Below are 60,948 nucleotides of genomic sequence, written 5' to 3'. Positions count from 1 at the left end.
CATGCATGACTTAAGGGTTGCGTGCGAACTTGCAAAAACAGATCCTTTTCGAAAGGACTGTGTTACTTTTTCCACTTTGTGACAAGAATCATGACACAACCTGTTAAGAGTAAAAAAGTTTAATTAATTTAATTTCTCTAATTTTATTTTATTTTTTCTTCTTAGTTAATTTATTTATTTTATTATTGATTATTTAAGATTTTATTATCACAAACTGTAGGTACAATTTGTTAGAGTAAAACCAATTCACCAATAAGAACTTACAGTAACTTACCAGACAAGTTGTTTCATACTCTTTTTACAAAGTTTCATTGGATGTTTGCATTTTGAGCAGGTAATTTTTCTTTCAAGAAGTCCTTTCTTCATCATCCATTTTACAAGTTGTTTTTTTTTTTTTTTTTTTTTTTGGTGACCACTTGCCATACAGCAAATTGAGAAGTTTGTTTTCTAGACTCATTATGTTGTTCTTCAAACCATTTTGTCCCGCAAAATCATTTCGTCCCGCCTTCCTGCCAATGAAAATCAACTTCCTGTTTTAGTGCGCGCATTCTGATATATCCACAACGCAAAAGCATGGTCACGCCTTGAGTCCTGGAGAATCAGAAGTGTTCACGCCCACAATGGTAAGATTACAATTTGTTCTTCTTTTGCGTAATGTACTTTTGAAAAATATATCCATTTATATCATAAGCTGGTACGATTGTCATTACTGCAATACAAGTGGTTCACAAACTGATGCATTTCCTAATTGGCCCAAGCTGACGGTTACCATGCTTAGATTAGTTTAACGTGTCGCTCGTGAAAATGGGCGATATGAGAACATTTTACCATTAGTATTAGTATATATATATATATATATATATATATATATATATATATATATATATATATATATATATATATATATATAAGATATTGTCGTTGTTCCAAAATACACCGCTTGAGTTGGTACAAGATAATGACGACTTACTGAAGATTATCTTGCCAAATAAATCAAAATGATATATGGAGTTAAAATAATTGTATTACTTTGCAAAGGGATTCCTGTCTCAAATGACACAGTTAATGTGCACTTGTTAGTGATGTTTGTTAACAAATATTTCAAGTGAAGGAATCGCTCTCATTCACTTCCATAAAAAAAAAATCATAAAAGATACTCTTTATTTGTCACCACCTTAATAGCATAAATATGTAATATGAAGAAAATGAAATGTTCACACAACAAATCGGTGAACGAATCTAAACAAATCCTTGTAGTGAATCGATTCACGCTAGAGATGAGCTGTCAGTCAAGTAGGGAGGTAATGCATTATCTATCATGCCACTTTTTATAAAATTTTCTGAATTCTACAGTGCAACTGCCATTCTAAGAGTTTACATTCTTTATTCTCAGAATTTTGAATATGAGTAGCTACTATGTGTTCAGCTTCTATTCATTCACTGTAACTATGCTTTTTCCCCCTCATTATTCTTACAGTCTAAAAGAACAGGCAAACGTAAAAACGTGAAGGTTGCTGCAGAACTAACTCAACAGCTGGTTAGTGAGGATGGTAAGTTTAGTTTTGCAGTACTTCAGCAACACCAGCCAACAGTTCAATCCAACATCCACACTGAAAAATGAATTTATATATTTTAGTGATGCCCTTTTTTCCATTATATTTTATTTAAAAAATGAAAAATAAATGGTTAAATTAAAATTCAAGTGACATTAGAAGTAATAACTGCAGATTACAATGTAACTGGAGGAACATTACAAATACATATTGAAACAAAATGCCTAATATGTTGTGTGGAACAGAATAACACACTGTCAGGAGGTAGAAAAAGATACAGAAATTTACATCATCTAATCCAGTGGTTCCCAACCCTGGTCCTGGAGCACCCCCAGCACTGCACATTTTGTATGTCTCCCTGATTTAACACACCTGATTCAACTCATTAGTAGAGACTGCAAGACCTGAATCAGGTGTGTTAGATGAGGGAGACATACAAAATGTGCAGTGCTGGGGGTACTCCAGGACAGGTTTGAGAAGCACTGGTCTAAAGGGTAACCATACTGTTGCTTGATACAATTATATGTTAACACTTGATGTAATACTTCAGTATTAGGATTTTTTTTTGTTGTTTTTTTTGTGTATGATATATATATATGTATATATATATATATATATATATATATATATATATATATATATATATATATATATATATATATATATATATATTTTTTTTTTTTTTATTTATTATTTTACAACATAAAGATCCAGCACCAGGAAAAGCATCCATGGCAGTAGGAATGAGCTCACCAGTTGTAAAAGTTGAGGAAAATGCTACAACTGGTGGTAAGTTTTGAAAATGCTATTTTTATTAGTAATGACTCAATTCTTAAGTACTGAGTTGATTCACATATATCTTGTGCAGCAGCATGCAAATTATCTGTAAGCAGTTGCTGAAGGTTTATACTGCATTGTCTTTACAGGAGAATCCCCAATCATGCAGCTGCTTAGCGAAAAGAATAAATGGCAACAAATCTGATAGCGGACTTGGAAAAAGAGAGATTTCCTTTGGAGAAAGTTGAGTGGGACAACCTCTGGAAGCACATCCAGAAAACTATGTAAGGGCTCATTTTAGTGTTCTTAAGGGCTTTTTAGTATTCCAAAGATCTATATAAAGCTTGTCATAGAAAAATAAATATTGTAAATGAGTTTTTTTATTGTCTGTGTTTAAAAGCTACAGAGATAAAGGAACTGTTGCCTAAAGTGTTGAGCAGTAGTTCCTGCAGCTCATCTGAAGATGACACCAGTTCATCCAGTGAGGAAAAAGTAAAAAAAGAAGAGCCATAGACAGAAACATAGAACTGGTCGAGGTAAGAATAATGTTTATTATTAGAAATGATACATCTAAATTTTAATGCCATTACATTTGTAATTCACACCTCTAACACACGTTACATTTGTACAGTGGTGCTGATAATTGAGTTTGGATCTTCAAGTCCAATAACTAAATCAAAAGAATCCAATTAAACAAATAACACAAATGTTACATTTTCACTTATGAGCAAAATATGTGACGCTATATCTGGCAGAGACCCAACTCTCTTTTTACCTTCTACCCTTTACCTTACAACATCTTTCCTCACCTGTTTTCTGAGTCTTTCAAATATGAGCTGTCAAACATTTCTGAAATAACGTTTCAAAATCCTATAAATTAACTACAAATAACACACAGCATGTGTTCACAGAAACTGCACATGCAGTGATGAACCCTATTGTATCGTATTTGATTTCTAAGGCCTCTACATGATCAACATGATTAAAACATTCCTGAAAATCCTGTTGTACACAATCTGCTACATGCCTTCTATCGTCTGATTGATAGTTTATACTTTTTTTTTTAACAAGGGCCTTTTAGTATAATTGTAAAAACATTCATTTTTAGAAAAATGATGTTAAAATGTGAGCATCAAACGTGATCCATCAGGCTTTTAAGGAACGTTTATTTATTCATTTCCCAATCATTATTGTTGCATTACATTGTTTTACCCCACCACAATTAAAACTACAGAACTTTGATCATTAAACTAAGCATTTAAATATCATCTTGCTAAGACATTATGGTGAGATAGTCACAACTGGTATTTATATATTTACATTACAAGCATCAGAATATCATCTTTTTGTCCATATAAATATCAACATCTGCACCAAATTGCAGATTTGCAAACAAATTTTTTTTTAACTCGAGTATGTTTTTTTTATTTTTTATTAAATCATAGCAAGTAGAGCTACATGATTGAATCGAGACTGCAATCTTAACGATTAAACACCCACGTGATCTCATTCCTAGACGACAATTCGCCTTTGCACTTGTCAAAGGTTTAGTAGACAATCGCAGCGATTCGAATCCGCATTGGCGCTGCTGCTGACCCAGAGAGAGCAGTTGTCATGTGTAGGTATGAAACCGCTTTGTAAACAGTCTTTTCAACCACACAGTATCATTATTTCTGTCTTACAATAATTCAAATTATCACAGAAGCACTGGGATAACAGTTTATAGTTCGGATATGTCTATGGTAGCGATCAAAATGGAGTAAATCACCTTTTGAAAGTAACCTGACACTTCAAATAAAGATTTTATCAATTACATCGTTACAGGTGGTGACAAGTGACTAAAGTGTATTTGTCATTGAATCATTCATTCAAAAATGCTGATTTATCCAGTAATGAAACAAGTGAAGTCTTTGAGTCATTGAATCATTCAAAATTCCTCAATCTATTTTTAAAATAATTAATTCAAAATAATTAAATATTTTTAAATGGACTGCAGCAATTAACATTTTATTCCATTTAACAAATATTCCAGTAAACGCATTCAGTTTTTTTCAAAGAGAGTGTAAGCAGTTTTAATGTCAGTAGGAGTAGTTCTGTGTATGTAACCATTTGGCACATAGACTGCTGTGAGTTTAACAGTTCTCAAATTTAGTCAACAGTCATTTTTGTGGTGATTTGTTGAGAAATACAGAATTTTAATTTCAATTGGTAACAATTACTATATCATGATGTGTATCATTACTGAGCAGTGTTGAGGAAAGTTACTTATAAAAGTAGTGCATTACAATATTGCATTACTTCCTTAAAGTAAACACTTATGTTATTTCCATAAGTAACTCATTACAATATGTTTGCGTTACTTTTTCTCAGCTGGGCTTCCTTGTTTTTTTTTTTAATAGCAAAAAAAAATACAAAATTGGCAAATGTAAAGACCCTTTAACACCAAAAGTGAAATAAGATGAAGAAAATGCAAGTTCACGCCTGTACAGTAGAGGGCGCAGCTCAAACCTTTCAGCTGTGCTGCCATTCTGGATTGCAGAAGAATAGGACGCAGGAGAAGTTTAAAACTCTTCAGCAATAAAAACCAAAAAAGTCTAAAGTGTTTGAACATTTTTGCTTATTAGTATGGTTGAACTGGATCGTCAAAATCAGCAGCAAAGACATTGGATAATAAAGTGAGAAAATAAAGTATATTTGTGCTATTTAACATTTAATTATTGCAAGTTTGCGTAATATTATGAGGTTGCATTTCACAGTTTTTATTAATTGAGGACTACCAAATCTGTTTTTGTGCAAGCGAGATGAGTAATTGCATACTCCCATTAGTCTAGAACTACAATAAGCATCATGTTTACACGGCGCACACAACGACTCTGCACTTTCTCCCGATTTCTCTCAACATGGGGACAGGAGAGCGGTCAGTCAATACATGGGAAACCGCTTGTTTTTAACTTGCATTACTTATTTGAAAAAGTAACTCGGATATTTTGTTGTAAATTTACAAGTAATGTGTTACTTTACTAGTTACATGAAAAAGTAATATGATTACTTAACACGTTACTTGTAATGTCTTAACCCCAGCACTGTTACTGAGATTGAAAATAACTTGTAGTGTGTAAGATTTCGGTCATATGATTTAATCCCACAGTGAGCCGCCAGAGATAACTGTGGCAAGTAACTAAAAACTCCATTTTGGTGTTTTGAATGTTTTATATCCTTTTCTCATTAAATGTTTATTTGGTCCATTGACAGTTTTATTTTGTTCAGCCAGAAAGCCAGAAGTTATTAAATGCTACAAAGAAGTACTGAAGACTTTCAGGAAAGTGAGGACAATGTCTGCAGCCTTCCATCGACATGGGGTAGACAGAGGAACTATTGCATCCATGGCTTCAATTGCAGAGCTTGCAATTGCAGATCCTGGTTTTTACCAAGAGATAAAATCTGACAAGGAAACTCTTCTTGATTTTGCAAAAAGGTGCAATGCAATGATGTCTACTACTACAAAGCAAAAAAATAGAAGATATGAAATAAATAAATGAGCCCCTGCCCTTGCAGCATAGTTATAATTAAGGCTTGACTGATGCTTGATGTCTGACCTTTACTTGTTTAAATTGCAAGGTCTCATTTCACTGTCATGTTCTGTTTGGAATACTCATTGTTCTGAGCAAACAAATCTGTAATGTGCAGAATTGTTAGATTGTGTTTAACTATTACAGACCTCAATCCATTATTCTTATTACTCAGTGTTCACTGAGTAGTGTTTTATATTGAAAGGTAATTGTCATACTCTTGGTTAATTCTTACAGTTCTCGTCCGCTTATATGATAAAGAAAACAAACATATGCTCCAGATATTTTCATTTCACATTTGTCTGAGTAATCTCCCTATAGCTTTTTTTTTTTTTTTTTTTGTCTATAGTATAAAACAATATATGGCATTATCCTTTTACAGGATTTTATTTGCACTGTAATTTGTGTTCAACCAGCAGTTGAAATAAGTTATTTCTGTACTTGTGTCCTTATTTTGTGACCTACACATGGGTCATTTAACTTGCTGTATTTGTTATCCAGTGACCTTCATCTGTATTACACTGTATGTTAATTTTAAGTCAGCATAAGCAGTAATTGAAAAGCAGCATTATTCTTTAGTGGTTACTGGAAATTATTTTAGAACAGGGAGTCAAATTGTCTTCATTAGTACAGTATTAGTGGTAGTTTAGCCATAATTATTGGCTTATTCTGGTCAATAAACTTGATAATCACTCAATAAGTGAGGCTTCATATTGTTCAGTTAACTTAATAGATGGTGAATCACAAATATAAAGTATATCACTACACAAAAATAATATATGGTTTAAGTTGTAAATGGCTAAAAGGTGTTTACTGTACATTCAGTTAATTGTTAATTACTAGCTTAATTTTGCTTATCGTATAAATGTGGATCTTTCAAATATGCTCTTACTATGTTAAGTTAATCATTAATTACTAGTGTGTTCATGCTTAACTAATGCATAATTCTGGACCCTTAAAATAAAGTGTTACCACACTTTTTATTGATTCACACATTTGAAACAAATGCAAAACATAGATTCATAGAATCAACTATAACCACCATTATTCCCTTTTCCCCCTCCCAATTCCACCCTAACCCTCAACAAATATCCCTGTGGTCACAACTTGAGTTACAGGCAAAGAACAAAGAAATATATATAAAAAATAAAATAATCACACACATTTAAAATTGCACTTCTCTCTCCACTGCCCCTCCCTGAGAGTCCTCCAAAAAGGCCAAATAGCAGCCCCATTTTTTATTGAACAAATCTAAGTTGCCTAGCCTTCTATATGACAAATCATCTAATGCCGCTACCCTGCCCCTTCTCTGTGCACCACTCTTGAAATGAGGGCACTCCAGTCCACTTCTAAGAATGATCTGTCTGCCGATCATAACACTGGCTAGGACCCAATTTTTTATGCATTTATCCCCTGTATTAATGACCCACGCCAGCACGTGGGTGTTTCTTTAAGACCAAGCCTATACAATCTAGAGGGGGTCCAATAGAATCGATGTAAACTCTTAAACTGCATAAGGTGCACCCTTGCATCTCTAGATGTAGACTTTATGTTTTTTAGAATCCTAGCCCACACTCCCTCCTCCAATACCAAGTTTAAATATTTCTCCCATAATCTCTTGAGAGAAGTTGAAGCTCCATCCCCCAGACTCTGAATTAGTGGGAGTAATACACTGATGCCTCATGACCTTTTCCAAAAGCAGTAATCACCACTCCCAGAGTATCTGCCGCTCTAGGGGGGTGTATACTATCACAAATAGTACAAAGCAGGTGGCACAGCTGTAAGTACCTGAAGAATTGAGACCTGGGAATCCCAAAATGTTGAACCATATTTTCAAAGGATCTCAGCACTCCAGTCTCATATAGGTCACCGAGCGTATTAACCTCCCTCACACTCCACTCTGTCCAGCAGAAAGGGGACTTATTAATACATAATTTGGGGTTCAGCCATATGCTTGAAGCAACATTTAAATAAATGTCTGAATTAAACTTTCTAGACACTTTTGTTCATATTGCATGCAAATGCAAGATAACATGGTGCAACTTAACTTCTCTGGTTAGTTTGATAGAAAGGCTTTACAATGGCGAAATAGGGGCAAGAACTTCCTGTTCAATACAAAACCAGGGAGGGTCTCTCTCAGGTGGAAGCGACCAATGAGCCAAATGTCTCAGACCGAATGCATAATAATAAAACAAAATCTTGGGTAGGCCTAGCCCACCTTTGTCAATCGATCTATGAAACTTATTGAAGTGTAATATGGGATGTTTACCATTCCAAATGAAAGACTTCGCTATGCTATCATATTGCTTAAAATAAGAGAGGGGGACATCTATAGGGAGAGATTGTAGCTGTAGTTGAATTTTGGAATACAATTCATTTTAATAACATTAACCTTCCCGGTCATAGATAAATGTAATGAAGCCCACCTGCTCACATCGCTCAAAAACCTTTTTATTAAGGGGTCAAAATTAACTCTAACTAAATCACACAAATTTGCTGGGAATAAAATACCCAAATACATAATGCCCTGTTGGGGCCACTGGAAGCCATTACCGGGCAGTACGATGTCAGAGCCAAAGTTTCAGATTTAGACCAATTCACTCTGAATGCTGGCAAGGCATAGATCTAGTAGGTTCAGAGACAAGTAATAAAATATCATCTGTGTAAAGCAAAAGCTTATGCGCCACACCTCCCGCCACCACCCCTGGAAAATCATCCTCCTTTCATATCGCGGCTGCAAATGGTTCCAGGGCAAGACAGAACAATAAGGGTGAAAGAGGGCAACCCTGCTGGGTGCCCCTATCCAGAGTAAAATAATCTGAAATTAATCCATTCGTTTAAACCGCCGCTACTGGGTGTCTATAAAGTAACTTAATCCACCCAATAAAAGTATTCCTGAACCCGTACATTTCCAGAATCCTAAAAAGAAAATCCCATTCTACCATATCAAAGGCCTTTTTGGCGACAAGCAAGATGGCAGTGACCGGAGTCTGATCATTCGCTACTGACCACATGACATTAATGAAACGCCTAATGTTATCAGAAGAGTTACAGCCCCGAATAAACCCCACCTGATCTATATGTATAAGAGATGTCATAACTTTACTTAATTGGTTAGCCAAAATTTTTGGCAATATTTTAACATCTAGTTGGATCAGGGAAATTGGATGGTAACTATTACACTTGGATCTTTGTCCTTTTTAAGAATCAGACTAATCCAAACTTGTGTCATGGTTGGCGGAAGCTTTCCATTCTTTAATGATTCTGTATAAACTTCTAGCAAAAGTGGAGCCAGTTCTGTAGCATAAGATCTAAAAAATTCAGCAGCAAAGCCGTCTGGCCCTGGAGACTTGCCTGTAGGCAAGGCCTTAATTACCTCGCCAAGCTCCTCCAAGTTTATCTCAGAATCCAGAGAATTGTTTTACTCAGTCGTCAGTTTAGGAAGTTCAAATGGTTCCACAAAGTTTCTAATATCCTCTTCAGTAGACGAAGATGTGGATCTATAAAGATCAAGATAGTATTCTTTAAAAGCATTGTTAATATCAATGGCTGAGGTGAATATTTCACCACCAGCAGATTTCACTGAGGGAATGGTAGAAAAAGACTCTCTCTGTTTTATATATCTAGCCAGAAGTTTTCCTGCCTTGTCCCTCGACTCAAAGTATGAATGTCTTGCCCTGAATAGCCAAAACTCCACCTTCTGTGACAAAATAGTTTTATATCTGTATTTCAGTCGGGTCAATTCTCTGAGGCCATTAGACGACATTCAGTGCTTCAGCTCTGCCTCGGCACTTTTAATATTCCCTTCCAATTCCACAAGTTCTTGTGCTTTGGATTTTTTGGTGAATGTGGCATATTGTATGATCCGGCCCCTAAGAACCGCCTTAAGTGCCTCCCAAGCCACGCCCACAGAGGATACTGATTTCAGCCTTTAGAATTTGGTGGAATTCAGGATTTTGCAAATGTGATACATAAAAGGGCCAACTATATGATTTCTTTTTCTCCGTATGTGGCAACACCTCTAAACACACCAGGGCGTGATCTGAGACTAAAATGTTTCCAATTGAGCAATCAACAACAGATGAAATGAGGGACTTAAATATATATATATATATATATATATATATATTTATAGAGTAAATCTTATGGACTGATGAAAAAAATGTATAGTCCCTACCAGATGGGTTAAAAAGTCTTCAAATATCTGTAAGACCAAGATTTTTATACATCCTGTGAAGCATCAGTGTTGCTCTAGGAGGCTTGCACACTTTTGCTTCACTATGATCAAGGACTGAGTCCATCAAAAGATTAAAGTCTCCTCCCCATATTATATCATGAGGGATGCCAGCGGCTTGCAACCTCCCTTCAAGATCTATAAAAAAGCCCTAATCATCAACGTTAGGTGCATAAATATTAGCCAAAATAAGACTTTGTCCCTGAATTTCAGCTAAAACTATAATGACTCTACCTAATTTATTTTTACACCGTTTGAGACATTTGATTGTAGATGTTTACTTATCAGTGTAATATACCAGCACTATAAAAAAAATGGCCACTCCATAACTTCCCACATTTTTCAGCTTCCTGCGGGGAAAGCTGCGTTTCTTGAAGAAACACTATAGCATATTTCTTACGCTTAAGAAGAGAAATAACCTTCCTTCTTTTTATGGGGTGCCCCAACCCATTCACATTCCACGTGTAGAGAGACAATCCACTCATATTAACATTTTACATTTTGACATAAAAAAATAGATTGTGTGTCAAAAACAAAATTATAAAGACCACATTCCAACATTAGTGCAACCATTAGAACCTGAACATCCCCAAAAAACAGAAAAAAGACAAACGTGCACATTAACCCCTTGCACAACAGCGCCAACTGGTGCCCATCCCTCAAAACTCAAACAGTCCATGTATGCCTATGAGAGCCCCCATGACAACTTTGCCATCAGATTACTCAAGTCTGGTGTTTCTATAAACATTTTATAAAACAGAATTACATAGCAAAAGATAATCTATAAAACAAACTCCAGCCAACAGGCAGAATAAACAAAGAGTGTGTAGATTCATCCATTGAACTGTCCTGAAGGTGTGTTACTCTACAAAATAAACTCCAGCTGCTAGGCGGAACCAGCACAAAAAAAGGTGCGCAGATTCTTTAAACAGTCAAGCAAATGTTCAGTGAGCCAGTCCACTCAGCTGCAACATGAGTGCAAACAAATGACTTAATCACTCAAATGTCTTTGCAAGAAATACTCCACAAAACAAACTCCAGCCAAAAGGAGGAATAAGTACAAAGAGCATGTAGATTCATCCATTGAACTGTCCTGAAGGTGTGTTACTCTACAAAATAAACTCCAGCCGCTAGGCAGAACCAGCACAAAACAAAGCGCTCAGTTTTCTCAAACAGTCAAGCAAATGTTCAGTGAGCCGGTCCACTCGGCTGCAACGTGAGTACCACAAGATGACTTACTCACTCCATTGACTTTATGAAGGACTTCGCTTGCTGTGGGCATGTGAATGTTTTACGGCCATCCTTAGCATCTATTCTCAATTTGTCCAGAAATATCTGTGCGAAAGAGACCTTCCATTGATGTAAATGTTTCATGCATTCCTTGAATTGATCACGTTTCTCTCTTGTCGAATTCGCAAAGTTTGGGAACAAGAAAATGCTGTGGTTCTTCCAAGAAAGCCTTCCTTTACTCCTCGCCTTGCGTAACACAAGCTCTTTATCGGATGATCTCAGAAATTTGGCCAGAATTGATCGGGGCCTGCCTCCCTCTGTGGATCGCATAACGGGAACCCTGTGAGATCGCTCAATTTCCAGCTTATGGCCTGCTATGTCGAGCAGATTTGGAAAAGCCCATCCAGGAATTTCACCATATCCTGTCCCTCTTCGCCCTCTGGAATTCCGACGATACAGATGTTATTCCGCCAGCTACGGTTCTCCATGTCATCCAACTTCTCCCAAATACGCTCCAAATCCATCTTGGTCGCTAGTGGATTAACAGATAATTCCCTCTTTCTCGACATCCCCCACTCTTGTAACCACATCAGTAAACTTCGCCTCCATGGTGGTGATCTATTGACGTATCACAGCAAGATTCTCCAAGTCAGCAATGACCTTCATCAGCATTGCCGACATGTTCAACATCTCTCACCGCATTTCTCACACTTCCCCGACTAAATCGACTCCCTGGCTCGCGGCCTGCTCAGGGGCATCATCTTAAGCACGTAAGTGTCTTTTAATGTCTCCAGAGCCTGAGGATTTTGAATTCCTTGACATATTGTCCTCCTAGAACAGTTATGGAACAGTTTTCTTGATATATCTGATCTTCGACAATAAAGGCATTCCACTGCCAGATGCTTGGAAGATACATTCATTTTTATCACTAACTTTGTAGATCTCCCTGGATGCCCGACATGTTTGTTTGATGTCACGCACCTGCATCTCAGCAAAATTGAAGTTCATTTTTATCACTATCTTTGTAGATCTCCCTGGATGCCGGACATGTTTGTTTGATGTCACGCACCTGCATCTCAGCAAAATTGAAGTTCATTTTTATCACTAACTGTACATCTCCCTGGATGCCCAACATGTTTGTTTGACATCATGCACCTGCATCTCGGCAAAATCGAAGTTGAAGATTTCCGCACTAGTTTCCAAGTTGGAAGTCAGACTTCAAGTGGCATTGCACTTTTCCTAGTAGGAAGTTTGAAATTTCAACTTTCCAAGTTTAATGGAACACAGCATTATACCCTGTCTACACCGGATGCGAGCGGTGCATCGCGTCAAAAGCAATAGAGCTCATAATAATCAATAATGTTGTCTACACTGGATGCGTCCATTGCAGCGCACCGTGTCGTGCCGACCGTAAATGGGTGTCCCGTTCCATTTTGCGTTGCACACGCTACTACTGCCAACAACACAAATAAATGGTTTAGAATATTCGTGTTGCAACGTCCAGTGTAGACAGCCTCAAGCCGTTGTGTCGCATTGTGTCAACGGATGCGTCCGGTGTAGATAGGGTGAAGAGCATTGGAATTTTATCATTGTGAAATTATACTGTATGTTGGGGTACAATTTTGTCATCGTGACATGATATGTTGGAGTGCGATTTTCAATTCATTTGAAATGAGCAACATTTATTCACAGTAGTCAACGTTTAATCTGTTGTTTTCTGTATCCATTCTGCTCTGCTGAATTGACTTGTTTCGTTCCGGGTGTATTCAATGTCTTCTGTTCACTTTGTGTGGATAACAGAGCCAAATTTAAGCTTTTTTTCAAGGATCATGGTCCCTTGGCGTCCACAGTAACACATCCGGCTCTCAACTTGTTCTAACACATTAAAAAATTGCCACCTCGAAAAGCGTTATGACAGAGGTTTGACATCAGTGATGTGAAACGCCATAGATGAAGTTAATCCCTGCGTCCAAAAACGCATACTGTCACAGTATGTACTGTATTAGATGAAGGACGCACTTCTCGGTGGGTAAAAAAGTACATTCTTTAGGTATGCAAGCATGTAGTATGAATAGATTTTGGAAATATTTAATCCAGGGACATGGGCATTGTCCTTTGATCCAATTATATGATGTAAGAACAACAACCATGGAAATAAAAAGCATCATTTAAGCACAAGAAACAACCTTCTTGGTATACAGTATACATCACTAACAGTTGAGAAGAGCCATCCGACTTGCGCTTTATCGCCATTCTTTTAAATCCAGCGTTTTGAATTTGATGTCTCAAATCCGGGGGATTATGGGTTCGGAAAGTGTCCAGTCGATCCGTATTTCAGAATTTCACTGGAAATAGTAGGTCATCAGGGTATTTCTCGCTTACTGCTTCATGAATACTGAGGATTCGGACATACTACTCCATTGGCATACTATTTAGTTGCGCAGCAATTGCTTACAAACTCTGCTCCATCTATTCCAGGTTCTTTTGGCAGCGGAGAGAAGAACTGCTGTCTATGAGCGCTTAGCATAAATTGAGCTGAAAAATTACCAAAGTTATTTTTGGTAAACCGGAGTTGAAACAGTGCATTTCCTAAAGATTATTGGAGATTTTGACTACTTTGAATTTCCATCAGGATCGGTTGATCGGGATAAACTCAGGGTTTGACAAATTTTATGATATTTCATGGATCACATTGTTATCGTGTCTGCTCTAATGAGACCCACTTACCCAACAGCTGCTGTTGGTAGATTTCAATTTTTCACAAAGGAATCGCACAAACTACAATCACAAACTACAGTTTTAATTTCCAAAGTGCAATCACTGTGACAGATATAAGGCCAAATATTACAATGATCTTATATGAACAAAACCCATGGAAGGTCTAACGGGCAGGGACGGGGCTACATGGTGGTCAGAGGTGGCACCGGCCCCCACTGAAATCCAATTGGCCACCCCAGGTTTCTCCCCACCAGAGAAGGACGGATTTAAAAGGACGCTTGGCAGATTTGATTGGATTTTTCAAATTGATGGAAGAAAAGTTTGGAGCGATGTCTTACACGGCCAATTATTTTTTAATTATGAACTAATCCAAAATCATGCATTATTAATAAGGATGTGCATGGTATTCAAATACCAAAATCACTATTCGGTTATTCTGCACGTTTAGAAGGCTTCAACCCAATCTGAGTCCGATGGTATCCAACAAACCTACAGGTTTTGGGCCAGGTTCGGGTCAGTTTTTCAAGTAGGCTATAGGGCGAGTTACTGGCTGTTCACACGTGCGTCAAGGCCATGTAAACATGCACTAGATGGATGTCTTTGATCGTTGTGCCACATCTCACTTTTTCAGCGTGCCGCGCAGGACTGTTGCATATTTTTAGACACTGTGTCAAGTTTAAAAGAACTTTACTATTTATAAATGCATCTCAAGACACCTGTTTTACAATTTGTTGTGCAGGACCGTCACATTTTTTAAGACACTGTTAACTTAAAAAGAACTTCAATATTTATAAACACATCTCGGGACACCTGTGTTCTGTTTCACCATTTGTTGTGCTGTATCAAGCTTTTTCAGCGCTGGTGTCACAAATCGACATTCTGATGACGTTCAGGTTGCAAAGAGGACTTAACGTGACTGTTACACATGATTCCAGATTGTTTTTCACCTAGCAGTTTCAGCACTTGATAAAGGGTGAGTCAATGTTTTTTCCCCCTTTTGCTCTGGTGTGCAGACAATAATTACACAAGTTAAATGCTGAATCATTTAAAAATCAAAGCATCCCGAAGAAGTCCTATAAACCGTATCATTCGCTGCCTCATGGAAAGCATTTTCCATTTATTAAGAATAGGCCTACTATGTTGCAAGCAGTGACTTTAATGTGATTTTATACATTTATCTATGTATTATGCTATTTAGGCTCATAGCTCACTGCACTTTATTCCCTGATATCTGAGATTGTGTTTGACGCATCCGTGGCAATAAACGTTCTTTATTCCCGAGTCCCGACTCCCAACAAATAACAGAATAACCGTTTGTGAACTCTCGTGGTTAACCAAATATTACAAAAGGCTATCGTGCACAGGGTATTAAGGCATCTTTCGCTTTATCCTTAAACATTAAATGCATGCAGGACCTAAACATTTTGAAGTCCACTATTCTGTTGCACGAATTCTGTCGCTTATATGAATTTAAACCATCAGCTTTGTACACAGCCAGGGTAAACTGCACCTTATCTCTGTGTTTGAAAGCATTTTGTAAATTAAAGGCTGTTCTCTGTAGTCCTTCAAATAAACATGCTGCACCTGTGAGACGCAGATTCCCAGAGTGTGCACTCGAGTGTCTGTGCTCGCGCTGCTGTCGTCTAGCATGCATTCGGCCGAACAAATGGTATTTCACATAAGGCTGACATTTACGTGGATTTATAATAGATATCTCAAAATAAATAAATAATTTAATTAGAGCTCGGGGCCTTTGGGTTTAGAGGCCCCTGGGCAACGGCCCAGTCGGCCTGGTGGTCAATCCATCCCTGCCACCAGATGGCTCGTGATTGGCTTGTTTTTATGCCAGTCAGTTTTTAATGGTTTCTGGTGAAACTAACGATTCAGAAAGAATTTCAGCTCTCGGATCTAGCAACTTTAATGGACATTGGATGGAGGCCAAAACATCAGGGGCTAAGAGTATTCAACCATAAATAGCTTGCTGTGACAGTACCATGGTATTTTTATTTAAACTATGTTAATTAAATAATACTCCAAGGTATCTGAAGTATTTTATTACTCTGAGCTATTTTCCATCTAAGCATCTGTAACATTTTGAATTTGACACAGATTTTTTTTTTTTTTTTTTCACTTTAAGGTGCTCTATGAAATCAAACTAAATTTAAGTAACACCTTATTTCTATGAGATTAGTTATGATACTTGAATAATTTTTTGATTGTAAAGTAAAGTGGACATATGAGTACACCACTTCACTGAGTTGAGACTGTGCTAGTGAAAGTGTTTTTTTTCCTACTCCATAACAGATATTTTAACCGTTTTTTTATTAGGCTCAATGGTTTAATTAATTAAGTAATCTTTAGGAATATTTTAAGTCAGACAAGGCCATTATTTATTAAACATCATTCGTACAGATCATATATTACACAGGAGAAAAACTTTGTCTATAAATGTCCCATACATCTTGGAGGTCCAGATTTTAAAGCCCTTTATTTACTTGCCCTTATATTTGCAGTGCAATACCATAAGCAGGTAAGACCATGGATGGCTTCTTATTACATTTGTTAGCTTAATGTAGCTAGTCTTTACCTCATCAGTGCTGTTTAGCCACTTGAGATGTTTGATTTCCTCCACAGAGGAAATTCAATTATTAAGGATCGGTTGTATCAAGTGACGCAGGATACTCAGACAAAGGAGGATACAACCCAATTTTTAGTACCGAAGAGCCGTAGGGAAATGTTATTCCAGATGGCTCATTATAATCTGGTGGCGGGTCACTTAGGGCAGGAGAAAACACTAGACCACCTGATGGGCCATTTCTATTGGCCGGGCATTCACATGTTCGCAGGTGGTGTGCGGCATGCCATGAATGTCAGTTGGTGAATCCCGCAGCCACCTCAAAAGCACCCCTTTCCATTGATCGAGGTCCCCTTCGAAAGAAATGGCATGGACCTTGTCAGGTTATTAGAGCGGACAGCACGCGGGCATCGCTTTGTGCTGGTTCAACATCTGAACACGTAGTGTTGCAGAGGCACTCTTCAGAATAATCTCCCGAGTGGAGATTCCGAAAGAAATCCTCACTGATCAGGGCACGACGTTTATTTCACGTACACTACGTGAACTGTACAAATTATTGGGGATTAAATAGATTCGGACCAGCGTGTACCAACCCCAAACGGACGGCTTGGTCGAACAATTTAATAAGTTTATGCACTAAGACGCTTGAAATTGGGACAAGTGGCTCGAGCCCCAATCATTTGCAGTACGAGAGGTCCCACAAGCCTCCATGGGGTTCTCCCCATTTGAATTACACGTGGCGTGCTCGACGTCCTACTGGAAAACTGGGAGGAGGGATCTTCAAACAGCAAAAACTAAATTCAATATGTTCTTTACCTGAGAGGAAAACTCCACACACTGGGGTACACAATTTGCTCCAGGCTCAAGAATGTCAAAGCCGGCTGTATAATAGGGATACTTGGCTACAGGAATTTACACCGGGAGATAAAGTCCTTGTATTACTACCCACATCGAGCTCTAAATTACTCGCCAAGTGGCAAGGACCCTATGAGGTCACACGGCGAGTTGGGGAAATCGATTATGAGGTGAAACGAACGGATAGAGGCAGAGCACGTCAGATTTACCACCTCAATCTCCTAAAACCATGGAGAGAGGTGGAGGGAGGAGCTCAGACTGGAGGTGAACTTAAAAGCCACCGATCGAGTCACCCCGGTAACTTGCGGAGACCACCTCTCACCGTCACAAGTTATGGAGGTTGCCGGGTTGCAAAGAGAATTCTCTGACATGTTCTCGCCTCTTCCCTGTCATACGAATCTCATAGAGCACCATATCAAAACGACCCCAGGGGTAGTGGTACATAGTCGTCCCTACCGACTACACGAACACAAAAAAAATGGTTCGGGAAGAATTAAAGGCCATGCTAGATATGATGAATCCCACAGTGACTGGGCCAGCCCGGTGGTGTTAGTTCCGAAGAGCGATGGCTTGGTCCGGTTCTGTGTGGATTATAGAAAAGTTAATGCGGTGTCTAAATTTGATGTGTATCCAATGCCTCAGATTGATGAACTGCTCGATCGGTTAGGCACAGCTTGCTTTTATTCGATGCTGAATTTAACGAAGGGATATTGGCAGATCCCCTTAACTTCCATGTCCTGTGAAAAGACGCATTTTCCACACTGTTTGGATTACACCAATCTGTGATGCTTCCGTTCGGTTTGTTCGGGGCCCCGGCTACATTTCAGCAGCTCATAGACAAAATACTCATACTGCATGCTGCTTATGCCACTGTCCTGAGTTCGTTGAGACGAGCGGGACTCACAGCAAACCCAAAGAAGTGCGCAACTGGGCGGGTGGAATTACGGTATCTGGGCTTCCACTTGGGTCACGGGCAGGTGCGGCCCCAAATTGATAAAACTGTTTTATTCGGTTCCTTACCGAGATAAAGATGAAATCAGATCAACTTTGTGATTCTTCTCCTGCAAGGCAAAGATTAGGAAGGTGAGATTTCTTCTTCTATTCTTTTAATTTCTCTGTTGATTGATTGTTGGTTAAGTCTCGTGAGGTATATTCCTTGGTGTTAGTTTTCTCAATTTCAGCTGCAGATGGAGAGAGAACAGGCGAGAAGCAATAATCTCCTAATCTGAGGACTGATTGGGCGTGATCAGTCCCATAAATTTGACGTATTGTGGGGTGAGAAAGTATCAAATCTTAGAGATCCCAAGAGGAAGATAAGGGATATGGGAGTAGCAGCCTGAGTTTTGGTGTGCACCAATTTGAGATTATCGATAGTTCGCAATAGTTTTATATTGCATGATCGATAAGGGATGAACCTGACTGATAGGTTCATTTTGGATGTACCTCCATTTATGAGAAGCCATAATCAAACAACAGAGAACCTTGCAGTGTGTGTTTTTGCAGTGTTATTTTTAAACAAAATAATTAAATGCAGAATTTTTAATTCTGATCCAGAAAAGCAGATGAGAGGAATTTGGTATAATTCTCTGATTATGCAACTGAAATTGTAATACCCGTGATACAAGATACAAATAAACAATATATTAGTATATATTGAAATAAACAAATTTAAATTTATTTGAGATTTACATTGTGTTGTTTAGTGAACAAGGTAAACAATTTTGTTGGAGTTGTCATAATACCTACTAAAAATGGCTTTTTCAATGGAAAAGGGAAAAACTACAGATTGCTGTTATTTTTAGATTGGAAAAATTTAAAGGAAGCCATTGGTGATGCTTTGTGAGAAAAGCACTGTAATGTTGCACTACAACTTTAAGAAAGGACTCCCACAATCCTTGTTGGTCTGATGCTGAGCATGCAGCAATGTGCCTATAATACTAAGAGGAGTAAAGAGCATTTGTTCTTCGAACTATGTTCTCTGTCTGAAGTCATTACAAGCACTATATAAATATAACTTTTTATAATCATCTCTATTCTCACTGTTCAAGAACAACTGTAACTGGTTTTAAACAAATCATTAAACTGTTAATTGGGGGGAAAGAATCAGAGTGGAGAGAATTGAAAATCCTCCCTCTCCTCTCAGTCTCAGTTTGCTCAGTTTCTGCTTGAAACACAACAGCAGGGAAAATAAAGATAAAGATAAACTAAACACAGGGAAATCTCTAAAGCCCTGAGAGGGAGAGTGTTGTTATGGTCTGATGCTTATATTGCGAGGGCCTATATTTTGTTAGGATTTTCTTTATTAATACTGGTGCACAACTGAATGTAATGTGATTCCATCAAGTTATCTTACAAAAATATGCAATGACATCAAAGTAAAACTTCAACGGTTGAAGATATTTTACAATTGCAAAGATATGCTTAAAAAAAAAAAAAAAAAAAAAAAAAATTGCTGTTACAAAATTAATCAAATCTCCGCTAGTGGAGTGATGTAAATTGCTGCCAATTCAGGCACAAAATTAAGCTAAATTCCTGAGATTAACCTTCTGTACCCTTTTTACTGAGGAATTTTATGAGTCTGCAGGCTGTGTATGTACGAACTGTGGTTTATCTTCGATGGCCTTCAGCATTAAGAAAAACAGCTCTTCAAGGGTTATCTGGCTCTTGTTCTTTCACACTTTCTCAACTGGTATTTTTACAAATTTACCCTCACAATCAAATGTTTTTGATCCTAATTTGAGAGAAGCAGGTTGGTTCTGTTTTGGGCATGGATATTTTGAATCAATTTGAAGCTGACATTTTACTAACCAAGGTAAAATTACTAGATGCCCATTTGCCACACCAATTGCTATTTGCAACAAATATGGCATTCCAAATCTGACCATCGCTGCCATTTCATCAAAAGAAACAGAACAAACTGATTCGGCTATAATTCAATACCTTTCCACACTTTTTCCCATATTGTGGTCAAAATCAAAACTTGATGTAGGCCTTTGGAAAACTGAACCGTTAAACATTTCAGGCCCACACCATCCGCCCATGTTCCAATACCCCCTCAGACGAACCACAGAGAAGGCTGCACAGGAAATTGTTAACGATTAGTTATAATAATAATAGTTAGTAATAATAGATAATAGTTATCGATTGACAATCGATTATACTTTGCTAAATTCTGTGACACCAAAAATGACTCTTATCTTTCCAAATCCGACAACAATTTTGAAAAACGTCAGTACAATCAACATCACTATTGGATTTTGGTCATGTCCAAACAGATCAGAAGATCAACATCGATTTGCGTTCACCTGCAACGGACAACAATATACCTAGACGAGATTGCCACAAGGGTATCATGATAGCCCATCTCTGTTTCATGGTGTCGCTCCATGCATTATCAAGGCAATTGTAAATGTTTGCTCGCCATTGGTAATACTGCAATGACATTCTTCTCGCTTCGCCTGACAAGGGACGTCGTTTAGCTACTTTGACCTCATTGTTAAGGTCGCTTTATGAGGCAGGGTTTTTGCTAAAGAAAAAGAAAGCACAACTCTTTCTCGCTGATATGATGCTTTTGGGACAGTGCGTTGGCTATGATGGCAGAAAACTGCTACCAGACAGGGTCATGGCAATTGCTAAATTAACAAAACCAGCAACAATCACAGGCCTCAGATCAGTTATGGTTCTTTTAAATTTCAGCCACATTTTAATTCCTGATTTTTTTTAAATTTGGCCAGAACCCTTACTTATGCCCTAAAATGAGTTCTTCCAGGAACTGCTCTTCTAGAGTGGACTTCGGAGATGGATGAGTCCTCCCTCCTCAAAACTGCCCTCGCTTCCTCTACCACCTTACATCACCCTGACATGTCTAAACCCTTCCATCTATGGACTCATGTTGGACAACACACTTATAACTGTGTGTTGGGTCAATCCAAAGGTGACAAAAACTTTGGTATCTTTGGATATTACTCCACCCTAATTCCCTCCTCAATGAAAGGCCAACTGCCTTGCTTGCTGGCTCTGGACTGTGCAAAATGGGCTTTGAAAGCCACTGAGCCTGTTGTGGGGTACAACCAAATCATCCTCCACACACCTCACCACTTTCTCTGCCTACTGGGGGAGACAAAGATGAAGTCTATCTTCATCCAATCAAAGATGTGCCAAGTGGGAAACTATCCTCACAAGCCCACAACTGACCATCTGTTCTGATAACAAAACAAATCTACAATCTACAAATCATCTGGGTTATTGATGTTATTTTCCATCTGCTGGATCACCTTGCATCAGTAATCAAACGATGTCTGCCTTCTGACGAACAACCCAGGGGATCATGTCTGGTCACTATAGCAGTGAAATACATTTTAAACTTTGCACGTATCGACAGGAGATATCTCTCGCACAAGAGTAGGAGCTGGTTCAACAAGTTGAACTTCAAGTTCAACATTGGACGTGACCGAACTCCCCCCTGGTGGTTTATGTATGCCACAACCACCGTGTTGTTGGATTGGATAAGGATGTGAAAGCCCTGGATGGATGGTCGGAAGGCTCTCAAAGCTAGAAAGACTGCGAGTAGCTCTAGACGATTTATGTGCCAGGTCATTTGCACACCAGTCCTGGTGCCATAAGCAGGACATCTGTCGCACAGGCCATGCCCGTCTGACAGAATGTGGACATTTTCCAAGTGGTTAATACAGCCAGACAGCAGTGTGATACCACAGGACATAAGTGACCATGTCGCCTTGAGTGAAATGTCACCCTCTTGAGCGAGCATTGGAGAGGTCTTATGTGTAGTAGCCCCAGTAGGTTGATGGCTGCTATGATGCCCAGAGACCGTTGAAAAAGCTTCAGTGGAAATGCCTTTCCCAGCTTGAAGGTTCTCAAGCACCGGAGAATAGATTGAGTGCGATCCTCAGTCAGGGGTGTTTACATAGCAATTGAGCCGAGTTTCATTCCTATTAATGACACCTGGCGATTGGGCTTCAGTATGCTTTTTGACTCTGACTTTGAGTCTGAAATGCTCCAAATGTACAGGTACCTGTGTTTGCAAGCTTGTTCCCCTGACTATGCTAAAAGCAACCAGTAATCGAGGTAGTTCAAGATGTGAATGCCATTCAGCATTGTGAGCACTGCATCGACACATTTCTGTGAAGGCACTCATGACATCACTGAACAGGCCCTGTTGAGACACCGGGGCATCCAGCAACAGAGCTTTGTAGCATATCTCTGTCAAATTAAGCTATAGATGCACTCCGCATACACCAGGCTACCCATCGACCTACCAATGGCATGGGTGGGGATTTTAGAAGCCCAGAGCGCAATGTCAGTGATGCGGCGCAACTGCATAAACGACTCGGGATCCGGGCTGTTTGCATCAGTGTCCCTGAGCAGGTCAGCCTGGTAAGCCTGGTAAGCCTGCAGTGCCACCATGGTGTGCAAGGCTGAGCCAATCTGACCTGCCATCAGGAAAGAATGGCACTGGTTGGCAGGACGCACCGGCTCATATAAAACTAATTGTCAAGTCAAGAATGCTTTGAGAACTCTAATTGGAGCTTCTTGACCGCAAGAGAGAACCTGGAACAGCTCAGCTTCTGAAACTAACAAATGGTTTGCATCTCCTCGGAGAGAAACAATGGTGAGCTCAAAGACCGACTGAGTACAGGCCTCACCTTCAGACACTACTATGGACATGTCGTCCCTGTCTTCGGTGTAAATGAAACATAAACAAATGTGCCCTGCATGGCAATATTTGGGTGCAGATCATCACGGGAGTACTCCACATGCGAAGACGGAGAGGAGATGAAGAGTCATGCAAAGCTTCTCAAAATCTCTGAGCTCATCATCCGACCCTTGCATGCCTCCCTCGTGTGGTCCCTCAGGAGCCACAGAAGGAGTATGGTGGGAGGGGAGGGAACTGGCTTGGGTCATTTACTCAGGCTAGCAAGGAGCCTTTTGAGTATCACTCTGGTAACTTCCTAGCAACCAAATGAGCTCACCCTAGCAACCAAGTAGAAAAACACATCTATCTATCTATCTATCTATCTATCTATCTATCTATCTATCTATCTATCTGTCTGTCTGTCTGTCTGTAAACTTTCAGACTAGATTTTTTCAACCAACCAAAAGTTTGTCTTGATGTTAAAAATAATATTATCAGCAAGTGGAAAGTTGAATTGAAAAAATAAATAAAGGAACTGCAGAATTTCTTAGTATTTGGTATTTGGCTGACATAGATTGCACACGTTTGTGCAAAACCTGATTATCATGTTATCCAGCATGATTTGAGAATGCTACAAAGAGCATTCTGTGTGCTTCAATGGAAGCAATAAAACCTGACCTTTTGTACAAAGGAGTTAACATGGTGACTTTGCTTATTTGATTAGTGACCTATAGAAATAGTCAAATCTTCTATATTTTAAGTTTCTTTTTTCATTTTTTTTTTCTTCTTCTTCAAAATCCAGGTTTACCTCCAGGTTCAAAATAGATTTTGAATCCCAGATTTTCAATTTGGTCTAAGACTTTTGCACCATACATTGACTCCACCACTCCATCACTTGACTTCATTGGCTAGAACATTTTGGAACTGTTGAAGCCATTGATTAACTTCAGGTTTATCCTGCAAGAAGCAAAAAGTCTAATGGCATGTGCTCGCTGGATCAGCTTTTTAAATTCGTAAAACCAAACACGACCTAAACAAACCCGTCAATGATCAGTTTTTGTGCACACTTACTGTACACCAATTAATCTGGCATTGACAGTTTCAAAAGAAACATAAACAATATGGCACAACCAAGGTTTTTCATGGGTCAAAAATGGTCTTTAGTGGTAGTTAACCTATGGACATCCACACACTTGAAGTTAGTTGATTATTTTTATATAATTGCAATTATTTAATAATTAACTAAATATCTTCATTGCATGTTTACATTGGATATATTTGAGTTATTTTAATCACCCTGTTTTTATTGAACCTTTTGAATTTGACAAGGATTTGTATTTACATTGCTTTCCTTTCATCAGGCTTAATAATTTAAAGAGCACCTATTATGGTTTTTCAAATATTACCTTTCATGTAGTGTGTTCTATAGCTGTTTGTGAATGTAAAAAAGTTTCAAAAATCAAAGTGCACAACAAATGGAGTTATTGACTCCCAAAAGAAAGAACCGATTCTGAACACCTGAAACAAGTCGTTAGTAATTCCAGACTTACTTCCTGTACTAACCTATGTAATTTGGTAACAAAAAACCCGCCTCTGGTCTTCATTGACTGCTCACGAACAGCTTTGACCTGCCCTCAAACACTACACTAAGTGGTAGACCAATCACAACAGACCAGGACATCTGACCAATCACAGCAGAGTAGGATATATGAAAGGAGGAGTTTAGAATGAATCCTTTAGAACGGATCATTGAACGAGTCGTTTTTGACACTGGGAAAAAAAGGTAATGCTGCAATTTAAATTATGAGCAAATTAAAGTGTTTTTTGACCTTGGGTGCATGTAAGTCTATTGTATGAGACCTTTAAAACAAAATTAGGCATGTTTAAAAAACCATAATAGGTGCTCTTTAATTAATCTCTTGAAATATCTGGGAAAATATGTCCAGTTTACTGGATATCGAACATCATTATAACAGGAGGAACTTGGTCCATAATTCACTAATCTCTTAAATCTCTTCATTTTATTGTACTTGGTCTTGACTCTGGTCAAAATTTACCATAGTTCTTCCATGGTTTAACAGTGACACTTATTAAAGCAAGCATCCTTATTACCATATTAAGTGCACCAAATGCTAATTTAGGGATGATGTTGCATTAGCAGGGTTGGGGAGTAACGGAATACATGTAACGGGAATACGTATTTAAAATACAAAATATAAGTAACGGTATTCCACTACAGTTACAATTTAAATAATTGGTAATTAGAATACAGTTACATTCAAAAAGTATTTTGATTACTGAAGAGATTACTTTGCATTTTATTGTCATTTGTTTCATTTAATATTTAGTCCTTTCAGATGGAAAACATTTATACATATAAATGATGCGATCCAAAGTGCATTTGAACAGCGGTGAAACACTTTCTTATGATGTGTTACATTCATACGAGCAGACAGAGAAGTAAGATTGAAGTAAGTTTGGAGCAGAAGAAACAGAAATGAACCTTGTGTAAATTGCAGCTTTACTTTAAGCTAACATGCTATTTCTAGCCATTTTACATGCACGTTACCAGGCACGATCATATTTTTATCAAGAAAATTCACGTTGGATCATAATTTCTTTTTTTTCTAGTAAAACCTTTGATATTAGGGCAAAAATCATATTCTTGATAATAATTTTTGTATTGTTTTCCTGTAAAAATATCTAAAAATCCTTAAAACAAGATCAATTTGATTTATCTTGTTTTAGAAACAACTGCATAAGATATTTAGGTTTTTCAGAGAATGTATTTTTAACGTGTATTTTGTCTTACTGTACGACGTGTGGAGGCTTCACAATATTCTCTGCAGCATCCATGCACAACTCACCATGCACCCCAATGGTAGTCAGTGTCTTTACTCGCTGAGCTACCCAGGCCACCCCCCCCAACAGAACACTTTAATACAAGTGTCTTTCAGTACAAGACTGAGGTAAATTCTGAATTTACTGACCACATGTGTCACACGTGTTGTCGCGTGCATTTGATTACATTTGGTAACACACTGGGCTATATATAGGTATTGCTGTTAACCCTTTAGACCTGCTCTCAATGTAATATATATAAAAGGTCTTATTTTGTTTGTTTAAGGCTATGACTTGTAGTATACCGTAGTTTTAAATTATATAACCGAATGTCTGCTTAAGCTAAATAATTAAATAATTACATTTTGTTTTTGTGTTATTTATTTATTTTTTCCTAAAAGCTGTAATTAATATAAAAACACACTAGACTACAAATATATGCTTAATCTGTGCAATATCTACTTTTTTTGGTCGATTCATCTTCATGATGTCCATCAATAATGCACTTTCACTTTAATTGTCCACTAATATTCAACATGTTTTACACTAAACAATCCTTTTGAGATGAATTGTGTGGAGTTTACTACAATAAAATGGCTTTTTTTTTAATAAGAGATGTCAGAGTAGTGAATGAAGCAACAGGTAGGACTCATTTACAGCATTAAAGGAATAGTGACCCAAAAATGAACATTCTCTCATTATTCACTTACCCTGATGCCATCCCAGATGTGTATGACTGTCTTTCTTCAGCAGAACACAAATGAAGATTTTTAGAAGAAGTGAGGTCTGTCAGGTCCTTATAATATAAGTACATGGGTGCCAGCACTTTGATGTCCAAATGTCACTTTTAGGCAGCATAAAATTAATCCATGTGACTTCAGTTGGTCAATGAATGAAGCGAATCAATAGGTTTATGTATGAAACAAGTCGATAATTAAAACATTTTTAACTTTAAATTGGCACTTCCGTCCAGGGCTCCGATGCTGTTTGAAATGCCGTTCGTTATTCTGTTGTAAATAAGTGCCTCTTCCGAATTCTCGTGTGAATTTGGCAACGCGCTTATGTAACACTTCGCGTCAGCTGCTGGCAGGAAGCGCTTTTTAAAAGTTAACATATTAATTATTGATTTATTTTTTACACAAATGTATCAGTTTGCTTCAGAAGACATTCATTGATCGACTGGAGTCATGTCGATTACTTTTATGCTGCCTAAATATGCCTTCTGGTCCGTCAAAGTGCTGGCACCTGTGTACTTATATTATAAGGACCTGACAGAGCTCTCTTCTTCTAAAAATCTTCATTTGTGTTCTGCTGAAGACAGTCATACACATCTGGGATGGTATTGGGGTAAGTGAATAATGAGAGAATTGTAATTTTTGGGTGAATTATTCCTTTAACACAAGCGTACAGAGATTCTTTTATTTACTGTCTCCAGCTCGCAGAAATTGCATCGATGAATTAAAATGTTTAGTATTAAAATATGATACATTTTGTACAATATTGTATATTATCTAATAAAAACATATAAATTGATATATGTCTGTTTTTTCCTTTGGCTTTTAGGATTCAACAATTAAATTAGACTTAAATAATTTGTAATGATTCATATATTTAATTATATTATTGTAATGACTATTATGACTGCTGTGTGAGCCCAGTGATGCTGATATAATATAATATAGACACTATATTGCCAAAAGTATTCGCTCATCTACCTTTAGACGCATATGAACTTAAGTGACATCCCATTCTTAATCCATAGGGTTTAATATGACGTCGGCCCACCCTTTGCAGCTATAACAGCTTCAACTCTTCTGGGAAGGCTTTCCACAAGGTTTAGGAGTGTGTTTATGGGAATTTTTGACCATTCTTCCAGAAGCGCATTTGTGAGGTCAGACACTGATGTTGGACGAGAAGGCCTGGCTCGCAGTCTTCGCTCTAATTCATCCCAAAGGTGCTCTGTCGGGTTGAGGTCAGGACTCTGTGCAGGCCAGTCAAGTTCTTCCACACCAAACACGCTCATCCATGTCTTTATGGACCTTGCTTTGTGCACTGGTGCGCAGTCATGTTGGAACAGGAAGGGGCCATCCCCAAACTGTTCCCACAAAGTTGGGAGCATGGAATTGTCCAAAATCTCTTGGTATGCTGAAGCATTCAGAGTTCCTTTCACTGGAACTAAGGGGCCAAGCCCAGCTCCTGAAAAACAACCCCACACCATAATCCCCCCTCCACCAAACTTCACAGTTGGCACAATGCAGTCAGACAAGTACCGTTCTCCTGGCAACCGCCAAACCCAGACTTATCCATCAGATTGCCAGATGGAGAAGCGTGATTCGTCACTCCAGAGAACGCGTCTCCACTGCTCTAGAGTCCAGTGGCGGCGTGCTTTACACCACTTCATCCGACGCTTTGCATTGCACTTGGTGATGTATGGCTTGGATGCAGCTGCTCGGCCATGGAAACCCATTCCATGAAGCTCTCTACGCACTGTTCTTGAGCTAATCTGAAGGCCACATGAACTTTGGAGGTCTGTAGCGATTGACTCTGCAGAAAGTTGGCGACCTCTGCACACTATGCGCCTCAGCATCTGCTGACCCCGCTCTGTCATTTTACGTGGCCTACCACTTCGTGGCTGAGTTGCTGTCATTCCCAATCGCTTCCACTTTGTTATAATACCACTGACAGTTGACTGTGGAATATTTAGTAGTGAGGAAATTTCACGACTGGACTTGTTGCACAGGTGGCATCCTATCACAGTACCACGCTGGAATTCACTGAGCTCCTGAGAGCGGCCCATTCTTTCACAAATGTTTTTAGAAGCAGTCTGCATGCCTAGGTGCTTCATTTTATACACCTGTGGCCATGGAAATGATTGGAACACCTGAATTCAATTATTTGGATGGGTGAGCGAATACTTTTGGCAATATAGTGTATCTCTGTATAGAATATTTCTGGTGCAGGTTACGCACTGCTTCTGTTTCCGATGTAAATACACTCATTTGTTAACATGGATGGTGAAAAAAATATGCACTGCTTCTTTCCTGTTTCGGCGTGTGGTGTAAAACAGGTGTAAGAAGTTGCTGTTACCATAGGAACAGAGATGCGACAAGCAGAGGGTTATGAGTTTTTGCAGGATAACTGAAGGAAGCTGGTTAGCTAACTACATAATGTTGGTGTATATGGGATGCTGTTGCATTAAAGCATAAAAGACAGTAGTGGTGTTTTCCATTATATAACACACTCTGGCAGCAGGGGTGTGGTCAAGCGTTCGTCTGGAGAGAAAAAAAGCGGTAAATGCGCTTGCACCTGAGCTAGATTATGTTTAACACCTGTCTCTAATTCCAGTAAGCATGGGGAGAGCGGCATATAAACAGCCACGCCACCAGCAACCCAGAGAGAGAGAGACTGACACAAGGAAGGCCACGGTGCTACAGAAGCTGTTGTGTTTAATCTATTGTGTTTGTGAAGCTGAAGTGTTTAAGTAACTATATGCCTGTGAAGCTGATGTGTTTAAATAACTCTGTGCCTGTGAGACTGATGAGTTTGTGAAATTGTAAAGCACCGAGGTGGCCAATTAAAATGCATACCGAGTCTGGAAATCTCGTTTCCCTGTGTTCTCCTTCCCTTCTGCCTGTGAGGCTGTGTTACACACACATAAAATCATGAAACCAAAATGATTTGATTACCTTGTGTGCAATGCATTACCGGATGAGTTGTTTATTCATTACATCATAAAAGCTTGTACCTTTGTCTTTTATGTTGGTTTTATGTTTATTGAAGAATTTTCTGAAATGCCAATGAAGGAAATGAACAGGACAAAATACTTCCAGAACCTAGGCCTTTTAAAAACTGGGTGGTCACTCTTGAGCACCATTTTATTTCCCTTTCTGCTGAATGTTGACACGAGAGTGACGGATCCATAGCCAGAAAGGGTAACACAGGGTTAAAAGAACACAACAAGGATTTTTTTTTTTTATTTGGTCTGCTGGCTAAGGGAAAAAAACACACACACACACACACATGTTGGTGCAGCTATCATTATGAGGACTCTCCATAGACATAATTATTTTTATACTGCATGAACTATAGATTCTATCCCCTAACCCTAACCCTACCCATAAACCTAACCCTCACAAAAAACTTCCTGCATTTTTACATTTTCAATAAAACATCGTTTAGTATGTTTTTTTAAGTGATTTGAATTATAGGGACACTAGAAATGTCCTCATAAACCACATTTATAGCATAATATCCTTGTAATTACCAGTTTGTAACCTAAAAAAAAGACCTTTTATTTTTTACTCTGTACTTTTGCATTGTGGGATTTAAATGTATCCAAGTGGCTCGAGTGTTTTGACAACATTCACCAAAATTCGTTCAGATCCATTTAAAGATTCAGTGACCATTTCTGGTGATACCAGAAGGTGGTGACAAATAAGTGTTTTGTGCGAAAAGAGTAAGTCACTGAATCAACAATCAAAAGTACATTTTAATCCTTTAAAATTTTTATATCTACAGACCTACAAAGAGACTTTAGTTGAGGTTTTAATCATTATAAGAACAAAGAAAATCTATCATTTCCCTACTGTTGGTGAGCTGCTGAGCATGACTTTTATCAAAAGACAACAATAATAGTCTTATATTATTATGAGTATCAATAACGTCCATACGTTTTCATGTATAAAAAAGCATGGCTACATTATTATTGTTTTAAGAACAGATCTAGTAATCTGCAAAATGGGAAAAAAAACTGATAAAACTATTACCTCACAAACATAATGTAAAAAACATAACTTAATGAAGACTCATGCGCTGATATAAACTCAACTTGAGACGTATCTAGTATGGAAGCAGGCCGCGCCATACTATGTACTTTTCTCTCTATGTTTTCTCTCCACAGAGTATTCAGTTATTTGGCTGGGGCCATTTTAATGCTCAATATATGCACCGGGGAAGGTGTTCTTTTCCTATCCTATTCTTTCAGGGGGAAAAGACCCCGCGGAGACCACATCCTGCCCGGAGGGGAGGTAACATGTGGCAAGCATGTCATGTGGGCTCAGAGCCGCACATGGAACAGGCGCAGTGGTAGGTCCTGCCTGAAAGGGGAGGAGCTCTACAAACACGGCAACCGGGACAGAGAGGGCATATTAGCACACGTACTGGTTCCGGCTGTGAATTCCTCCACTGAATTCGCGAGCCACAGGGCTAGGGAGGAAGGACATCCAGGGTTCATGGGTTTGTGAACTCGCATGGGAAAAGAAGCGCACATCTTCACCTCTTTGGAGGGGAAAGGCACTATACGCAAGCGATACACCCGGCCAGCTGTCCATATTCCCGAACTTATCTGTTCGTACCTGACAGAACACGGGACGAAACCGGCTCAACCCGGAGATTGTAAAATCTCGCAAAGGTATTGGTGTCGCCCAGCCCGCTGCCCTGCAGGTGTCTGCTAGAGAGGTGCCATGGGCCAGTGCCCACAAGGATGCCAGACTCCTTGTGGAGTGTGCTCGTATTCCCGAAGGGGCGGGCATGGCCTGGGCCTGGTATGCCATAGCGATGGCATCCACGATCCAGTGGGCAAGCCTCTGTTTGGAGACAGTGTTCCCTTTCCGCTGTCCGCCAAAGCAGACAAAGAGCTGCTCAGAGCATCTAAAGCTCTACGTACGATCCAAGTAGATGCGCAAAGAACACACCGGACACAGCAACGACAGGGCTGGATCTGCTTCCTCCTGGGGCAGCGCTTGCAGGTTCACAACCTGATCCCTGAAGTGGGTTGTGGGAACCTTGGGCACATAGCCCGGCCGGGGTCTCAGGATTATATGAGAGTCATCCGGACTGAACTCCAGGCAGGTATCGCTGACAGAGAATGCTTGCAGGTCCCCGACCCTCTTGATGGAGGTGAGCGCAATCAGGAGGGCCATCTTTAAGGAGAGGGCTTTCAACTCGACTGACCCTAGCGGCTCAAAGGGGGCTCCGCGAAGGCCCAGAAGGACCACGGAGAGATCCCATGAGGGGAACAGGCATGGCCTAAGAGGATTCAGCCTCCGGGCGCCTCTCAGGAACCTGATGATCAGGTAGTGCTTCCCTAAGGACTTACCGTCAACTGTATCGTGGTGTGCCGTTATGGTGGCCACATACACCTTCAAGGTGGAGGGGGACAGCCGTTCCTCCAGCCTCTCTTGCAGGAAGGAAATCACTGACCTGACTGCGCATCTCTGAGGGTCTTCAGCTTCAATTCGCGAACCGATGCCACTTCAGGGTATAAAGCTGCCTCGTGGAGGGAGCTCTGGCCTGAGTGATCGTGTCTACCACTGCTGGTGGTAGACCACTTAGGTCTTCCACATCCCATCCAAGGGCCAGATATGGAGGTTCCAGAGGTCTGGGCCCTGTCCCTGAGAAAGAAGGTCCTTCCTCAGGGGAATTCACCAGGGAGGGACTGTCGCGAGGAGTGTAAGATCTGAGAACCAAGTCTGGGTGGGCCAATATGGGGCCACGAGGGTGACCTGCCCCTCGTCCTCCCTGACCTTGCACAGGTTCTGTGCAAGTAGGCTCACTGGGGGGAACGTATACTTGTGCAGCCCCCGGGGCCAGCTGTGTGCCAGCGCATCTGGGCCAAGGGGGGCCCCCATCGGAGAATACCAGAGCGGGCAGTGGGAGGTTTCTCAGGAGGCAAATAGGTCTACTTGTGCTTTGCCGAACCGACTCTAAATCAGCTGGACCACCTGGGGGTGGAGTCTCCACTCTCCCCTGAGCGTTACCTGCCACGACAGCTCGTCCGCTGTGGCGATGAGGTTGCCCGGGATGTGAGTGGCCCGCAACGACCTCAGTCACCGCTGACTCCATAGGAGGAGACGGCGGGCGAGTTGCAACATGCGCATAAGCCGCCTTGGCAATTTATATATGCTACTGTCGCTGTGTTGTCCGTCCGGACCAACACATGCTTGCCCCGGATCAACGGCAAAAGCCTCCGCAGGGCTGCAATACTGCCAGCAACTCGAGGCAGTTGATGTGCCAAAACAGTTGCGGTCCTGTCCAGGAGCCAGTGGCTGCATGCCCATTGCACACGGTGCCCCAGCCTCGCTTGGAGGCGTCTGTCGTAATGACGACGTGCCTGGACACTTGCTGTAGGGGAACTCCTTCCCATAGAAATGTAAGGTCTGTCCAAGGGCTGAACAAGTGGTGGCAGATCGGTGTGATGGCCATGCGATGTGTGCCGCAGCGCCATGCCCATCTCGGGACTCGAGTCTGAAGCCAGTGCTGAAGCAGTCTCATATGCATCAACCCTAGTGGCGTGACCGGCGCCGAGGATGCCATATGCCCCAGGAGCCTCTGAAAGTGTTTCAGTGGAACCGCTGTTCTCTGCTTGAATGACTTCAGGCAGTCCAGCACTGACCGCGCGTGCTCATGAGGCACGCTATCATCGAGACTGAGTCTTACTCCATGCCAAGAAAAGAGATGCTCTGAACTGGGGAGAGTTTGCTCTTTTCCCAGTTGACCCGAAGCCCTAGCCAGCTGAGGTGCCTGAGCATGAGGTCCCTGTGTGCGCACAGCAACTCTCAACAGTGAGCTAGAATCAGCCAGTCGTCAAGGTAGTTGAGTATACGGACACCCACTTCCCTTAACGGGGCAAGAGTTGCCTCTACATCTTCTGTGAAGATGCGAGGTGACAGGGACAAGCCGAAAGGGAGGACCTTGTACTGATATGCCTGGCCGTCGAAAGCAAACCGTAGGAATGGTCTGTGTCAAGGTAGAACCGAGATATGAAAGTATGTGTCCTTCAGGTCTACCACCGCGAACCAATCTTGATGCCGGACACACGCCAAAATGTGCTTTGGCATGAGCATCTTGAATGGGAGTCTGTGCAAGGCCTGGTTCAGAACTCACAGGTCCAAGATTGGCCGCAACCCACCGCCTTTCTTTGGTACGATGCAGGGCTGTAAAATCCTTTCTTCATCTCAGCTGGAGGGACAGGCTCTATCGCGCCCTTGCGCAGAAGGGTCGCGATCTCTGCACGCAAGGTGGTGGCATTCTCGCCCCTCACCGAAGTAAAGTGGATGCCGCTGAACTGGGGCGGGCACCTGGCAAACTGAATCGTGTAGCCAAGTCGGATGGTCCTGGCCAACCACCGCGATGGGTTGGAAAGCGCTAGCCACGCGTCCAAGCTCTGGGCGAGGGGCACTAAGGGGACGATTGCATTTAACATACCTGTGGGTGGGGCCTCGCGGCGGGAGGGAGCAGGGGATGCCACGTAGAGGAGCCTCGCTTCGTCTCGAACTTGTGGCTGCACTGAGGGGACCCTCGAAGCACTTACCTTGCTCCATGTACCTGGCATCGGCGACGGGGGAGGAGGGACTTTTTGACCGTCCTCATAGTCCATCACAACCACCTGCCCTTGGGTGTGAGTGTGGTGCGACCAGACGCCCCCCGCCTTCACGCCGTCTAAGTTGCAGGTGCTCAGTGCCCGGTTGCCGTGATAACGGCAGTCGTAAACACTGGCTATGTGACCCAGGGAGTGAGGAAACTGCTCTTTTGAGAATGTGGGTACCGCAGCCCATTCGGGGCAAACATAAAAGAAAAGGAAACCAAGGATTTACCTCCCGGCCCTCCACCAGGGGATGGAGTAGTCTGGATACCAGCTCTGGGTTTGCAGCAGACATCTCGATCCCTGGATCATCCATCTCAGGGGCACTTAGGAGCCTTCTGGGTCCTCGTGCCGGCCCGTGAGGCAGGGGGCGTCAGCTTCCTGCGGGGGGCTCTACACTGGGCTCGAGCTGAGGCGGAGCCACTCGGGCTTTCGCCGCTACAGGAGGATGCCCTCGGCAAGCAGACGGGATACGGGATCTTGAGCCGTGCCAAGGCAAGATGTGTTGTATAGCCTCCGTCTGCTTCCTCACCAGCTGGGCGAAGTCCTCGATGGTGTCGCTGAATAGGCCGATTCCTCATCCCTCATCTCGACCAGATTCAGCTACAGGTGGCATTCCTGGACCACGAGGGTGGACATCACCGCCTGAGTGCTTGCGCCGTGACCTTCGTCGCCCGGAGTGCGAGGTCGGTCGCCGTGCGCAGCTCCTGCATCACATCAGGATCAGGACTACCAATGTGCAGTTCCTTTAGTGCCTTGGCCTGGTGTACTTGCAGGAGGGCCATGGCATGCAGGGCAGAGGCGGCCTGACCAGCGGCGCTGTAGGCTTTGGCCATCAGAGATGACGTCATCCTACAGGCCTTGGAAGGGAGCGCCGGGCGATCCCACCAGGTGGCTGCGCTTTGCGGGCACAGGTGTACCGCAACCGCCCTCTCCACCTGAGGGACCTCCGTATACCCATGGGCCACCCTGCCATCGAGGGTAGTGAGAGCGGACGAGCTGGGAGGTCGGTATCGGGCAGAAAAAGGTGCCCTCCACGACCTCGTCAGCTCGTCGTGCACTTCCGGGAAGAAAGGGAAGGGGGGTGGCATGGCTTTGAGCGGCGTCCCAAACCCAGGAACCAATCATCTAGCTGTGAGGGCTCAGGGGAGGGTGGAAAGTTCCACTCCAACCCAACACACGCGGCAGCCCGGGCAAGCATGGCGGTCATCTCACCGTCAGCCTCAGACTGGGTGGGCCAACCCGAAGGTGGCAGCCTAGTCGAGTCCTCAGTGTCTGACATTGCCAGTACGCTCTCCGATGCAGTGATCGAGCACTCATCCCGCTCCGGAGCTCCGAAAGGGACACTAAGCTGGCCCTAGGGCGAGCTGGTCTCCTCTCGGAACTCGCCGGGGGCAAACGAGCGTGCTGGGGAATGGGAGGTCCGCGGGGATTTACCCAGCAGAGCCACGCCCATTGAAGCCCCTAAATCGCCTCCAGCGCCAGCCGGGCTGGCCTCGTACCCGGAGGTAAAAGGCGAGGCACGGGGGGCAGCTAGAGTGGCTTTCCCCTGGAAAAAGGAAAGCCGCGACCGCAACGTTGCCATGGTCATATACTCGCAATGAGAACATGAACCATCCACGAACACTGCTTCAGTGTGATCGCTGCCCAGACACGTGAGGCAGCGCCCGTGGCCGTCGGAAGCGGAGAGATAGCGACCGCATCCAGGAATCACACAAAGACGGAAAGGCATGTTTATAAAGACACATCTTTAAAAAGACGTTCAACGTCAATGTGTGTGCTCTAATAGAGAAAATATACTCTTTAGCAGGAATATACACCCTTTTAGCGCTGTCGTAGTGCCCAGGGGCGAAATCAGAAGGAGAGAAAGCCACTGAAAATGCGCCGTATATCTAACAGCATACGCTACTTGAGAGGTGAATGGAACAGCAGTAGTATTCAGCTCCCTGATAGTACAACCGCTAGGCTCCGAAGAAAAAATCTGAATGAGTGGTTGCGAGCCAGCTCCTTTTATACCCGTATGTCCGGGGGAGTGGCATGCAAATTCCAATGTCAGGCATACCATAAACTGCAAATGTTTCATAAAAGCATAAATGTTTCACCACACAGAAATTCTTTGTTTTGAGACATATACGACTGCACAATGACCTCTTCTGCTCAGAACATTGAGCACATAAACTACAAATTAAAACATAATTTCATTTAATGGACTGAAATAATTTTTTGTTATTGTTATTTTTCAACAAATAGTCAGTGAAAGGAGGTGGTTACCCTGCAGGAAATGTTGATTGCCCCTTTAATGAGGTCAAACTAAATATGATATGAGCTGTTATATCGGTTTATTTTATATAATATAATATAATATAATCATTTAAATTTTTGCAACCCTGTTACCAAAATTTTGGACATGCCTGATCTGAATATAATTTAAAAACATGATTTGTTTGATATATTTTCTTGTAATAATAATACAAAATAATAATAATAATAATAATAATTATGTATATATATATATATATATATATATATATATATATATATATATATATATATATATATATATATATTAAACTGGTGTTTAAAACTGGTACTTTCTGTATTATATTAATTATATATTACACAATAGTTTAGTTTATTTATAGGTCAATAGGAATTGTGTACCATAAAAATCAAAACACCAATTTATACTCTGCTTATTGAAAGTGCCAGTGGAAACTGCATAAACTGTATGTAGACTCTAGCAATATGCAGTCTAGCAATGACACTGAGAAGAGACTGACAAAAAACATAATTTATTTCCAGTGTTTTTCTTCTTTGCAGTTGGGAGTCACACTTGAGCATACATAGGTTAGATGGAATCTGCACATAGAAGTATGATGTCATGTATACTCTCCCACCGAAGTACTGTTCATGCTGGCTACTGCACTGGTCAGCTCAGGGTTTTGACAAAGGCACCATACAAAAAATACACACATTTAAATTACTTCCTCAATAAAAGACCAGGGTAAAGACATATCCAGTGACAGAGCACGAGATGACTTAAGACTAGACGTATGAAGCAGTGGAAGCTCTAGGTCTGCTTTTGCATCATTTTGTATATATATATAAAAAAAAAGTATTTCTTTCTTTCTTTTTTTTTTTTTACTTTTATGATAAAATTCAGTCATTCACAAGATATATTCCATATTAACAAACAACAAAATCAACAAAATGGCACCTTTCCTGTTACCAGAACCAGATGAGAGGCACTTTATTGTGAGGAAACAGAATTCTTTGTGATTTGACGACTTATTTGCTGTTAGTTTTTATTTTGCATTCAAAGGGTTTACCATGACATTAAGCCTGGTACCACTACAGATGTTCAGGCTCTGGTGCTTTCAGTTTAACACTTACTTTCACAATCCTGTAGAAATATAAAAAGATTTATATTCTTTTTACTTCCATGTTTATATCTGGCTGTCAAGATGCACTGTAAAAGAGATTTCCACAGCACACAGCACAGAAAACAGCCCCTATCAGGGCTCACCTTCAGAATAATAAAAAAAGAAGTCTTCAAGTACAGAAATTATTTACACTTCTTTCACTAATGAAAACTGCAACAAGCAATTGTGTTAGTCAATATAACAGCAAGCATATTACATTCTTCATATGAGAAACATTAGCGAGAGTTTTTTTGACCTTCGTAACCTTGGAAGAGATGCCTTTTCTTTTGATATTAGTATACTTCAGTAACAGTTTCACAAATGCATTTCTGTCCAAGAATTGTGCTGTTGCAGCAGCGGAGGCAGTCGTAAATGTGAATTTTTACAGCCTTTAAATAACAGGCCACTTCACCGTCATGCACATATGCACATTACAAGCTTTTCAAAAGAAGTGCTCCAGTATTTATCCAAAAGCAAGGAATAACACAAATTGTTAAAATTACTCCATTTACTTTTCGTATTAGCCTATACATATAGATATATACAATTTATATTTATAATATATATTCATATTTATAAATACTTTGTGAAAAAGGGAGGGGGGGGGGTCGCAAAGTAAAGGAGGATTAACTTTAGCTCTAAGTACATTCATTCGCTTAGACATACATTATGACACACAATAACACACATGCAAATTCTTCTTTTCTTTCAAAGATATTGGTAGAATCGAGAGCGCACCACTTGGGCTCCTGAAAGTTTCTGAGGATGAGCATCAGCCCCTGGATTTGGGCTATTTCTGGATTTGTCCTTTGAAGCACCACCATTTACTTGCTCAGAGCTGGACTGAGTACATGAAGACGCAGAAGAAGTCAGCCACTCCACATTCCCTTCTTGAGTCTCTCCTGTTTCTGCTGCCTCTGGACCAACCTGACTTTCTGGCTCCAAACTGGCCTGGGAACCCCCAGCCTGACGGTGTTCACGAGCAATCCATTCCCGGATAGATAAGTCCTGAGAGTTGCACTTGGGTCTGAGGCACTCCACAGCAGGCAGTTCAGCACCTTGGTCCACCCCGCCCTGTTCCCGCCAGTCATGAATGACATCAAGTTCAGCAAAGTCCCGCTGGCCACCCATAGTATGCCGCCGTCGGATGCCCTTTTTCTTACCACAGGTTTCCGTAGAGCGGGACTTCTGCGTGCCAACCCCAAGCATGTCATCGGCAGAGGAGCGCAGACGGAACTTGAGTCTCTCTGTGAGTTTAAGATGCCATGCTGGCTCAACACGGTCCGATTCAGTGCGGAATGAGGCACTGAGACTGCTGGTGGAGCGGCCTCTTTTCATCACCTCCAGAACTCGAGACAGTCGGTTCGATTTGTTCTTGCTAATCCCTTGATTCATACCGCCTGCTCCTGCCTCCACAGATGAATCACTGTCTGTCTTTGGTCGTAGGGACCGCCTGCTAGATAGAGTGTCACAGTCCATTAGTTTATGTGAGGGTAGCAAGTGATGGCTGTCCAGTTTTGGTGTGGTGCTGCCGTTATCCGCTGTGGTTGACGTTGTGGTTGGGATGTCTCGGGAAACGTTGGCAGGGCTGAACATAGGGAAATCACTCTCACTGTCTGTTTCCATCGGCCGCCCCTCACTGATGAGCTCACTGCGCTCGTCATCTGCTTCGTCTCCTCCTCGGCTTGCTGTCACAGATTGCACCTCTGGGCTCAACGTGATGGACTCCACACCCATCAGGAAGGTGGTGGAAGAAGTGGTTGAGTAGTCTGAGGTAATGGAGCTCACTTCTGCAGTCACTGAAGCCCCTCCAGGAGGTGGTAACAGTTCAGGGGCAGGTGATGAAGCTGTGCCCCATTTCCGAGGCCTAGTTCTGGGTACCGAGGCTCCAGAGCTCATGGTACCCAAGTCTGAGGTGGTCTCATCTAACTGTGATGAAGGATCAGAGAGGGACGATTTGGGAGGGCGATTGAGAACAGGTGAACATGAGAGCTTGGGTGAGGTCTTCATGAAGAAAGAGTTCCTGTGCTCCTTGATCTTTGGGGTAGACTCGGCACCTATGCTATTCTTCTTCTGTACAGCAGGTGATATTTCACATGGGCTGGACCTGCCTGCCACTTCCTCCTGGCTCTGGTGGTTCTGCTTTTGAGTTGGGTTTTCTTTCTTGGTGAAGACTGCATCAAGGTCATCATCAGAACTGCTGGGTTGCAGCTTCTCCTTGTGCTTCTTTCGTTTGCGGTTGGCTGCAGCAAAGATGGAGGAGACTCGCGGCTGCAGGAAGTCGCGGCTGCACTGGTCCTTCCCCGAACCCCAGGAGCCCTGCTGAAAAAAGGAAATAAAATAGAGACAGAGATAGAGTGAAAGATTCAGGCACAGAATAAACAAAACAAACTTGTAAACCAACTAGCATATAGGCCACAAAGCATTAAGGCCTAGCAGCAAGAAAACGTGGAATAAAAAACCTAACCGCTGCCTTTGTGGGTGGCTAACCCAGAGTACTCCACCTGCTTATCTGAAAGCAGCACAAATCAGAGGTTGAAGGACTGAACATCAGGAGGGAGAGAAATATTAGAGACAGTTACAGAGCTCCAGATCAGGCCCCTTGTTCAGAACAGCCACAAAGCACAAGCAGAACCAGCAGCACCACCACATGGAAAAAGCTGCATGGGTTGCAATTCAAACCAAAGCTGGAGCCAGATGACAGAAACAGGGATGGGAATCGTAAAGAATTTAATGGTTCTGGTCTGGATTCTGATTCTGCTTAACAATTCCGGTTCCTTAATAATTCCGTTAACAATTCTTTAAGCGCTTTCCCACTAATGGTCTGAATGGTTTTGAGGACTGTCAGTAATGGTTCCAGTAGCATTTCTACTTGAGCATGGTTCAGTACAGTTTGATTACAAACCATTCCCCAGCCCAGATTTCTCAGCATGGTTAGCTAATCATACAAATAAAAAAATAAAATAAAAAAACGTGCTGGTAGAATGCTTGTATTGTCATTATTGGTGCCTTGCCCAGTCAGTCCATTCTTATGCTGATTTTTCAACACCACTATGGGAAAGAAAAACATAACCGTGCCAACAAGCACAGAATGGTACGGAATGGCACAGTTCAGCAACAAGAACCGTTCGGACTGATAGTGGAAAAGCACCTTTTGAGTACTTTTGAGGAAGCACCAAATAACTGATCCTAACTATATAATACATATACTATATTAAACCATTTTGTTTGTATATAATATATAACAAGACAACTAAATAAAAAACAACACTATTTTTGTAACATTTAACTTTAATGACAACAAAAGAATGTGTTTTGTAGGGATGGGCGATACAACTTATTTTCTTTTAAATCTGTTACAAATAATTTCAAGTCCAATATCGTCGATACCGATATCAATACCAATGCCAGTACTTCTATTAAATTACTTTTTTTATTTTTATTTCTTGGGATAAAATGGGTAATTTAAAATATTATTTTTAGTCATAATTCAATTTTATTTTTATTTTTTTATTTTAATTATTTATTTACATTTGTGAGCCTTTACAGAACATTATTAAACTTCTTTTAATAATAATGATAAAAAGGTTTTGTTTACCCTTACAAAAATTAACCATGGTTTCACTACAGTAACTATAGTTTAACCATGGTATTTAGTTAAAAATTAGTTACCACACAATTAATCATGGTTACTACTACAATATTACTGTAGTAAAACCATGGTTTCAGCCAAAAAAAACCCCCAAAAAAACCAAATATGGTTACTACAATAAACCATGGTACAACAATAGTAAAACCATGGTTAACTATTTTATTTAATTAATGATTAACAACAATTACCCACAAACTGATAATAAGAAATGTCACCTTTAGATATGTTATTATAGTGTGAATTTACTCCAGAAGCTGTTTCTCTGATTTTCTATCATTACCTCTACAAGGCACTGATCCCTCTTGTTTGAATGAGCCTTGTGACGGCACAAGCGCTTGTCTGCTTGTGTCTTTCAGCATTTATGCATATTAAGATGAGCGGAAGAAGAAATAGTTCCAATCCTGCACAGGTATTTGCTAATATAGCCTTTAAATTTCACTTTGAAGCTTATGATTATTGTTCATGTTCATGGTAACCAAATAGTAATATCCCTAGTTTAAAAACAAAATGTTAGAATCAAAATTTTTGTGTGAGGATCGATATTTTTGATACAACATCAGTATCGGAAGTATCGATACTTTAGGATCAATCTGCCCATCCCTAGTGTTTTGTCATATGAACAACCAGTCAGTAATGGTTGTACACTGATACAATTCTCACGAATCTTACATTCGGCACAACAAAATAATGGTTCTTGGTTGATTTCAACTCAGATAAACGTAATGACTTGCGGTTCGACGCACTACTGAAATGTTAATTCAAAAAACGGACTGTGAAACATTTTCTAAAACACTGAACCATTTCTCGATTCCCAACCCAAGAAAGAAATGTATACTGCACAACGTCTCAATTTGTGACACTAAATGCAGCGAATGTTAAAAGCATGACATGATGGCCTCTGATGCATCTGTCTAATCTTTTCAAGATGGCTACTGGCTCTCAGGTGCTACAATGAGAGGGGTGGAGCGCATCAGCCTGGTGCAAAGACTTCACTCACCCACAACACCTGATCTATCAGAGAAACGGCCACTGTCCAAGAGTCAAACTCACCTTAGATTTGGCAGAGTCACTGGTTGGTGAATCTGTGGAGCAAACAAAAGTGATATACAGTTAGCGACTTGGACATGTTTTTTATTGAACTCAAACACATGAATATCCAAAGAGAGGGTAATGAGAATAACAAAGGATGAGGAAAAGTTTTGCATGATGATGAGAGAGTGGCAACACGGTAAGAAAAGGAAAGGAAGGGATGCATAACAGCAGGCATGCATGCAGACAGACAAATGAGCGAGCACTATTTTGTTTTTACACTCAGATACATATTCACCAGAAGGGAGCAATCTTTCATGCCTGGAACTGCCAGCAAACACAGATGATATGACAACATGAGTCTAGTGAACAAGAAGTGTTTGTTGTTGCAAAAGAGAACAGATGAACTTGATGTTATTATCTGCAGCCTTGTTATGGAAGGAACAAGTGTGTCCTTTTGTTAAAAAAAAAGAGAAAAAAAAAAGAGTGGTGTTTTTTTTATGTGTATGAAGTATTGATCGCAACTATAAGGTGTATGCAGATGACACAGGATGAGTGAGTAGACACAAGATAATGGGTGCCATGCAGTCAAGGCCACTGACTTTCTTGGGTAGCATTAATTATACAGCCTATGATAACATTAAAAGCCAACAAGAAATCAAAATGTATATTATTTACTTTTTTAATACACGTTCATTGTGCACAATCCATATGTGCATTTTATTCCAAAGAATTTTTTTTGTGTGTCTTTTATCAAAACTTATTACACAGCTCTCTGGAATACTCAATTCTGATTGGTCAATCGCGGCATCCAGTGGCTTAATATTTCTGAATAACGATCGCCCAACCGAGAATAAAAAGATATCTGGAATTGTGTCATCTTTTCTACTTCTTGTATAACCACAAATCACTCTTCAACCCTTTGCATCCTGAACTCAAGTATTGTGTACATTAAGTAGAAGTGAAGATGATAAAAGTCAAGAAAATGCTAATCTGCATTACCTGGATTGATAGATTGAAGGGTTTGGATGTTTTATGATCGTGCTAGTATGGTATGTGCTGTTGTGACAACAGTGAAGACGAGACACTCAAGGCATGAACCAAGGTCAGATATGACAGGGGTCAGAGAGGGGCTAGCTATGCAGAAAAGAAGACACTGGGAAGACAGGATGCCAGCAAAGGAAAAACTGCAGAAATAATTCACTGCTGTCTTTGATCCCATTGCGTTTTCCATTGCAACAACTTATCATTTTGGAGGGTTATTTCTTCTGTGTCGAGCCGAGCCCCCCTGCACACCCCTTGGTGGTGAAAAATGGTATGACCGAGTGATTTTCAGAGCCAAGTAGCATTACCATGATGTCTCTCCGTTTGGCCAGCGTTCAGAGAGAGAGAGAGAGAGGGGCGAGAGACGGCGAAGAGCTTTTGAGACAGCAGCACTGCTCAATGCCAGGTACACTCACAAACACCACACACGCCCCAATAGAACCCAACACTTCTGCTGCACTTGCTCTTTGTGCTTTTTTGTGGCCCCCATCATAAAATGCGAGGGTGTCTGCAGACTAGGCAGCTACACTGCGGGCAACAGTCCTCCCTCTTCCTACAGTTCCAGCTGCCCATCACGGACACTATTGAGTCCATCAGTGACATCAAGGTGTGATAGGCTCCGCCCAGTTGGCCTGTGTCAAGATCAGTATGAGTGAATGCTGGGAAAGCCTTTTAGGACACGCGACAGAAGGGCGCTAGGGGACAGAGGGATCAGAGATTGGCAAGCATGTTGTGCGCTTTAGCTGTTTGTTTGTTCTTTCTTTGAAGAAGAACATGCCGTGTTAGTGAAGCCGTTGGCAGAATTACAGGGATGGCCCAGTGGAGTTTGAACACAGAGAAAACATAATACCATGTTAAACATAAAAAAAATATAAAAAAAATGAGCAAAACAGAAAGGGGACATTTACTGATATAAAATCAGGTATCAAAGGATGGATACTGAAAATCAAAATGAAACAATTCACCAAGGTGGCACCAAGCAAGCTGCTGTTGGCAAAAATGTATACCAATCTTGCCTCACAAACTGCCACAGCACAGTTTGCATGTTGGGAAAACCAGAATCTGTTCTCATCAATGCAAAGAATTTTTGAACATTTCAAAAAGAAAGTTTAAAAAAATTCTTGTTCTGTTTTAGCTCACGTGACAAGCCTTGACATAGTAATACTTTGGAGAATAGTGCAACCCAGGGCACATGTTACCTGACACTTCCCCAGGAGAGGTGCCTGTCCGGCCAATGTTGGTCAGCAGGTGGTCGATGTTTGGCACAGGTTGAGACTCCACAACACTTTCTTCCTGAACCGTAGTCTGAGTGGAGGAACAGGTAAAGAATTCATTAAACATTGAAATGATTTAGATGTAATTAAGTAATTAAGGAAGGAAAGAACAAGCTCAAAAAAGAAACTAGATTTGTACATTTTCTAAGGAAAATTAGGTGTACTTGGTCATACAAAATTCGGTACCATGATGCTAGGGTATTGTGGTGATTACCAAGCTGTTCTGAGTGTTTTTTTGTTGTTGTTTTTTTTAAGTGTAACTCTGTTACTAGTAAAAATGTGGTTACTAGGGTTATTTGAGTGGTAGCCATGGTGTTACTGTGCGGTTGCTAGGGTGTTCTGGCTGGTTACCTACTGTCCTAAGTCAAAAGAGACCAACCCCAGGTCTCTATAGCCACGTTTCCACTACTGGGCCAAATGAGGGCGTGCTAGTGCGTGCCAGGGCCAGTTGTGTTCCCACTGTAACTTCCGGGGCTTCATCATGCTTTCTCGGGGCCAATGGCCTTTGGCCTGCCGATTACCCTTGGGCCAAACAGGGCCAACCGTGAACTGAGGCGGGTTCAATGTCAAAGGCGGCGTTTCGTCGAACTTCCCAGGTTGTGTATCCAGCGCTCAACGATACAGGTTCGAGGAAAAAATACATTAAAAAAATGCGGGCACATTACAAATCCATTAAATCACCCAATGGACAAAGTGGTGCCCAAAGAAATTACTTTCCATGGTTTGGTGAACTTTCATAGACAGTGTTCTAGGACATCATCCCGCTGTTAGTGGAGAGACCACTTGGGACACCATGGCAGTTACAATCGGTGAGTTGTCAATGCTAACTTGAGTTGTCAATGCTAACTTACCTTGCTGTTTACATTCGATAGAAACTCTATATTCTATTTAACTAGATAATAGGATACCTCAGCTTGAGCTTCCCTCTTGTGAAATGGGTGAGGTGTGTGACGTTGGCACTGCAGCGGCGTATTAAGGGTGGGCTTTTGGGCAATGATGCAGAGTTATTGGCTCGATGATGGGAACAGTGATCGATTCTGGTCTTGCGGCTCAAGGTCTGAGGCTATTTACCACGGCTGGCCAGTTGATAGCCCTGGCTCGCACTGGCCTGTTAGTGGAAAAGCGGCTTATACTTTTCTGGTCTCTAGATATGGCTCTTGTCTGGGAATGGGAATCGCAGAGAATGTAATGATTCTGATTCCTCTTAAAGATTCTTTTAGTATTTTTGAGGAAAAATATTTTGAAATAAGCAATGCAATCCATACTGCATTTAATGCCTTCAACAGAATGTTACCAAGTGATGAGAAGATTTCAGATTTTAACAGAACAAATTGTTGCAAAATAATTCATTTTTTATTTTTATGAAATACCACTAATTACATCAAAACTCATAATGTGTATCTTTAAATACACATTTTCTTATAACCATTCAGTAATTACTCTAGTTTAAGTGTCATGACCCTTAGTACACATAGCACAGTAACAATTTGTGGTTCATTTTTTAGTCCGACATGACAAAATGAATTACTTTTGGCTGATAAGAGTCATTCGCACTGGAGGTAGGCATTGCTATTTGTCTTGCGGTGTAGATTCAAAAGAACCGACTGACAAAGAGTCATTCCTTTGGAAGGTAGCACTGTTTTGCGATGTAGATAAAAAAAGTAGTAGTGTGGAAGTGCCACTGAACATTTGCAGAGGGAAACATTGTCAGGGTATTTCAGTAGGGTGTCCCAGAAAATTGCATGTTCGAGAACCGTTAATGGACCCGCAAGTCATGAAAGTCTTTTGGCTCAGGTATAAAAAAAAAAAAATGGAAACGGTTCAGAATAAGAACTGGTTCTTGGTTCCCAGCCATACTCCTGGCCCTCTTTTAAAGCCTAGTCTATGGGATTGGGCCAGAATACCAGAAACCACTGGATTTTAGGGTTCCCCAACCCCAACTCAACAAGCTGCAAGATTTGAGGTATCATTCAGGTCTGTAGCATAAATGGTGCAGGATTAATTACAGGGGTTTGTTCAAATCCCTAACCCTAAAAAACTCCATATAAAAAGATAGCAAGAACAAAGGAAAGAAAGCAAGCAGCTGTGCTAATACACACCGTAGGCTCATTGTTGCCCTCCTCAGTGAAGAACCAGTCATACTGTGAGAAAAGACCAAACTGCATTCAGAACCCATAATACATTTCACCAAAGCTCACAAACAAGACAAGTTTAAGAGGTGTTTGCTCTGCAATGAGAATGAATGACTCACATGCTGAATGAGAGTTTCCACAATCTTGTACTGATCCGGCATGTGTGTCACCATGTGAGTCATGTTGTCTTCAGATGTCCTCACCAATGTTGGTCCAAACACAATGGCCAGATTCCGTGGCTCCATCTGACACATTGAAAAACAAGCAAGAATGAGATGAGAAGCCAATAATAGCTAGGCATACTCCCCTTTTATATTGTACAAACAGTGTACACAAGGCGCATTCTTGTGTTCTGTCTACACTAAATTTTAATTGTTGGGTCAATATAAGGTGGTCCGAGGTGATAAAAAGAGACATTTATTGAAAATCTAGTTTAAAACACGTGCCAAGTTAATAGAAATGTAATATTTGTGTCCATGTTAGCTTCATACGTATACAAAACATTTTCTACGAATATATACTGTATATATACAGTATATATACATATATATATATATATATATATATATATATATATATATATATATATATATATACAGTATATAGAGTATGTATATATATCACTGGTTGTGTTAATATCTCTGTCACTCATTCTGTGTGTACAACCCCTAAGACTTTCTAAAAATGCTTTACCTTGTTCTTTTCCGAGTTTTCAGCTACAGTTTTGAGATGTGCAGAGAGGAACTTCAGTGTTTCGTAATGATGATCAGGCAACTCGTGAAGCTAGAAAATCAGATGTTTATTCAGGGCTGACATAACATTCAATGAGATTATTAACACTGCAAAAAAAAAATCTATCATATGAGGTAATCAGCTGCTTACAAGTCTCTTGAGCACTTTGAGTCTTTCCACAGGATCCTCTATTCTGTTGGCGTCAATAAAGTCTCCATACCTCTCTACAGAGTGCCAGATAAAAGTGGACAAGTCTTTCAGCCAAGTCAGCTAGAGATATTGGGTGTCTATTTCACTCACAGCCACTAGATGGCAAACTGTACAGCCGGAGATAAATAAATAAAATATGAGTCACAGAGAGCCTCAGGCAAGGGAATTCCAAGAGGACTTTTACCATTAGTGAAGAGAGGTTCGGGAAGTTTCCTGAAGAAGGATTTGAGTAAACTGCTGATCACATTTAAGTCCTTCCATTTCTGTACAAGAACAGAGAATATGATTTTAATATATATATATATATTTTATTTTTTTTAATTTTTTTTATTATTATTGGAATCAGTGATTATGCAGGAGAGAGAGAAGACTGGAAGTGCACTCACATCATCCTGAATATCAATGTCGCCCATGCCCTTGTTATTGAGCTCTTCCTGCATGATGGAGATGGCAGAGTTATTTCCTGGCACTCTGTAAATGCCTGTGTATTCCAGTCCTCGTTCTTCCACCAGGTTACAGCACACTTCCACTATCAGAGGAACAAACTAAAACATAAACACACAGCTCAGTTAGCTACTTGCAAGCCAATATAAACCCCTTCAGCAACATAGATATTTTTTCAGAAGCTTAAATTAAAAAAGTCGCCTAACCATCAGGAGAAAAATGTCTCATTAAAAGCTGAAATTCTTGAAAAAAGAAATGTAGGCAGAAGTACTTTGGAATAATCTTGTAGTATTATTTCTTTAAAACGAATAAGCAGTGAAGGCAGATTTTGTTCAGGTCAAATGTTGTAACTATAAGAAAACTTCTTGACTTTCGTGACTCAAAAAAACAAAAAAAAACAAAAAAAACATGATATTTGTAAAATACTACTAATAATAAGTATATATATTTTTTATCTTATATATAAACTCACTGGTGACTTTATTAGGAACACCTGTACATCTACTTATTCATGCGATTATCTAATCAGCCAATCGTGTGGCAGCAGTGCAGTGCATAAAATCATCAGATACGGGTCAGGAGCTTCAGTTAATGTTCACATCAACCATCTGAATGGGGAAAAAGTGATTTCCACTGTGGCAGACGGGCTAGTTTGAGTATTTCTGTAACTGCTGATCTCCTGGGATTTTCACACACAACAGTCTCTAGAATTTACTCAGAATGCTGCCAAAAACAAAAAACATCCAGTGAGCGACAGTTCTGTGGACGGAAATACCTTGTTGATGAGAGAGGTCAACAGAGAATGGCCAGACTGGTTCAAGCTGACAGAAAGGCTACGGAAACTCAGATAACCACTCTGTACAGTTGTAGTGAGCAGAATAGCATCTCAAAATACACAACATGTCAAACCTTAAAGTGGATGGGCTACAACAGCAGAAGACCACGTCGGGCACTTTATTAGGACCATAGTGTTCCCAATAAAGGTCTCAGCGAGTGTATTACACACATATAAAAAACATTTTTTTTAATAATGATTAAGTTGTTTACACTCACGTGTATTTAATAGGGATGTCCCAATACCCTTTCTTGAGAACAAGTACAAGTACCGATACTTCCTTTCTCTTACATAACTATACAGTAGTGATATAATTTTTTTCCATTTAAATTTAGCTTTTATTTTAGAGTGAAGCCCCTTCCATTGCTGTGTGTTTTTGATGGGATGGGCTTCTTAACTCCGGAAAAGCAGGTTGCTATGTGAACCAATGTGATAATTAAACCACAAAGGCTGATGTTTAATTAAATAAATATGTAGTTTGTGCTCGTGCACACAAAGTGAATTAGCGCTCTGCTTGCTGTCATCTGCTATAAACAGAGTACGCAATGCTCATGATTGTGTTTTCCGTGTATGAGCCCAGAAGCTATAAAAGGTAGGAGCAGCCGCTTCGGCACAACATTCACTTTGAAGCGCACAGCACATGCAAACTGTATATTTTTCTCATTAATTCGCAGCCTTTGCGGTTTAATAATCACACTAGAGCATAACGTGATTTTAATTTGTGCGCTGAATGTTTACAGAATGACATTCGAACATCAGAATATATTGCTTTTTGGTATCAGAGCATTTTTACGAGCCCGAGTACAAGTACATGAGCGCAGTATCTGTATATCCCTAGTATTCAAGGAGCAAAGACATTTTGTTAATACTTTTTTTTTTTTGATGACCACATGACTTTTTAAACTCATTAATTATTATTATTATTATTTTTTTTTTTTGTAAATGCTATAAATGCTTTAAAAAAATTATGAAACCAACATGGACACAAAGATTAAATTTCTACAAACTTGACAAGTGTTTTAAACATTTCTCATTTTTATCATACTTTATTTGTCAACGATCCATTAGTACTGTAAACAAACAACTATTTAAAAAGCACTCAAACAATGAAAAATATCACTACTTTTTCAAAATAGAGTAAGAGAGAAAGATAGTGGACATTCTTACTCTGTTGGTCTGAGCTGGTGGACAGTCGTCAAGTTTTACTCCAAACGTGACTCCTTGAGATGGTTTCTTTTCAAATGGTTTTCTCATCAGTCCAGGGATGCCCTTCCTCCATGTGCCCTTATCCTTGGGTGGACTTGTTTCATCTTCACAGAGACAACCATAATGAGAACGTGTCAATGCAAAGACACACTGATTACACACCAGACTTTCCAATGGAGCTTGTAATGTCATGTGCTGCTACCTTTATGTATGGCTTTCCTGTCATGGTCTTTATTTAGTGAGTGGGGACTTGAGGCTTTATTCTCCCCTTTACTGCCCATCAAAGTCTGTCTGATGCTCAGAGACTGACGTGAGGCCTTTGGAGATGGTTCTGTCTTACTGCTAGTCGGACTGTAACACAAACACCAGGTCAAGGTCTAGAACTAGACTAGTAGACTCAAAATGATGGGAACTCTTCCTCTCTGTTTCCTGCTTACCTCATCAGAGTGTTGTACTCCTTTATTTTCCGATTGATGAGGTCTGTGCTTGTAACAGTCGCATTCTACACAAGGAAAGAAGGAAAGAGAGTTGACACATAAAAGCTGGTGTCAGATGAGTGGGCGTAATGTACAGGTGGAATCCCCAAACACACCAGAGGGCTTGTGTAGAACACTATCAGAAGACACGAGACACGCTATAGTCTAAATGTCGTGGTTTTCCTGACGAGTTAGTGTTTCTTTTCAAGAAGAGCCCTTAGGTGGTGTTCACCTATTGTAAGAAGGGTCTTTAAATAGGGTCTTTTCTCCATGTCATAGGGAAGTCCAAAACATCCACCATATCAATGTCAGGTCCTATGCCTGTAATAGACTTGCCCTTTAATACGAAGGAATGTTCTGAGCTAAAAAAAAAAAAAGTTCTATGGATCAGATCTGTGGCATGTGGTCAGTTACAACAGAAAATAATTTCTACTCAATAGGAGTAAAAATCCCCTTCATTTTCTCCACAGGGGAATTGATTTTTAACGATAACTTATAAACCTTTAAAGACAGACCTATTGTGAGCTTTGAGGTTGTTAATCAATGGTTTAAACTTCTGTTGAAGCCATCAGTCTGGGTTACTGCAACATTATTTTTTTTGTAAACCGTTTTTAATAGTGGAATTTCTGGTGAAGAACTACACTACACGTGATCCTGAAGAGAAAGATCTACCAGTTGTTTCATAATTTTTAATTCAATTACGTCATTCACAATGCTTCATGGGACTGTAGTTCAATCTCTCATTAAAGACTATAAGTAAACTGTCTTGTACCTTTATCTTTTTGTCTGATTTTCAAATATTGTTTTGCTTCAAATCAAAGTTTGTAACATTGTGATTCACCTCTGAGCTGGTTTGTTTGTTTCATGGCTTACAACTCTTTTATGAAGGATTTAATAAAATCCCTATGGAAAAAGTGAATGGGAAAAATACTTCTGGAACCAAGATGGCCGAAAAAGTGGGAGGGCACTGTTGTGCTCTATTAAAATGTTTACTTCAGTGCAATGTCTTGCCCCATAGTGTTCCATTGTAAGTGCATTACTGTAAAAACGTTTTACATTTGTTTTTACAATATGAGGGATGTCTAAATCATTTTCTGTGGAAATCAACAGTATACCACAGATGCTGTCCATACAGCTTAACTTGTTTTGAACCCACAATATTCCTCCACACTTCTGTGTGATGGTTATTTAATTGCTTTTTTTGGTCATTTTCAGAATCAATTCATGAATGAAAGGATGTATTGTATGTCTGTACTAGCTAAATACAAAAACTGTATTTGATGGAAAAGTGTAATTCTTGTGTGATTGTGATGATTACTGATCATTCACCTCTTCGTCTAAGTTGCTGTTCTCCTGAATGACTCTGATCCAGGACAGCATTTCCTCACGGTCTTCTGCCTGGAATAGGTACTCGCAGTCTGAGGTGGTCAGTCGCAGCACGTTCTTCCTCTTTGTGTCGCTGTAGGAGATGTCAATCAAACAGGCTTTGATGCTAATGGGCAGAGGCTCATCTTCGGTTTGAGAGTTGTCCTTCTTGTCTTTATACAGGTAGAGGCAGTGGCCACGAAGCACAGCATAGATCTGCTTCCATGGTCGCATGCCACTGCCAACACGCTGGAGAAAAATAGACAATAGAATTATTAAGAAGCTATTTTTATACCACATCTTGCACATTGTACCATTAAAAAGTATACCAATTCGCATACTACCTGTACTATACAAGTCTGTGGATTAGCATTAGTGCATCACAAAGCATAATGTGTAAAAAAAAAAGGGGGGTTTTCAGGGGGATTTTCGAAGTTTGCATTCATGCATGTTTTTGGACTAATATGACCCACAACCTCTTGTGCTTCAGAAAAGGATTAGCATTAGTATGCATATTTGTTGTGCAAAATTCTGATTTTCAGAATTGGCTCCTTTCAACTGAATTGCCACACCCACAGGAAGTTGAACTGGAATGATAGGAAGTGGAATTTACTGAATTGCAATGAAAGAAATTCATCACAGTAACATAACACAATTTTATTAGTCCAACACAAAAAGACACATTTTGTGACATAAATAATTATGTTATTATTTTTGACCAATTATGCTTATTAATTCTCTGATTTCATGTTTTTTAACTTATCAGATATTTCGGTCCCACTTTATATTAGGAGTCTTTAACTACTATGTACTAACATCAAAATAGATACAATACAATAGACTTATTGTGTAACAACATGTTGTTCAGCAAAATTTTCACAAGATTCACATTTGCTGCTACTGAGGATGAGGTACAGGTAGGTTTAGGAGTAGGGGTAGGGATAAGTTTTAAGGTTAGGTTTGGGGTGGGTTAGGGTTTAAGGTAAGGGTTGGGTTAAGGTTAGGTTTTAAGGGTAAGGTTAACAGTGTAAATACAGATGTAATTAAATGCCTCTAATTTAAATGTAAATACAATGCAACAACACATATGTACATATTAAGTACATTGTTTCAACAATTTAAGTATATAGTGGTTGAAGATACCTTATAAAAGGAGGGTCTAATATTTTTCAAAACTAACTAAAATTAACACAGCCATCAGAACAAATTTTTTTTTGCCATACAGCACCAGAAATGGTCCACTACATTGTTTTCAGATAACTTCATAAAAGTAAATAAATCACAAATTGCATTTATTGATTGTGATATACAGTACTGTGCAAAAGTTTTAGGCACTTGTGAAAAATGTTGCATAGTGAGGATGTCTTCAAAAATAATGACATAAATAGTTTTCATTTATCACTTAACGTCATACAAAGTCCAGTAAACATAAAAAAGCTAAATCAATATTCAGTGTCTCAATTACTTCTGTCTCATTATGTAATCTCAGACTGACATGATGTTCAGTGGGGGGTTTTGTGGGGGCCATGACATCTGTTGCAGGGCTCCCTGTTCTTCTATTCTAATCTTTTCTATTTGCAAAAGTAATGTTTGTGAGTCTTAACATTTATATTTCCTACTGATACACTAAAGCTGAAGATATAAATAACCATCTTAAGACAAATGATTTTGTGAAGCATCTTATGTGCCTAAGACTTTTGCACAGTACTGTATACTGTAGAATGTTTCTGGAAATACCCCATATGATGTGCATTGATAACAGTTTTTGAGTTTCATTCCATTTTAAAGGGGTCATGTCATGAGGAATAAAAATGTCCTTGATATTTTGACATATAAGAGGTCTTTCTACTATAAAAACATACTGAAAATTTCAGAACTCACAATTTAATCCCCAATGCAATAAAATAATTTATTGAAACCAAACTTCAAAAACGCCTCGTTCTCTACTTCCACAACTTCTCTACGTCATTTGGGAGCTCATTAATTCATGACCGCCTCTCCAGCTCAAAAACATCAACACCTACTTTTACATCAATGCACCCTTGGCCCCACCCACTGGTGCTTCAGTTCCTAAACTGAGAGAGGAGGACAAACAAGGTCTACTGTAACCTGAATACCAAAGGCGACCCATCTGGACTATTTTCAATTATTTTTGTATTTAAACATGCACAGACAGACATCTTTGACCACTTGATACATATCTCGGGCCACTTTTAAAAGACGCATTGTCAAGTTACAACTCTGAAGAAGAGAAGCTATTCTCTGTCCTTCAGCTGCTGCCTCTTGCTGTTGTGAGCACAATCGCATCATGGACGCATTTTTTCACCCATCTGCGCTATTTTTAATTGTTGGTGTATGAAAACATGCGCTGGATGGACGTCTTTGACCATTTCGATGCGTTTGCGGCAATGTGCATTTCAGTGCAGGATGGTACTGGAAACTGGATGTGTGTGCGTCTAAATTACACCATGCTTTGGATTATGTATGTGCTTCATGTGGATGTGTCTTCAGCGTATTTCAGCATGGATTGCGTGTTTTATCGCCTATCAGCGTGGATTGCTTGTAAACCAGTCATTAAAAGATTCAAGCTTTGCAAATTAACTATTTTTGAAGGATGGGGCAGTTAAAAACACTCCATAAATATTTAAAATGTCATGACTGTTTGATAGTTTATGGTGCTGACACGCTGTTTACACTGCACGCGTCCATTGACGCGACACAAAGTCTTGAGGCTGTATACACCGGGCACATCGACACAAACTTTCTAAACCATTTATTTGTGTTGTTGGCAGTAGTAGCACCAGCGCGTGCAGTGCAAAATGGAACATGACATCTGTTTACTGCTGGCACAATGTGACGTGCCGCAACGGATGCTTCCATGGTAGACAGCATCATTGATGATAATGGGTTCTCTTGCTTTTGACACGATGCGACTCTCGTATCCGGTGTAGACAGGGTGTGAGTGTTAACAGTTGTGCTTGAGATGAGCGGTTTAATATATTAAGATGCAAAGTGTTGGATGTGCGTTATGTGTAAACCCTGAAATTTAGTTTTATAATGTTGTGGAGCTTGTTCATTCTTTTCAGACTGAGTTTCAAATATGGCTGAATTTGAGGGGCTGCACAATGTTAGCCAATCCAAATAGTAGGCGTTTATGTTGAAGTTTTAAGCTGAGCACTTCAGACAGAGGGCCAGAGACAGTTTGGAAAATGATAATATATTACTAAATTAATTTTAATGTAAAAAAAAAACCTTACTAACATTATCAGTGGACCTCAGGGAAGATAATATAACTATAAAAAAAACAGCATTTAATGACCCCTTTAATTCAACTTTCTTAAATTAAAATTGAATTGTTATTCTATATTCTCTTTGATGCTTCAATTCAAATTAAATTCTAATTCAGGAATTAAATTAGCATTTTTTGTTCAATTCTGAATGGTGCACAACCATGTTTGTAATGGTTTTCTTTTGACTTTTTCAGTTGTAGAAAATAGTGAAGAATAAAAGACTGAAGATGCTACAGCAGTGACTAAGCTAATGCTTACATGTACCATTAATTAAAACAGTATGCAACAAAGGGGTTAAGGGTATCAAGACATAGACCTAGTATATCCCAATACTGGTATAATGTCCTACTAAGTACCTAAGAGTACATACTTTAAAATGTGTTGTAAAAGTATGTGAATTTTGATGCAGCTCAAGTCTGAATGGAGTAAAATAAAACAAAAGCCAAAAGCACTGGCACTACTTTGTGGAACATGAAATGTCTCTGAAAGCTTCCAACCACCAAGTTTGATGTCTTCTGTTGCAACAGATTTACAATATGTTGTTTCTGACAAGTGCAAACACTGTTGGCTGTAATAGAACTTACAGCACTATAAAGCTGTTTGCTCTGAAGACCCTTTCATTTTGAGACCCCAGAACAAGACAAAACATGAATGACTGAATGTGAATGTTGGTGTTTTTGTTGTTGTTGTACCTTGCCCTTGTCTATATTGAGCTGTTTGAAATGAAGTGGACCCTCCTTTGTGGCATCAGTGAACACATCTGAAGTAGAGTCTTTTCTAGAGCCAGAGCCTGAGTCTTCAGAGGACTTATCTACAGCCTGTACACACCAAACAGAGATTATTCTTTCAGTAATCAGCCTGATTCATCCTGCTTGACAACTCTGACTGAAAACTCTATGGCATATGTGATAAGTTTGGTAATCTCAGCTTCAGATGGCCCATGGTCGGTTCACACTTATTGTCTGGTGCATGCAGCACACAAAACTGGAAAGCATTTGTGAAAAATTGTTTACACCAATCTGACTGCAATGCAACATCTGGCATAAGAACTATTAATCGGATCTGCCTAATTTGACCAAGTTTGTGGCTTTTGAAGATATTTAGCCTTTTGTTTGAGGTACTTAGTAGCAAGCAAACCAGATATTTTCAAGCAGATCTGTAAATTTTGACTTGTTTTCTGTCTGTAAAATAATTTGTACTTATTACTTTTGGACATGCAGCAATTCTGTACACAAAGTCGACACATTTCTGCAAATTTCCTCTGTGTTATTTGTACAAATGTTGGCTGAGATGGCTGTAGTGCTGCATTTTAACTGAAGATCAAACACCAACTGAACAGACCTTTATCTATAAAGTGTTAACTAATCATTATGCAGTTAATGGGAGAGTTACAGTCATTTATTATCACTATGACAGCAGTCTCACTCACCTTTCTAAGGCCCTTGAATCCATGGGTGTGTTTAATGGACCTGCTGTACAGACACAGTAAACATACAGAGGTTATTTAGTGCCTGAGGCAGCACATTAACAATGGCAGTTCACTGGCTCTTCAACCATGTGGGCAATGTATTGCTGTTATGCATATATTCTGTAGCTCTAAGTGACCATAAACATACCCTCTACCCTCTTCTCTGTAGTTATCCAAACCCTCATCGAAGGATTTAGATCGCTCCGTTTTAGCACCAGAATCTGACTCCAGAACCGTGAGTCGTAAGGAATCTATAAGAGATGAATTTAGAGTTCACAGAAAACATATTTTGTTTGATTTTACTCATATACAGGGTCAGAAATGTACCAGGGATCAGGTAGAAATGGCTCTAAAAGTGATACAAATGCCCCACATTAATACAGTATCTTAGGGTTAAAAATACATCTTCTTGTGTGTGTTTTTTTTATTTTTTTAATCTCTTATATATTTGATATATTTCATAATAGTATATTCTAGGCCAAACAAGTTATGGGTTTAGTGCCTCTGCAGACACAATAGTGACCTGTAGCTGTCAGATATCTGTATTTACTGTCTCAGTAGGAGTGTTGTTGAATGCTGCTAATATAATGTGTATTTCAATGGAAAAAAAATCTAATAAAATCATATTTGACAACAACAAATGTGAAGAAACCACTTCCCAATAACTCCAAAACAGAAATCTAAATACATCAAAATCTACCACGGAAGACAATATCTAGCAGAGCTTTTTTATGTAATGATTTCTTGGGCATCATCTTTACAGTAACTTTGTATTTGATTTGATTTTACAGGTAACAGCCATCATTTTTCAGATTGAGATTTTATTTCAATTAATTGATTCAGCTGAAACATTTCACATAAAGGGACGACACTGTTATTTATATGGCTCAAAAAATGCCCTCATTATGGTAAAAAAAAAAAAAAAAAAAAAACCTGAACATCAAATCCAGGAAGCAAATATTGCTCCATTATAGAAATAGTTAATTTCTCACACTGATCATTTATTTTCGATGTAACTTATTAAGTTGGCAGAGATGTTCCTCACCCTGGTCGTGGGACAGCTGCCGGCGTATTACAGGAGTTGGGGATGTGGGACTAGGCGGGATGGTGGTAATGACGGGCATGCTGGAAATCACGGCAGACGCAGGAATGTGTGTTGCGTCATGTTCATTACTGGAACTTGACGGCTCGTCTGATGACGACAGATATAAAATACACTTTTCATTATCTGTTGTATACAGCACAAGCAATACAGACCAAAAAAGACATGTACAAACAGAACCAGACAGCTAGGACGAAACATGCTTACTCATAAAGCTGGTAAGGAGTGAGCATTCATTAAACTGATAAGCTCTCCACACCTTTCTTTACACAGACAGACACACAAACCAAGAAATAAGATTAGTAGGGCAGACGGGATCACATCACAGGATAAAATAATCTGTCTAAACAGAATAAAGAGTCTGTTTTTCCAACACTAGTCTGACTTTAATCTTAATAGTTGTAGTTTAAAGCTGAAGTTTTAAATTTCTGTGACACTTGCATCAACAAACGGAATTGCAAAAATAATAACTTGACAATGACATGATTTCAAACATGTTTCCTGACCACTCCATCCAAAAACTATTGATCTGACAAACAGGCCCCCCCAAACTCACGTCATTAGTTGGGCCAAAAAACAGAGCAATGTTTTAATAGAACCACTCTTAACACTTTTCAGGGGAACCAATCAAGTTAGCTTTAAAACCAAACCAATGTACTTGTTTTTAGGCTACATGAATTTTAATTCTTGTGTTCATCACTTTGAATACCTGGCTACAATGTCAGCTATATATAAGTGTAAAACACATTCTACTGTAGTAAAACTGTAGGAAAAAAAAGACATTTTATGGACTTAAAGGCTCTAATTAGTTCAGTTTCTGCCATTATTAGGTGTCGGTTTAGGTTTGCATGTATGATTATGTGTGTGTGCCTGCGTTAAAGTGTAAATCCCTGGATCTGGACCACAGGGACTAGTGGTTTAGATGAATTTTAGACTTATATTAATGCCAGCAGCAGGTGTTGAGTTCAAGCCTGTTTGATGCATCATGATTATTTTATTGTGGTCAATACTGACATATCATCTTAGTGACATCATCCGCCAGAAACTAGTCATGAATCATATTTATAGGGCAAGTTTATCTTTGCCTTAAAAAGAAGTCATGAACCAAAACCAGACTACCAAATCAAACCCAGTCTACTGAACAAAACAGTCTACCAAACAATACACAAAAAACAATCTACAAAAAAGAAAAAGCAATCTCCCAAGCAAAACATAATCTATATAACAAAACCCAAAACACAATCTAAAACAAAAAACAAAACCCAATCTCCCAAGAAAAACCCATAACACAATCTACCAAACAAAACACAAAACACAATCTATTAAAGAAAACCCAATCTAACAGACAAAACCCAAAACATAATTTAACAAACAAAACCCAAAACAATCTACCAAACAAAACTCAAAACACAGTCTACCAAACTAAACTCAAAACAGTGTTCCAAACATTACCAACAACACAAAGTCTCCCAAACAAAAACAAAAAACACAATCTACTAAATAAAACCTAAAACATGCTCTCCCAAGCAAAACCCAAAACAGTATACCAAACAAAACCCAAAAACACAATCTACCAAACCCAAAACAAAATACAAAACAAAACCCAAAAACACAGTCTACCAAAAGAAACCCCAAACCCAATCTCCTAAGCAAACCCAATCTCCCAAACAAAACCAAAAACACAATTTACCAAACAAAACCTAAAACACAATCTCCCAAACATAACCCAAAATACAATCTCCAAAACAAAAGCCAAAACACAATCTACCAAACAAAATCCAAACAGTCTACAAAACCCAAAACATTATCTACCGAACAAAACTCTAAACACAGTCTACCAAAATAAAACCCAAAACACAATGTCCCAAGCAAAACCAAAACAGTATACCAGACAAAACTCAAAACACAATTTACGAAACAAAACCCAAAAAGACAATCTACCAAACAAAACCCAAAACAGAATTTACAAAACAAAACCCAAAAACAGTCTACCAAAAGAAACATAAAACACAATCTCCCAAACAAACCCAAAACCCAATCTCCCAAACAAAACCTAAAACAAAATCTCCCAAACAAAACCCAAAACCCAATCTCCCAAACAAAACCTAAAACACAATCTCCCAAACAAAACCCAAAACACAATCTCCCAAACAAAACCCAAAACACAATCTATCAAACAAAACCCAAAAAACAGTCTACCAAACAAAACCCAAAACACAGTCTACCAAACAAAACCCAAACATAGTCTACCAAACAAAACCAAAAACACAATCTACCAAACAAACCCAAAACACAGTCTACCAAACAAACCCAAAGCACAGTCTACAGGGTGGAATCTGACAGTATGTCAAATTATTTGTGCCCTTGTGTACTATGATGTCATATCCTATCACTGTACTGGTGTACATTGTAGTTTGGAGATGCTCCAGGGGCTGACCTATGCACTCCACTAACACACTTGAGCTTTAATACTGTCTGTTTCTGTACCAATCAACATCCATAACACATCCTATATTTAAATATGCTGCTGGTACACCTTGAGAAGCACAGCCATTAATGATGCCTTTGTACAAATGTAATAGAATTTAAACACCACACTTTTTATAGAATTTAAACACCTTTCTTGCTGGCATCATATAGTACATGGTTAAAGTAAAGATAAAGTGTGTAATTTTTGTGCCACTAGCGTAATCAAATGGAATTTAAAAAATAATGACAATTCAAACATGTTTCACGAACACTTTCCCCATCAGCCATTGATTGGACAAACAAATTACACACATCATCTCAATGAGCAAAATTCTGAGGAACAGGTGACTCGAAAGATGTCATGAAAGACATTGCAGGTTAATGCCCCTCTCTCTCTCCCTCCCTCCCACACACACACACACACACACACA

The 60,948-nt window shown here is 39.9% G+C and overlaps 1 protein-coding gene and 1 long non-coding RNA gene across 11 annotated transcripts in view; one reads left to right on the top strand and one right to left on the bottom strand.

The window, feature by feature from the left end:
• The first annotated feature begins 566 nt into the window (after positions 1 to 566).
• Positions 567 to 29,427, top strand: LOC127431878 (uncharacterized). Of its 3 annotated transcripts, none has more exons than XR_007895664.1 (6): positions 567 to 623; positions 1,478 to 1,550; positions 2,262 to 2,342; positions 2,480 to 2,614; positions 2,731 to 2,866; positions 29,351 to 29,427. It is a non-coding gene; the product is annotated as an uncharacterized LOC127431878 (long non-coding RNA). The 3 variants fall into 3 exon arrangements; XR_007895662.1 differs by lacking the exon at positions 29,351 to 29,427 and adding an exon at positions 5,602 to 6,771; XR_007895663.1 differs by lacking the exon at positions 29,351 to 29,427 and adding an exon at positions 5,598 to 6,771.
• Positions 29,428 to 37,143: 7,716 nt separating this feature from the next.
• The window catches only part of LOC127431843 (rho GTPase-activating protein 21-like), a 165,598-nt gene continuing 141,793 nt past the window's right edge, over positions 37,144 to 60,948 (bottom strand). For 5 of the 8 annotated variants that reach the window (XM_051682443.1, XM_051682442.1, XM_051682437.1 and 2 more), the window contains 17 exons: positions 57,992 to 58,138; positions 57,095 to 57,197; positions 56,908 to 56,950; positions 56,171 to 56,296; positions 52,153 to 52,437; positions 50,785 to 50,849; positions 50,550 to 50,698; positions 50,309 to 50,451; positions 48,249 to 48,407; positions 48,047 to 48,125; positions 47,803 to 47,876; positions 47,614 to 47,703; positions 47,040 to 47,165; positions 46,888 to 46,929; positions 44,714 to 44,819; positions 42,492 to 42,523; positions 37,144 to 40,111 (listed from right to left, as the gene is read on the bottom strand). In XM_051682443.1, the coding sequence (XP_051538403.1) occupies positions 38,498 to 40,111; positions 42,492 to 42,523; positions 44,714 to 44,819; positions 46,888 to 46,929; positions 47,040 to 47,165; positions 47,614 to 47,703; positions 47,803 to 47,876; positions 48,047 to 48,125; positions 48,249 to 48,407; positions 50,309 to 50,451; positions 50,550 to 50,698; positions 50,785 to 50,849; positions 52,153 to 52,437; positions 56,171 to 56,296; positions 56,908 to 56,950; positions 57,095 to 57,197; positions 57,992 to 58,138 (3,383 nt within the window). In that variant the 3' untranslated portion in view covers positions 37,144 to 38,497. The remainder of the gene's footprint in view (positions 40,112 to 42,491; positions 42,524 to 44,713; positions 44,820 to 46,887; positions 46,930 to 47,039; positions 47,166 to 47,613; positions 47,704 to 47,802; positions 47,877 to 48,046; positions 48,126 to 48,248; positions 48,408 to 50,308; positions 50,452 to 50,549; positions 50,699 to 50,784; positions 50,850 to 52,152; positions 52,438 to 56,170; positions 56,297 to 56,907; positions 56,951 to 57,094; positions 57,198 to 57,991; positions 58,139 to 60,948) is intronic. The other 3 variants (XM_051682438.1, XM_051682445.1, XM_051682439.1) reach the window with 2 other exon arrangements.

The sequence above is a fragment of the Myxocyprinus asiaticus genome, chromosome 41, assembly GCF_019703515.2.
Source record: "Myxocyprinus asiaticus isolate MX2 ecotype Aquarium Trade chromosome 41, UBuf_Myxa_2, whole genome shotgun sequence".
Classification (NCBI taxonomy): domain Eukaryota; kingdom Metazoa; phylum Chordata; class Actinopteri; order Cypriniformes; family Catostomidae; genus Myxocyprinus; species Myxocyprinus asiaticus.
Note: the sequence above shows the minus strand (reverse complement) of the source record. Positions and strands in the feature narration are given on the sequence as shown.